Source organism: Notolepis coatsorum (genome assembly GCF_963971535.1).
Source record: "Notolepis coatsorum genome assembly, contig: SCAFFOLD_669, whole genome shotgun sequence".
NCBI lineage: Eukaryota > Metazoa > Chordata > Actinopteri > Aulopiformes > Paralepididae > Notolepis > Notolepis coatsorum.
Window position 1 is genome coordinate 50,001 of NW_028170007.1, and position 61,406 is coordinate 111,406.

Below are 61,406 nucleotides of genomic sequence, written 5' to 3' on the forward strand. Positions count from 1 at the left end.
TTTAGTCGGAATTCTAGTCACCGTTACGTTACCATTTCAAAACTACTACCTATGCCGCAAAGGTTTAACTTGTCACATCTGGTTTTCTTTCAATGGGCCTCATTTATCAAGTAAAATACACACAGAGTTTTTTTTTTTTTTTTTTTTACAGTACACTATCAAACCCATTTACACATAACATGTGATTACAATTAGTCTTCTGAAACAGTTGGCATGCATATAGTATGGTGTTTTAAATAGCAAATTGTATTTTAAGCACCTTCTTATACCCTCTCCTTAAACCTTCTTATACCCTCTCCTTAAACCTTCTTATACCCTCTCCTTAAACCTTCTTATACCCTCTCCTTAAACCTTCTTATACCCTCTCCTTAAACCTTCTTATACCCTCTCCTTAAACCTTCTTATACCCTCTCCTTAAACCTTCTTATACCCTCTCCCAAAACCTTCGGAACCTCATTCCAGAAAGCTTCCACTTTTTTCCCAAAAGCAAACAAGTGACATTTTAAGGCAAAGCAGACTCCCTCCCTCCCTCCCTCCCTCCCTCCCTCCCTCCCTCCCTCCCTCCCCCTCTCTCTCCCTCCCTCCCTCCCTCCCTCTCTCTCTCCCTCCTTCTATCCCTCCCTCTCCCTCCATCCCGCCCCCCTCCCTCTCTCTCTCTCCCTCCTTCTCTCCCTCTCTCTCCCTCCATCCCTCTCTCCCCCCTCCCTCTCTCTCCCTCCCACCCCCCCTCCCTCTCTCTCCCTCCCTCTCTCTCCCTCCTTCTCTCCCTCCCTCTCTCTCTCCCTCCCTCCCTCCCTCCCTCCCTCCCTCCCTCCCTCTCTCTCTCTCCCTCTCTCTCTCCCCCTCCCTCCCTCCCTCCCTCCCTCCCTCCCTCCCTCCCTCCCTCTCTCTCTCCCTCCCTCCCCCTCCCTCTCTCTCCCTCTCTCTCTCCCTCCCTCTCCCTCCATCCCTCCCTCTCTCTCTCCCTCTCTCTCTCCCTCCCTCCCTCCCTCCCTCCCTCCCTCCCTCCCTCCTCTCTCCCTCTCTCTCTCTCCCTCCCTCCCTCCCTCCCTCCCTCCATCCCTCCATCCCTCTCTCCCTCCCCCTCTCTCTCCCTCCCTCCCTCCCTCCCTCTCCCTCCCTCCCTCCCTCCCTCCCTCCCTCCCTCCCTCCCTCCCTCTCTCCCTCCCTCTCTCCCTCCCTCCCTCCCTCCCTCCCTCCCTCCCGCCCTCCCTCTCTCTCTCCCTCCCCCTCCCTCCCTCTCTCCCTCCCTCTCTCTCCCTCCCTCCCTCCCTCCCTCCCTCCCTCCCTCCCTCCCTCCCTCCCTCCCTCCCTCCCTCCCTCCCTCCCTCTCTCCCTCCCTCTCTCTCTCTCCCTCCCCCTCCCTCTCTCTCCCTCTCTCTCTCCCTCTCTCTCCCTCTCTCTCTCCCTCTCTCTCCCTCCCTCTCTCTCCCTCCCTCCCTCCCTCCCTCCCTCCCTCCCTCCCTCCCTAGCCTCTAACCCTTCCTGCATCACAGCAGTCCTAAATGGGTGTTTACAGCAGTATGCGGCGTCGCGCTTTGCCTCCTGGGATGTTTATATTCCTCATCGCTGCATGAAGGGGACTCTGTCCCCGTCTGTAAACAAGTAGCTTCTGAACGCACAAGACTTCAGCTTCAGTGCAAAGTATCACCTCTGACCCCACCAGTCCCCCACCTCCTAAACCACTGACCCCCCCCCCCACCCAGAAGCAAATTTTGGCCTTATTTATTATTTATTATTGTACTTTTTACGAAACAGGAACTGATGATACTGAAGAAGAGAGAGGCGAGACCACGGCCATTTTGGATTTTAGCATGTTTTTATTTTTTTCGGAGCCGTCGGATTCCGCCGTATCATTCCTGCTTCTAGTGTGTGTGGCGTGTGATAACCGACAAATGTACCAAAACCAGCTGGATACATAGTATACATAAAAATATATATATATAAGAATATATAAAGGTATATACTTCTAATGGTTCTTTTGTGTGTTGAGTTTTGGAATGATATAGGCAAGCTTCAGTGAATAAATAGGCAAATGTGAATGGAGGACCTTTTTTAAGGTGAGTGAAGTAATAGGAAACAAAAGTGATTGTGTATAACGACGTTAATGTACATATTTGGCTGAGGTTCTGAGTTTAAGTGCGTGTGATATGTTGCCCTCCCTGAGGCATCGGGACGGTATATTATGTGACACAACGAGGGCACCAGAGGGAACTGGGCTTGGTTATGACTAGTGTTAATAAATGCACTTGTTTTGAATGTAATTAAATCTTAACAAACTGTCTGTCGAAGTGTAAAAACATTAAAAAAAAACGTACAAGGAGAAAAAAAAGCGATTTCTGTAAAGCAACAATGGCGATGTTACTTTCTTTGCTAGCTTTTTCTGTGACGTTACAGCTATTGAAGCTACATTCCTGCTCCAGAGACGGAATGTTTGTAACAGTATTTACAACAATAAACTACTTGCAGAAGGATGGGACTGGTGTGGCTTCTTTGCCCTGTTTGTAGTCATTCCTTGAGATAAATGGCCTTACAGGTGCTATAGATAACATTTAAATTTTTTACAATACATCCAGCTTTTAGAAAGGTAACAAAAGTATTGCTTTTCCCCCCAAAAAGATTATTGATGAATGTTGCATGTATCCCTTCCTTACTCCCCATTTCCTATGCTGGAATGCACCTGATTGGATAAATGACATGCTGGAATGCACCTGATTGGATAAATGACATGCTGGAATGCACCTGATTGGATAAATGACATGCTGGAATGCACCTGATTGGATAAATGACATGCTGGAATGCACCTGATTGGATAAATGACATGCTGGAATGCACCTGATTGGATAAATGACATGCTGGAATGCACCTGATTGGATAAATGACATGCTGGTGCTCTAGTTCGACATCTAGTGGCTGAATATTATCTATAGCGCCTTTAATAAAAGCCTCATCACCCATTTAAGTCACTTGTAATTGTGGGTACTTAAGGTACATAACAATGTACGTGCCACTGCGCCATAAACGTCGTACAACGTGTTTCAAGGTCATGCTAATTCTGCCATTCCACGGCGTACGACGTTATTGAGATCATATTTAATTTTTTCGCCATGTTATTCATAATTCCCTCACGGAGCCTGGTCTGATGCAGTGGGAGCCTGCACAACTCTGCAACGCTTCAATACTGCCGCCTGGTGGATGATCGGCGAGTTGCAACCGGAAATGGATCTCTGGAGATCTCCGGTGCATCTGGCAAATGCGTCCGGCACTCACATATTGTTGCGGGACTGTAGACACACGTCCGTGTGTAGCGATCGCTGCCATAACGCAATAATCGATACGATTTGGGCGTTTGTATTAAGCCCCAGAATACCTGTTCAGTTTGATAAGCCCATCAATCAGTGATTTGCTCGTCCGGCCTCCACAGCGTCCTGCAAGGCCGAGACTTTCAAACCCCTATGAATCTGATGGGTTCATCGAAGACGGAGATTCTGTATGCTCGCCCTGTCCCCTCGCGTCAAGGTGTTAACCTTGATAGGAGTTGCAAGGTCTATATTTTATTTAGCAAGCAAGATTTATTGATAATCCTTTCCTTAGTAAATCTACTTGAGAGTGTTCAAATAGGGTTACCATTAATCAAGTGATAATCCTTCCCTCGTATATCCATAGGGGACTGGTGAGTGTACATCTCACACAGCTGATATGGAGGAGGTAATTGTTCAAATGTTTGCTGTCAGGAAACCCCCTTACCATTGAATGAAATAGATTACAAATTATTTTGTCCTCTTTACGCTATTTTAGAGAAAAGACAGACATCTTTACATATTACACCTAAGATCTATACATAATGAATGAAGTATTTCTATGTCATGTGTCTCCCCGAATGACAATAATTTTATATATTATTCTCTTTGAGAGATAAGCTGAACGCCAGGTACAGTGTTGTAAATTTAACCTGTAAAAAATTATTAGAATGACTTTTTAAGGAGGCATCCCTCCGTCCACTGGTCTTATTTTCAAGCCCCATGCATAGCTTAGTTTTTGAAAATAGACGCTAAAAAAATAGAATGCCGTCTGAGGGAGGCATTCCTTAATCAACCGGTCTAATTCCAAGCTTCAGTACACCACAAGGCTTTGGAATATAGACGCTAAAAAAATAGAATGCCGTCTGATGGAGGCATTCCTTAATCAACACGAGAGCGAAGGCGGTGTCCCACTCCAGGCACGGAGATCCTCTTCCTCCTCCTCGGGTGCTGCAGACGGGCAGCGCAGAACACAGGGGTCCCAGGGGACCGGGGCGAAGAGATGCCATCCTCCCGTGGAAAATAGGGAGCGATGACGCGCCGGCTTGACGTCTGGAGTGGGAACACTGGAAAACCTCCCGTAGAGAATTAGAGAGCGAAGACGGTGTCCCACTCCAGGCAAACGGCGACAGGTGGTGATGGCTGGCACGTCGTCTCACGCCGGAGACGCGGCAGGTGATGGTAACGTACAGGATGGTAACGTACAGAACTCCATGAACACAGAGTGAACACAGATACAGATACAGAACGACCCGACCAGGACTGGAAGGGAGCCTGCCACCTAAGTACTCTCCCGAGCAGATTGCAAACTCCCAACAGGTGCGTGAGGGTAGAGGAACAGAATGTCCAAGGGTGGGGGCTGGTGAAGAGTAGGAGGCAGGCAAAAGTTCTCACAAGGGTGGGGGCTGGTGAAGAGTAGGAGGCAGGCAAAAGTTCTCACAAGGGTGGGGGCTGGTGAAGAGTAGGAGGCAGGGAAAATTAAGGTCCAGGGAACAGGCGAATCCTCACAGAAGGGGTCCTAAAACCGAGCCCTGGGGGACACCCGTCCGCAGGGGGCGGGTGGCCGACAGCGTCCCTCTCCATGACACTTGGTAGGAGCGGTCATTGAGGTATGATGACAACCATGTCAGCGCAGAGCCAGCCACTCCCATTCCTGCGAGGGCCGCGAGGATCTGGTGGTTGACTGTGTCGAAGGCTGCAGATAGATCTAGGAGAATCAGGACAGAGGAGAGGCCTTTCGCTTTTGCTAAGTGAAGTGCCTCTGTGACCGCAATGAGGGCTGTCTCTGTGGAGTGGCCAGTCCTGAAGCCTGACTGATTAGGGTCTAGGAGGTCATTCTGTAAGAGATAAGCAGTAAGTTGGTTGGATACAGCACGTTCAAGTGTTTTAGAAAGGAAGACATTAGAATAGCACAGTGTGTATTCTGTTTTATAAAAACATTTGCACGTTAGACATTAGAATAGCACAGTGTGTATTCTGTTTTATAAAAACATCTGTACGTTAGACATTAGAATAGCACAGTGTGTATTCTGTTTTATAAAAACATCTGTACGTTAGACATTAGAATAGCACAGTGTGTATTCTATTTTATAAAAACATCTGTACGTTAGACATTAGAATAGCACAGTGTGTATTCTGTTTCATAAAAACATCTGTACGTTAGACATTAGAAAAGCAGTGTGTATTCTGTTTTATAAAAACATCTGTATGTTAGACATTAGAATAGCACAGTGTGTATTCTGTTTTATAAAAACATCTGTACGTTAGACATTAGAATAGCACAATGTGTAGTTTTATAAAAACATCTGTACGTTAGACATTAGAATAGCACAATGTGTATTCTGTTTTATAAAAACATCTGTATGTTAGACATTAGAATAGCACAGTGTGTATTCAGTTTTATAAAAACATCTGTACGTTAGACATTAGAAAAGCACAGTGTGTATTCTGTTTTATAAAAACATCTGTATGTTAGACATTAGAATAGCACAGTGTGTATTTTGTTTTATAAAAACATCTGTACGTTAGACATTAGAATAGCACAATGTGTAGTTTTATAAAAACATCTGTACGTTAGACATTAGAATAGCACAGTGTGTATTCTGTTTTATAAAAACATCTGTATGTTAGACATTAGAATAGCACAGTGTGTATTCTGTTTTATAAAAACATCTGTATGTTAGACATTAGAATAGCACAGTGTGTATTCTGTTTTATAAAAATATCCGTTTTTCTTTCTGATAGATACACAAAATGTATTTATTTATGTTAATTTAATTGTGTTGATGTTTTCATTTCTGCTAAATATGTATATTTTGTTTGGTTTGGTAAACATTGCACTGTGAACAGTCTATCAGTGTACTGTATGTGTGTAGGGGCAGGTACAATACGAGTTTTCTTCTTCCTGTTCCTTTTGGCCATGGAATTGAGTGGATAATATTAAGTGAACTATATTTAAAGGGGAACTATCTTATAAATGGCCTTTTTCAGTGTTTAGCATTGTTTCCTAGCTATATGGACTTATATTAAGAGGATCTATGTCTCTAATTCTCATATTGGCGCATTCTTCCAATTCTCCTCTCACAATATTCACCCTCACTGAACTGAGTCATCTGAAAATGTGCATATCTGTGATGTCAGAGATTTCTCAGCTGCATAATAATGTGGCAGTTGGCACCAGGCCACACAGTGGTTGGAGCCCAGCCTCAAAACGGCGTAAGATCTTGAGGTAGAAAAATGCGGTTTTTGAGTACTTGATTAGAAATACAAAACAATGCATTAAAAAAATTATAATAATTACAGAGGTGTTCCATAGACTCACAGGAATTGTGTAAAAGTGCCCAAATAGTGAAAGAAATAGTCAAATAGTTCCCCTTTAATGAAGACATTGTTGGACTGTAACAATTCCATGTACAAATAAATAAAACTATTAAAATGTTTTAAGTCTTTCCTATGTTTCTTCTCTGTATTGAACATGCTGTGAACTGGTCACTACACTGCCACGTGGGTAAGGCCCACGTCCAACACCAGCACCGTTGGGGACAAAGGGAACGATCTTCTCCAGGGCAGCTCCGCTCCCGGCCTCTGGAACCCGCCTCCATTAGGGACTCGAGAGTCTTTCTCAACACCCATCTCTCCTCCTAGCCGCCCCATCCATCCATCCTTGTGTGTTTGTGTTACGCTCAACTGTTGTTTCACTACGTCCGCTCCCCCCCCCCCCCCCCCCCCCTTAGTGTAAAGCCACTAAGAGTTCTGGAAAAGCGCTATATAAATCTAATGTATTCAAATTCTATACATCTTCACACTGGAAACTCCTGACCCTTTAGTTTTATTAATTCTGTACATTCCACAATACTGTACATGATTTGAAACTGAACAGGCAAAGAATACATCATCATCATCATCATCATCATCATCATCATCATCATCATCACTTCATTTCAGCCGGGTCACATTGTCACGTTACAGTAATGAAGAGCAAGGCACTGGGTTTGGTAGTTTTTGACAGCCTGGTGTGAAGTAGTGTAAGGAACACAGTAAACCATGTTGATGTTGTTGACAGTAAACACAGATCTCTAATACTACTGTACATGTTGACAGTAAACACAGATCTCTAATACTACTGTACATGTTGACAGTAAACACAGATCTCTAATACTACTGTACATGTTGACAGTAAACACAGATCTCTAATACTACTGTACATGTTGACAGTAAACAGATCTCTAATACTACTGTACATGTTGACAGTAAACACAGATCTCTAATACTACTGTACATGTTGACAGTAAACACAGATCTCTAATACTACTGTACATTTTGACAGTAAACACAGATCTCTAATACTACTGTACATGTTGACAGTAAACACAGATCTCTAATACTACTGTTCATGTTGACAGTAAACACAGATCTCTAATACTACTGTACATGTTGACAGTAAACACAGATCTCTAATACTACTGTACATGTTGACAGTAAACACAGATCTCTAATACTACTGTACATGTTGACAGTAAACACAGATCTCTAATACTACTGTACATGTTGACAGTAAACACAGATCTCTAATACTACTGTACATGTTGACAGTAAACACAGATCTCTAATACTACTGTACATGTTGACAGTAAACACAGATCTCTAATACTACTGTACATGTTGACAGTAAACACAGATCTCTAATACTACTGTACATGTTGACAGTAAACACAGATCTCTAATACTACATGAGTCATGTTGACAGTAAACACAGATCTCTAATACTACATGAGTCATGTTGACAGTAAACACAGATCTCTAATACTACATGAGTCATGTTGACAGTCAGTGGGGACTTGCCCAGGTTACTGTATATAAACAGTTTATTAAAAATGAAAGAGAATAATGCAAGCTTTATGATCCGGGTGTCGAAGCCAACATCACTGAATGATTAAGAATGCCAGAATAATGTGCAACAAATACAAATTCAGATCAATTACAAGTTTTTTTTTAAAATCCTATCATTCGGAAACCATATAAAAAGCTTTGGATCCTGGGTATTTTATGGCTCAGTATGAGGTGTGTCTGTTTCAAAAAGCAACCAACAGCATAGCACAAATACAAAATCACACGCACGCACGCACGCACGCACACACACACACACACACACACACACACACACACACACACACACACACACACACACACACACACACACACACACACACACACACACACACACACACACACACACACACACACACACACACACACACAGTCCATGGGTCACTGAATGTCTTTCAATGGCTTCTTCCCCATCACGAGTTTAGCGACGCAGTGGCAGTTCCTACCACTAGGGGCCGCTCAACCTATTTCTCTTAGGCAATTCCATTATGTCTCTGGGGTGGGGGGATTGGTTGACGGAGGACGGAGGGGGGGGGGGGGGGGGGGTCATCAAAGTACCGTCTCTCGAAACACCCCTATCAGACTGTGGGGGCGCTCGCGGTGATCTAGTCGCGACCCCGCCCTTGACCCCGCCCTTGACCCCGCCCTGGAGGCGGGCCCTCTGCGGTCCAGCTCGGCCCAGGTGAAGGTGCTGAGGTCACCGCAGCTCCGCAGGTGCAGCAGACCCGGCCTCTTCCTGAGGGGGAGGGGCAGGGTCTGGGAGGAGGAGGAGTCAGGCCGGCAGGGGGCGGGTCCATGGCGGGAGAGGAGAGGCTGGTTGGCTGGAGGGGGGCGACCCGTCTCTGATTCGGTGAACACCTAAAGAAAAATACATTTAAAAACGGTTCACTTTAAAGCCCCTATTTTTACCTCCCATTACCTGTTCTATGTAGCTGGGTTAGGGTTAGCACCTGTTCTATGTAGCTGGGTTAGTACCTGTTCTATGTAGCTGGGTTAGGGTTAGCACCTGTTCTATGTAGCTGGGTTAGTACCTGTTCTATGTAGCTGGGTTAGGGTTAGCACCTGTTCTATGTAGCTGGGTTAGTACCTGTTCTATGTAGCTGGGTTAGGGTTAGCACCTGTTCTATGTAGCTGGGTTAGTACCTGTTCTATGTAGCTGGGTTAGGGTTAGCACCTGTTCTATGTAGCTGGGTTAGGGTTAGCACCTGTTCTATGTAGCTGGGTTAGGGTTAGCACCTGTTCTATGTAGCTGGGTTAGGGTTAGTACCTGTTCTATGTAGCTGGGTTAGCACCTGTTCTATGTAGCTGGGTTAGAGTTAGCACCTGTTCTATGTAGCTGGGTTAGTACCTGTTCTATGTAGCTGGGTTAGGGTTAGCACCTGTTCTATGTAGCTGGGTTAGGGTTAGCACCTGTTCTATGTAGCTGGGTTAGTACCTGTTCTATGTAGCTGGGTTAGGGTTAGCACCTGTTCTATGTAGCTGGGTTAGGGTTAGCACCTGTTCTATGTAGCTGGGTTAGGGTTAGCACCTGTTCTATGTAGCTGGGTTAGGGTTAGTACCTGTTCTATGTAGCTGGGTTAGCACCTGTTCTATGTAGCTGGGTTAGGGTTAGCACCTGTTCTATGTAGCTGGGTTAGTACCTGTTCTATGTAGCTGGGTTAGGGTTAGCACCTGTTCTATGTAGCTGGGTTAGTACCTGTTCTATGTAGCTGGGTTAGGGTTAGCACCTGTTCTATGTAGCTGGGTTAGTACCTGTTCTATGTAGCTGGGTTAGGGTTAGCACCTGCTCTATGTAGCTGGGTTAGGGTTAGTACCTGTTCTATGTAGCTGGGTTAGTACCTGTTCTATGTAGCTGGGTTAGGGTTAGCACCTGTTCTATGTAGCTGGGTTAGCACCTGTTCTATGTAGCTGGGTTAGGGTTAGCACCTGTTCTATGTAGCTGGGTTAGGGTTAGTACCTGTTCTATGTAGCTGGGTTAGGGTTAGCACCTGTTCTATGTAGCTGGGTTAGGGTTAGCACCTGTTCTATGTAGCTGGGTTAGGGTCAGCACATGTTCTATGTAGCTGGGTTAGGGTTAGCACCTGCTCTATGTAGCTGGGTTAGCACCTGCTCTATGTAGCTGGGTTAGGGTTAGCACCTGCTCTATGTAGCTGGGTTAGCACCTGTTCTATGTAGCTGGGTTAGGGTTAGCACCTGTTCTATGTAGCTGGGTTAGCACCTGTTCTATGTAGCTGGGTTAGAGTTAGCACCTGTTCTATGTAGCTGGGTTAGGGTTAGCACCTGTTCTATGTAGCTGGGTTAGGGTTAGCACCTGTTCTATGTAGCTGGGTTAGGGTTAGCACCTGTTCTATGTAGCTGGGTTAGGGTTAGCACCTGTTCTATGTAGCTGGGTTAGGGTTAGTACCTGTTCTATGTAGCTGGGTTAGGGTTAGTACCTGTTCTATGTAGCTGGGTTAGGGTTAGCACCTGTTCTATGTAGCTGGGTTAGGGTTAGCACCTGTTCTATGTAGCTGGGTTAGGGTCAGCACATGTTCTATGTAGCTGGGTTAGGGTTAGCACCTGTTCTATGTAGCTGGGTTAGGGTTAGCACCTGTTCTATGTAGCTGGGTTAGGGTTAGCACCTGCTCTATGTAGCTGGGTTAGGGTTAGCACCTGTTCTATGTAGCTGGGTTAGGGTTAGCACCTGTTCTATGTAGCTGGGTTAGGGTCAGCACATGTTCTATGTAGCTGGGTTAGCACCTGCTCTATGTAGCTGGGTTAGGGTTAGCACCTGCTCTATGTAGCTGGGTTAGCACCTGTTCTATGTAGCTGGGTTAGGGTTAGCACCTGTTCTATGTAGCTGGGTTAGCACCTGCTCTATGTAGCTGGGTTAGGGTTAGCACCTGTTCTATGTAGCTGGGTTAGGGTTAGCACCTGCTCTATGTAGCTGGGTTAGCACCTGTTCTATGTAGCTGGGTTAGGGTTAGCACCTGTTCTATGTAGCTGGGTTAGGGTTAGCACCTGCCCTATGTAGCTGGGTTAGGGTTAGTTAGGGTTAGCACCTGTTCTATGTAGCTGGGTTAGTACCTGTTCTATGTAGCTGGGTTAGGGTTAGTACCTGTTCTATGTAGCTGGGTTAGGGTTAGTTAGGGTTAGCACCTGTTCTATGTAGCTGGGTTAGGGTTAGCACCTGTTCTATGTAGCTGGGTTAGGGTTAGTTAGGGTTAGCACCTGTTCTATGTAGCTGGGTTAGGGTTAGCACCTGTTCTATGTAGCTGGGTTAGGGTTAGTTAGGGTTAGCACCTGCCCTATGTAGCTGGGTTAGGGTTAGTTAGGGTTAGCACCTGTTCTATGTAGCTGGGTTAGGGTTAGCACCTGTTCTATGTAGCTGGGTTAGGGTTAGTTAGGGTTAGCACCTGCTCTATGTAGCTGGGTTAGGGTTAGTTAGGGTTAGCACCTGCTCTATGTAGCTGGGTTAGGGTTAGTTAGGGTTAGCACCTGTTCTATGTAGCTGGGTTAGGGTTAGCACCTGTTCTATGTAGCTGGGTTAGGGTTAGTACCTGTTCTATGTAGCTGGGTTAGGGTTAGTTAGGGTTAGCACCTGTTCTATGTAGCTGGGTTAGGGTTAGTTAGGGTCAGCACCTGTTCTATGTAGCTGGGTTAGGGTTAGTTAGGGTTAGCACCTGTTCTATGTACCTGGGTTAGGGTTAGTTAGGGTTAGCACCTGTTCTATGTAGCCGGGTTAGGGTTAGTTAGGGTTAGCACCTGTTCTATGGAGCTGGGTTAACACCTGTTCTATGTACCTGGGTTAGGGTTAGTTAGGGTTAGCACCTGTTCTATGGAGCTGGGTTAGGGTTAGTTAGGGTCAGCACCTGTTCTATGTAGCTGGGTTAGGGTTAGTTAGGGTCAGCACCTGTTCTATGTAGCTGGGTTAGGGTTAGTTAGGGTTAGCACCTGTTCTATGTAGCTGGGTTAGGGTTAGTTAGGGTTAGCACCTGTTCTATGTAGCTGGGTTAGGGTTAGTTAGGGTTAGCACCTGTTCTATGTAGCTGGGTTAGGGTTAGTTAGGGTTAGCACCTGTTCTATGTAGCTGGGTTAGGGTTAGTTAGGGTCAGCACCTGTTCTATGTAGCTGGGTTAGGGTTAGTTAGGGTTAGCACCTGTTCTATGTAGCTGGGTTAGGGTTAGTTAGGGTCAGCACCTGCTCTATGTAGCTGGCGCAGCGGACGGCCTCCTCCATGTGCTCCTGGTCCGACTGCAGGACGTCCCGGATGGACTCCACCAGCTCCTGCACCTCGGGGGCCAGGCCTCGGGCGGCCGGCTGCTCCAGGAACCTGCGCACCAGCAGCTGGGTGTGGCGGTAGCTCTGGTAGTCCACCACGGAGGAGGGCCGGGCCCGGCGGGGGAGGGGCCTGGCGGCGGAGTTCCCCCGTCGCAGGGTGACCCGGGCCCGGGAGGCCAGTGTGGGCTGGGAGGTCTGGGTGGAGGAGTCTGTGGTCTGGAGGCCGGAGGCCGGGGGAGGGTCACCGCTGGGCACTGGGGAGAGAGAGAGGGGAGGGGTCAGCAGGGGTCAGATTAGCACTGGGGAGAGAGAGAGGGGAGGGGTCAGCAGGGGTCAGATTAGCACTGGGGAGAGAGAGAGGGGAGGGGTCAGCAGGGGTCAGATTAGCACTGGGGAGAGAGAGAGGAGGAGTCAGCAGGGGTCAGATTAGCACTGGGGAGAGAGAGAGAGAGGAGGAGTCAGCAGGGGTCAGATTAGCACTGGGGAGAGAGAGAGGGGAGGGGTCAGCAGGGGTCAGATTAGATTGATTAGATTGTACTTTATATATAGAGCGTGTCGGTGGGTCTGAGGTCACTGCGTGTTGCAGAGCGTGTTGGTGGGTCTGAGGTCACTGCGTGTTGCAGAGCGTGTTGGTGGGTCTGAGTTCACTGCGTGTTGCAGAGCGTGTTGGTGGGTCTGAGGTCACTGCGTGTTGCAGAGCGTGTTGATGGGTCTGAGGTCACTGCGTGTTGCAGAGCGTGTCGGTGGGTCTGAGGTCACTGCGTGTTGCGTGTTCAGTAATGCTTCTTTAGTCTCATTATTAACCCATTAACTATCCTCCAGAAAACAGCTGTGCGCATCATTCACAAGGTTGGATACCTGGACCATGACTCATTCCCTATTCGTACAGTCAAAATGATTTAACCCTTGTGCCTCCTTAGCAACTATTTCCTGTATTTAGCCTTTGTGTGTGTGTGTGTGTGTGTGTGTGTGTGTGTGTGTGTGTGTGTGTGTGTGTGTGTGTGTACAACGGTGGCTGTGTTGATGATTATGTCATGAAATTGTGTCTGTTCTGAAGGATCAGATTAAACCGAATATATATATTTATTTATATATATATATTTAATTGTATTTGTATATCCCCTGATATCCCTTGTATATTCCTTGTACAATATGCATTGAATATCCCTTCTAGTCTACTGAACATCCCATAATAGTCTCCATTCTACCATTGGACGAGACCTTGGTGCCAGGTCGCCATACCCCTCAGACCAGGTTCAATCGTACCGCTCAACATGTATGGACAAGTCCTAGTTCCGCGTAGGAATATGTCTACCGCACCACTAATGGTACTATTTGTTCATAGTGCGTATATATACTGCGCTATTAAAGTAGAGCTTTCTTTTAGTCCAGTTCCTTACCCTCCAACAGAGTGACAGACGCAAAAGCCTCCCCGCGAACCACGTGTGGGCAGTAAGGCCAATTCGGCCCAGTATCGGCATTGAGACATCGTGTATATTAATATTTGAATAGTCATATTGGCACTATATCGTCGAGTTGGACGTATTCTATTAAGCTAATAATAGTCTATTCATATGTAGTGCCTCGTGCGGTAAGAGTTCTATAGTAATCAGCACCCCCATCGTTTCGGGCATCAGCTGGACGCTTATCCAGGGTGGTTGACCCCACGTGAAGCTGCACCCGAGGAGCTCCAGGCCAAAGAGCGAGTGGACCTGTATATTGGATTATTCTACCGACGACGGCTAGCCTTCCCCGGCTTGGATTATGCTTTGAGTACTTTGATTATTCTATGGATAAAGGCCAACACTGCGGTGTGTTGGAAATACCCCCCCCGGAGAGGACGACAGGTGAGAAGACGCTCTACACGACGAGGTCGCCTCACATCTCTCCATCGTGGACCGGAGGACGCCGGCCACAGAGAGTCCAACTGCTTTCATCTGTGGATCGAGGATCGCTGGGCACCGGGTCGCACGACTGTGGGCTCTCCCAGGATACCCTCGGCCAGACGGGATACAGCCAGACTCTACCCCCCCCCCCTCCAGCTGTCCTACAAGCAGTCGGAACCTTCCCCTAGTGTATCCAGCTATATAATCATTCAAGTATCATTGCTATTGTTCCCTAAATATTCCAGGTTGTATATTTGCTTCCTGCGCAATCAGAGATTGGACATTCGATATTGATCTACCTACGAATACTCATTTGCCATAAAAGTGCATACTATTTCAAATCATAAATGTAATTAAGTGATCGTTGTACATACCTTTTGCTATGTATTATTATTAAACGCAGACTTTCGACTTGGTACATTTGTGTTGGATCCGTTTCATCAGGTGCGAGTGTTTATCATAATTATTTATACCTAGTACTGGGTGGCCAGAGTCTAAAGTACAAGAGGTAGTGGTAGTAAGTATCATATCTAACCATACAGTCAGGGAATTGTACCCCTCAGTTACAATTGGTCCTTCGAGCCGGATGGTAATCAGTGTAATATTAATATAGTGTTATTAATATTAAAATGGCCTATGATGAACACTCCACGAAACGATCCTCCTAATCAACAACGCCCGCGGCGCAAACGACAGCTCCCTCAGTACCTAGAGGCTTACGCTGTCAGTCAACAACCTAGTCTTCTACCAACAGTAAACGCGGTAAAACTAGAAAGTAAAATTATGTCTAACCCTAACGACCAGGCTACCCCGACCATAGAGGCCCCTATGGGTTCTAACGTAACTGACCCAGCTCACGGTGGGGACCAGGGGGAACCAGACATGACTTTACACCCCGCCAATACCGAAGAAGTAGTCCCCGACGAGTCCCGGGAGGAAGACAACACTACCGAGAGAGAACTCGGCACGGAAGAAGATGAGGAGAGCACCGTGGAGATAGAGCTCCAAGACTCCGCACGGAGTACCCCAAGGGACGGCTCCCCTATACAACCGTCTTCTCCCAGCGAGGCAGAGAGGACACTACAGCAGGCATTCCTCGTCAGCCTGAAAGCCTCTACTGAACGCGATAGACTCCAGGGTGAACGCGATCGATTGCAGATACAGCAACGGAGCGAAGAAGAGCACATACGCCTGGAAATAAGACGCATTCAGATGGAAGAGAATATGGCAAGAGACCGGGCCGACGCCCACCGCGCCGCCACCGGTGCCCAGAGAGAATCGGATCTCACCAAGCGCGAAGCCGAGCGCGACAGAGCACAAGCGCAACTAATAGAACAGCTGATCAGAAGGACAACACCCCCTCCCTCCACCAGAGGCTCCAGGAACTCGTCTAGACATCACTCCAGGGCGGCATCCCCTAGCCGAGTAAGCGACCCTGAACTTGACCAACAGACGAGGTTTATACCCCCCGCAGACCCCCTTCCCCAACCGGTCCAAGCGAGACCCAGCCACCGGGAAGGAGCAGCATACACTGCGGAGAGGCTAAATCAGAGACAACAAGCCCTGGATGACCTAACGGAAGACGAAGAGGAAGAGGAGGAGAACCACGCCCGACGACAGCACAGTACTCTACCGGACCAGGAGGTCCAGTACAGCCCAGGCTATACCCCCGCGGAGCTGCGCTACAGACCCCCGACGCTATTCACGGGTGAGCACGACCCGCACCAAGGAACAGCACCTGGACCAGCGGGCCATGGTACACAGCCGGTACCAGCCCACGCCAAGGAGCAGGAGGAGACTCGCCTAGGAGGCCTCTCCCCCAACGCTCGCCGATGTATCAACAATCTGCGTCATACATTGGCACACCTATGGTACCAGACTTCACCCAGGAGAACCGGGCCCAGTATACGGAGCTCTGCATGTGTCTGGAGACAATGTTGGTGGATGTCATTGATGAACGCCATAAATACGCGATACTACTGAAGCATTTAAAGGTACCCAGCGCGCACAACATAGCGCTCGCCTACGCCACTTCCACGACCCCATACACCGCAGCGCTGGTAGCGTTGGACCAGAGATATGGACGTATATGGGATTACGTGATCCAGGAGATCAGGCACATCGACCGCCTACCCCCAGCAACAGACAATCGAGCACTGGACGACCTGTCCATCAGAGTGCAGTCCCTAGTAGGGATGCTGGGAGCGCAGAGGGAAAAGGGTAGGCATGAACTATACGCCAACTCAAATGTAGAGAGGATCTTGGAGAAGCTACCGCCCGCCCGACAGGAGCGCTTTAGGCGGCAGAGAGACCACCGAGACCCTAATGGCCCCGAACCGAACCTCCTCGATCTAGCCGACTTCCTGGCGAGAGAAGTCAGCAGCTTACGGCTAGATACATTCGGACGGAGCACCCCTGGCTCCAGAGAAGGAACCAGGAGACTAAATGATGGAAGAAGATCGGTGACTGTCATGCACCAATCGGAGTCAGTGCCAAGCAGTAGGAGCCACAGTACCCCCTCAAGAAAGGAGAAGTGGAAGATAGTGTGCCCCTACTGTGAGAAAGAACACTGGCTGTCACAATGTGACTCATTCCCCAAGATGAATGCGGAGGAAGCGAGTCAATGGATAAAGTCCAACAGACGCTGTTTTCGCTGTGCGCGATCACACATGGCAGCCGAATGCCGCTTAAAGAAAAAGTGCAGTCGGTGCGATGGAGCCCATCTGGACATACTCCACGACAGTAACAGACGGCGGCCTCCACCCGCACCATCAAGCAGCAAAGCAAGCGTCATGTACATCGACCCCGCCAGCAGCAGCGGAGCCAGAGTGCTCTTAAAGGTAGTCCGTGTGACATTGAGCTACCAGAATAAAGTCATGGACACTTACGCCGTCCTTGATGACGGGGTCAGAGAAGACCCTTCTGCTCGCGTCCGCTGCCGCCCAGCTAGGGCTGCGGGGGAGCGAAAACCAAATGACAATTCGGACAATAAGAAGAGATTTGAAAACGATAAAGGGCGAGAATGTCTCATTCTCTATCGCAGCAAGCGGCCAGCCCGAGCGACGGTACAGGATTACAGACGCTTTCACCAGCCAAGAAATAGGACTCTCGCGGTACACATACCCCGTAGCCAAGCTGATGGAGAAATATGTACATCTACGCAAGCTACCGATCCCACTCATAGACGGTGCTACCCCGACACTGTTGATAGGCTCCGACCATGCAGACCTCATTGTCCCGATAGACCGGGTTCATACCGGACCCAGAGGCTGTCCTGCAGCAGTCGAGACCCGCCTAGGATGGACTCTCCAAGGCCCACTCGCCAAATCTCTCAACCGAACCACAGCCACTAGCTGTCTCCACTCCCGAGTCACAGAGGGAGACACCGCACTCCTGCAGCATGTAGAGAGGCTATGGACCCTAGAACAAATGCCCTTTAAGAACGAAAAGAAAGACATTCGCTCTAAAGACGACATCTACGCCATTAACCTCCTCGAGACGGGAACAAAGAGAGTCCCAGTCAGCGGCGTGTTGAGATACGCCACGCCACTCCTGCGGCGGGAAGGGATGCCTACCTTTCACGCAAAGAAAGACGCCACAGAGCGGTACCTACTAAACACAGAGCGGCGCTTAGCCAAGGACCCCGCCCAAGAAAGTGTATACCGCGCTGAGATTGAGAAGCTCATCACAGCGGGACACGTCACAAAGATTGACATTAAAGAGGCCGACCAGACGACTGAATCGTGGTACGTGCCCCACCACAAGGTTCATCACAACGGCAAAGACCGCATCGTGTTTAACTGCAGCTACCAGATCGGATCCCAAAATCTGAATAAAGAGCTATTGCCCGGTCCTACACTCGGCCCCTCCCTACTAGGCGTACTACTCCGCTTCCGCCAGGACAAGGTGGCTATCAGCAGGGATATCAAAGGGATGTTCCTGCAGGTGAGATTAGTAGAGGAGGACAAGCCCCTGTTGCGGTTCCTATGGAGAGAGGCCAGGAGATGAGCACCCAGCCATCTACCAATGGGAAGTCCTCCCTTTCGGAACTACATGCAGCCCATGCTGTGCTACATTTGCACTACAGAGACATGTCGCAGAGGACCCAGCAGCGGACGACGAGGTCCGACACAGTGTGAAGAACAGCTTCTACGTAGATAACTGTCTACAAAGCGTTTCGACCCAGGAAGAAGCCGAGGCTCTCCTACTTAAACTCCGCGCCTCTCTGATCAAAGGCGGCTTTGATCTCAGGCAGTGGGCCAGCAGCGATCCGCACGTACTGCGCAGCCTCTCCTCCGAGGACAAGGCAGCGAGCAGCGAGACCTGGATGGCCACAATCCCAGGAGAAGCCCAAGAGATGACACTAGGACTAGTGTGGCGCTTCAAAACAGATTCGCTCCACTATAGACACAAACCCCTGACCACGGAGCAGGGAAGGTCGACGGCAACACCGACCACCAGACGGAGTGTGTACAGAACACTCGCCCGACAATATGACCCGTTAGGATATATACTACCGTACACCACCAGGGCAAAGATGATTGTACGAGCATTGTGGGACAAGGACCAGGGCTGGGACGACCCCATTCCCGCACATCTTGCATCCACCTGGAGAGAGTGGGAGATGGAACTCCACTCACTCCCAGGCGTTAATATACGCCGAAGCTACTTCCCACCCACGGTGAGGCCAGAGACATGTAAAATGGATCTACACGTCTTCAGTGACGCCTCCGAGGTCGCCTACGGATCAGTAGCCTACTTGCGGGCCCAAGAAGAGGGGGGAGAGATCTACACAGCATTCATCCTCGCCCGCTCGAGAATAGCCCCACGCAAGCAACAGTCTATCCCACGTCTAGAGCTCTGCGCAGCCCTCGCAGGAGCGCATCTAGCCACGCTCATCCAACGTGAGCTCACCATTCCGGTGCATAGAACAATCCTGTGGTCAGATTCCACGACAGTACTCGCCTGGATCAAATCGGATTCATGCAAATACAAAGTCTTCGTGGGAGTCAGAGTCACTGAGATTCAAGAGTTAACCGGAGAATTAACCGGAGAAGCAAACTGGCGCTATGTTGATACAAAACACAACCCAGCTGACGTCATCACCCGGGGAATGTCCCTAGATGACTTAACCCGTCATAACATCTACAGTGACGGACCAGCATTCCTCAAGCTCCCGGAAGGAGATTGGCCCACGCCCACCCCGAGGGAAGCAAGTGACGAGGAGGCTGAGAATAAGAAACCCATGTTCTGTGGATTGAGCACTGTTGTCTCCGCAGACCCCAACATAGACGATTGCATTACCATAGAGAGTGCGCAGCAACGGACATTCCTGCGGCACCACCCAGAGATTAAGTCCCCCGCTGATATGTCAGCAGCTGACTACGAGGAAGCAGAACTGCTTCTACTGCAACGAGCCCAGAGAGACTCGTTCCCCGATGAACTAGACTGTCTACAGGGAGGAAAGCCCGTCCCATCAGACAGCAGATTGATTCATCTGGCCCCCGAGAGTGACACACATACCCTCATCAGAGTGGGTGGTCGCCTGCGGAGAGCCCCCAATTTACCGGATGACATTAAGTACCCGATCGTATTGAACAGCCGACACAAGGTCACAGAGCTGATTATAAAGAAATACGACGAGGATGTACACCACGCAGGAGCAGAGAGAGTCTTCGCGGAAATCAGACGTCGTTACTGGATACTTCAAGGAAGAGAGGCGGTGCGACGCTTCCAGCGAACCTGTCTAGACTGCCGAAAGTGGCGCGCGCAGCCCAGCATACCACGGATGGCTGACCTACCTCCATGTCGCCTCCGACTCGGCGACAAGCCATTCCACTCAACAGGCATGGACTGTTTTGGCCCGCTGCACATAAAGAAAGGAAGAGGCACCGAGAAGCGGTGGGGTATTGTATTCAAATGCATGACCACCAGAGCGATACATATCGAGCTCCTTCCGACCATGAGCGCAGACTCATTCCTTATGGCCTTCCGAAGATTCACATCACGGAAAGGAAAACCGTCTACATTATTGTCCGATCACGGGACAAACTTCAAAGGCGGAGAAAGAGAGCTGAGGGAGAGCTTCCAAGCTATGGGCCCAGAACTTAAGACCCACCTCGCTCCAGCCCAGATTGACTTCCAATTCAACCCCCCAAACGCACCCCACTTCGGTGGAACTTGGGAACGAGAAGTACGTTCTATAAAGACAGCCCTGTACGCAGTACTTGGGGCCCAGACTGTGGCGGAAGAAGTCCTAATGACAGTCCTCACGGAGATTGAGGGAGTATTGAACTCAAAGCCCCTCGGTTACGTCTCCAGTGATGTAGCAGATGTCGACCCAGTCACCCCCAACACCCTCCTGATGGGGCGGCTAGATCCCGCGTTACCCCAGACAATGTACCGGCCTGAAGAAGCGAACGGCCGACGAATGTGGAGGTACAGCCAAGTATTAGCCTTGGTTTTGGAGCAGTTTCCTACTGCACTACCTACCGTCTCTACAGACCCGCCAGAAGTGGGTAAAAGAGAGAGACAATTTGACGGAAGGAACAGTCGTCATGATTATTGACCAGTCACTACCCAGAGCTATGTGGCCGGCTGGCCGCGTAAGCAAAGTGATCACCGGTGCCGATGGCAAGGTCCGAGCAGCTGAAGTACTCGTCCAGGGGCGCATTTACACCCGTCCTGTGGCGAGGCTCATAGAACTGCCCCGACTCCCAGACACAATCGATGATGACCATGACCCTATGACTTTGTGAGTTGACTGACCCTTACAGCGAACCCTTGAGTGGTAGACAGTGCGGTTAATCTGTCTCTGCTTAACTAATTTGGTTGGGACCAATTAGGGGGCGGCTGTTCTGAAGGATCAGATTAAACCGAATATATATATTTATTTATATATATATATTTAATTGTATTTGTATATCCCCTGATATCCCTTGTATATTCCTTGTACAATATGCATTGAATATCCCTTCTAGTCTACTGAACATCCCATAATAGTCTCCATTCTACCATTGGACGAGACCTTGGTGCCAGGTCGCCATACCCCTCAGACCAGGTTCAATCGTACCGCTCAACATGTATGGACAAGTCCTAGTTCCGCGTAGGAATATGTCTACCGCACCACTAATGGTACTATTTGTTCATAGTGCGTATATATACTGCGCTATTAAAGTAGAGCTTTCTTTTAGTCCAGTTCCTTACCCTCCAACAGAGTGACAGACGCAAAAGCCTCCCCGCGAACCACGTGTGGGCAGTAAGGCCAATTCGGCCCAGTATCGGCATTGAGACATCGTGTATATTAATATTTGAATAGTCATATTGGCACTATATCGTCGAGTTGGACGTATTCTATTAAGCTAATAATAGTCTATTCATATGTAGTGCCTCGTGCGGTAAGAGTTCTATAGTAATCAGCACCCCCATCGTTTCGGGCATCAGCTGGACGCTTATCCAGGGTGGTTGACCCCACGTGAAGCTGCACCCGAGGAGCTCCAGGCCAAAGAGCGAGTGGACCTGTATATTGGATTATTCTACCGACGACGGCTAGCCTTCCCCGGCTTGGATTATGCTTTGAGTACTTTGATTATTCTATGGATAAAGGCCAACACTGCGGTGTGTTGGAAATACCCCCCCCGGAGAGGACGACAGGTGAGAAGACGCTCTACACGACGAGGTCGCCTCACGTCTCTCCATCGTGGACCGGAGGACGCCGGCCACAGAGAGTCCAACTGCTTTCATCTGTGGATCGAGGATCGCTGGGCACCGGGTCGCACGACTGTGGGCTCTCCCAGGATACCCTCGGCCAGACGGGATACAGCCAGACTCTACCCCCCCCCCTCCAGCTGTCCTACAAGCAGTCGGAACCTTCCCCTAGTGTATCCAGCTATATAATCATTCAAGTATCATTGCTATTGTTCCCTAAATATTCCAGGTTGTATATTTGCTTCCTGCGCAATCAGAGATTGGACATTCGATATTGATCTACCTACGAATACTCATTTGCCATAAAAGTGCATACTATTTCAAATCATAAATGTAATTAAGTGATCGTTGTACATACCTTTTGCTATGTATTATTATTAAACGCAGACTTTCGACTTGGTACATTTGTGTTGGATCCGTTTCATCAGGTGGGAGTGTTTATCATAATTATTTAGACCTAGTACTGGGTGGCCAGAGTCTAAAGTACAAGAGGTAGTGGTAGTAAGTATCATATCTAACCATACAGTCAGGGAATTGTACCCCTCAGTTACAGTGTCCGTTTGCTTATTTTCCATATATTCACAGAATTAGAAAAGATTATATTTTGAAACCCTCTTAACACAAAAGTTAACAATAATAGCTTTCAAACCGTCCATAGTGGTTTATTTCTTGCCATTAGGGGGTTAGGGTTAGGGTTACCCAGACAGAAAGATTAGGAGAAGGTAAAATTTCATCCCTGTGCCCGTGCCCACCCCAACACTTGCTCAGTGTTGGGGAACAGTCCCCTAACCTAACCCTAACCCTAACCCCAACCCCAACCCTAACCCTAACACAAACGGGAATATAAGGGGTTACATTTTGAGTTAGGTTCATACTGGTATTCATAAAAAAAATAATTGGAACGAAATATTACAAATGAAGTTTTTATGACCTTGAACGCGATGCAATCTTTTCATGCACTACCGTGCCGACTCTGTCAGTTACCTAACAAGGCACAAGGGTTAACATTTACATGTACTGATATTGTACTGTATCAAACTGCACAAATAATGTATAAAGCAAAAGATTATAAACTCCCAGGAAATATACAAAAACTGTTCAACAAGGGGCACCCAAGTGGCGAACCATGTGACGTGCTGCTGCCTCGCGAAGCGGCCGACCCGGGTTCCACTCCCGTTCTTCCTCTCTCTCTCTCTCTCTACCGGACTGCCCGGTAGTACAAACAATAAAAAAAAATCTACCAAAAATTGTTCAACAATTTAAGAGGATTTTTTTTTTAAGATACAGTATTCGAATGACCGTGAAAGAGAGTCTGTTATGTGCCTTCAGTCTGTCGTGCACTGGACTTAATCTATGTGCACTGCAAGCCAGGCTACGGAGAGATTCAGATACAATTTAACACAAACGGTTCCAAAGATATTAATGTCTCACACCGCCAACAAAGTAGCCAACTGGGTCCGTTGTCTCCGAATGGAAATGAGCTGCAATTTCGGCGTGTTTCCCTCCGTCTCCGACACTTGAGACCCGAGTATTTAACCACACCCCTCTGAGTATTTAACCACACCCCTCTGAGTATTTAACCACACCCCTCTGAGTATTTAACCACACCCCTCTGAGTATTTAACCACACCCCTCTGAGTATTTAACCACACCCCTCTGAGTATTTAACCACACCCCTCAGACACAAATGTAGTTCTTTCTTTTTTTTTAAACTTAAATTTTTATTTTCATTTTTTCAACAACATACATAGACAACATTCATAGACAATACACAGTACATAAATTAAAACAAATAGACAAAAAATGGGTAAAGGAAAAGTGTGACATGGGTCCTTCGGTCCCTTCTACATTTGCATTATTTATTTACATTTTTATTCATTTCCTTGTATCCTTTTCAAACCTCTGTGATGTCGTTACTTCCCCTCCTGTATTCTTCCCATTTTCCCCATTTCCATTCAAACTTTTCTTCTTGCAGCCTCAGCAGATGTGTGATTCTCTCCATTTCCTGTATCCCCTCTACCAACTCTATCCATTGATCCTTTGTCGGCACTTCTACCTTGTACCACAGTATAGTTAAAGCTTTCTTGGCTGCCACTATCAATATCTTAATCAAATATTTGTCTTCCCCTTGGATTCCTTCCTGTGACAGATTCCCCAAATACAACACTTGGCCTCCCTGGGGTATTTCGTATCCTATTATTTCATTTATTATCCCTCCTATCTCTTCCCAGTAGTGCCTTATCTTCTGACATCCCCAGAATATGTGTGTATGGTTCGCCCCTTCCTGTCCACACTCCCTCCAACATGTTTTCTTTGCTGGTGTGTAATTGCCCTGTATTTCTGGTGTTATAAAGTATCTAATTATATTTTTCCACCCAAACTCCCTCCATATCCTTGATCCTGTGGTTGTTTGTTGTGTCTTACATGTGTCATACCATTCCTCCTCTGTTATCTCTATTTCCAACTCTCTTTCCCACTTTTCTTTCACATACAATGTTGTATTTCCCTTACTGTCCATTATTGCCTGATATAGTGCTGATATCACCCTCCCCTTCTGTCCTTCGTATGACTTTACCATTATCTTAATTACCCCATTCTGTTCTTTGTCTCTATCTTGCTTTATTTCTTTGTTATAGTAGTCCCTAATCTGTAAATATCTAAAGTGGTCCCTATTCTCTAGTCCGTATCTTTCTTTCAATTTTTGTAGAGTCTGCATCTCCCCTCCTTCTGTCATCGTGCACATTGCTGTTATACCCCCCCGTTCCCACCTCTTGAACCCATGATCTTCTATCCCTGGTCTGAATTTGTTGTCGTGTGCTATCCATCTCAGTATCTTAGATTCTTTTTCTAGCTTGTATTTCTTTACTATTGTGTTCCATATGTTTATAGTGAATCTGGTAATTGGATCTAGTAGTTGTTCCTGTCTTCTGAACAGCTCCCTATCTCCTATCAGTGTCTGCACTTTGAATCCCTCTCTTTTGGTTTCTATATCTTTCCATTTGGCCTCATAGTTCACATTGCACCAGCATGCTACTGTTCTAAGCTGTGCTGCATAGTAATAGCTTTCTAAACTGGGTACTGCCATCCCTCCTTTCTCCTTTGGTAATTGTAGAGTCACATATCTGATCCTTGGCCTTTCCCCCCCCCAAATGAATCTTGATATCTGTCTATCCCATTCCCTAAATTGTTTTTGTGGTATTAATATAGGTAGGGATTGAAATAGGTATAGTAACCTTGGTAATATGTTCATCTTAATGATTTCGATCCTTGAACTGAAATCTAGGGGCATCACTGTCCATCTTTCTAGATCTCTCTTGATTTTCTGATTTATCTGTGTATAGTTTGCATCGTATAGCCCCTCCCCCCCTCTTGTGATGTTCACCCCTAGGTACTTGATCCTGTCTGTAAAGTTTTAGAATGAAGGCTCCGACACATTGATTCCTGGTTTGACTCTTTATGAACGTCTTTAAGCTTACAGACACATTCCTGCTGTTATCGCTAGAACTACCACAATAACCAATACTCCCGCTGCTTCTCCGTAGTGCACTGACAAGATCACCCGAGTGTCTCGCTCTTGAGGAGTAAAACCTAGAGCGCCCTCTATAGGTCAGAACTAAACATTACCAAGCTCACTGAACATTATGAACATAACGTCAACTATGTGAACCATGGACATTACAACCCTCCTTTCCTTACAGTTCTTTTCTTTAACAATAACTACACATTAGTTGAACTCAACAATGTATTTTAGAACATTATTACATTATGCACATTATTCAAAGTCAGTGAGGTATGATGGGGGTCTTCTGCTTTCCCTCACTGGGTACCTGTGACCAGGTGGCTGTGGCCTGGGGCTGTCAGGGCATACACGTTCTGCAGTGTAGTGAGGATCTATTTCAGTCCAGTCTATGACACCTTGCATGTCAGCTGATTGAGAGTGGTGATCATCCACCTTAGGTAAATTCTTAAAGTGGGATGAGTTTCTGGTGATGACATGATTGTTACGTTTAGCTGTCACCATGGAGCCTTTGATCGCGATGATCTTGTATGGGTGGGGATTGTAAGCAGGGCATAGCTTCCCTTCCTTCTTTTGACGACAGAGAACTCTATCACCAGCCTTCAGAGCCAAAGGAACCACATGGCGCCTCCTTTCCGCATTATGTTTCATCCTGTCCTTCGCCATTGCATCTGCTCGTCGTATTTTTGCATCAGTCGGAGACTGATAGTGGACAGCAGGCGTGGGTAGCTTGATCCTCAGAGGCCTACCAAACAGCACATCAGCTGGAGCCATCCCAGTGGAGCAGTGTGGCGTGGCACAGTAGTTGCGTAGAAATGCATATAGAGTCTGTTTCCATGGACGACCTTCAACATGTGTAGCCCGTATATTCTTCTCCAAGGTGCGCATGAACCGTTCTGCCTCTCCATTCGCCTGAGGCCACAATGGAGTTATCTTTCTGTGTTTAAAACCCAAATATGTTGCAAAATCTGCAAATTCAGAGCTCTGAAAGGGGGGGCCATTATCCGTTTTGACCTGCAGTGGAATTCCCAGTGTTGAGAATATCTTGTCGAGTTTAGGGATAGTGGCCCTGGCTGATGTGGACTGAAGAATCTCAACCTCTGGGTACCTTGAATATTCATCAACAACTACCAAAAGATAATCCCCAGAGGGGAATGGACCACAGAAATCAACACTAACCTTTTCCCATGGTGACGATGGCAGTTCAGACATGCAGAGGGGTTCTTGTGTGTGGTTGGGCACAACAGCCTGACATGGGATGCAGCCAGCTATCATTGCCTCCACTTGCTTGTCAATTCCAGGGAACCAGACTTTCTCCCTGATCAGCTTCTTAGTTTTGACCACCCCCTGGTGGCCTTCATGTGCAAGTGATATTGCTCTGACTTGTAAAGAGTGGGGGACGACAATCTTTGTGCCACGCAGTACAGTGTCACCATTAGCAGTCACTGTCAGTTCATCTTTTATTTTCTTGAACGACACAAGAGCAGATCTGTCAACTCCATCAATAGAGTCCCGTTTGTCAGACAGCAACCGCCAAGAGTCATCTTTAATGAGTCGCATTACTTCACGTAGAGTGGGATCAGTTGTGGTTGCATCCTGAATTTCCGCCAGTGTCATCGCCTTGGGTACAGCATTTTCAGTGACAAAGTTTATGTATTCTTCAGCTTGTCTTTCGTCGTCTGACATAGCGTGAGAGATGTGTGATACCTGTGCCGGGTGGCGCGACATGTAATCCGCCGGGTTGTCTTTGCCAGCCTTGTAACAGACTGTGTAGTTGTATGGTTGCAGACGCAGGCTCCAACGCTCTATACGAGCAGGTGGTTTGGATTTGGGGTTATTGAAAATCCATTCCAATGGTTTGTGATCACTGACAAGTGTGAAGGCTGCACCATAGAGGTATATGTGAAAATGTTCACAGCCCCAGACAATAGCAAGGGCCTCACGTTCTGTCTGTGAATACTTTTGTTCAATGGGGGACAGTGCTCTACTTGCATAGCTTATCACTCTGGCCGGCTCATTTGGACTGTTCCTTTGTGCCAATACAGCCCCAAGACCTACTGGGCTTGCATCAACAACCAGTTCAGTTAGTTTGTGTGGGTCAAAGTAGGTCATCACAGCGTCACTAGTAAGGCTGCGTTTCATCTCATTAAGAGACCTCTGGTGTTCTTCGGTCCATGTCCAATGAGCAGATTTCCTTGTCAGGTCTCGCAAGGGTTGAGTTATGGTGGCAAAATCCTTTATGAATCGGGCGCTGTAGTTTGCCATGCCAAGGAGACTGCGTATCTCACTTGCATTGGTCGGGGCAGCAGCATCATGAATCGCCTGAACCTTCTTAGGATCTGGAGAGAAACCTCCATCTGAGAATGTATATCCGAAGAAGTCAAGAGTGGTCTGTGCGTATGAGCACTTGGCCTTGTTGAGAGTCAGGTTTTTTTCTTTCAGTCGCTGAAAGGTTGCCCTGAGAGCTTGATCATGGGCAGCCCTGGTTTCCCCAAAAACCAGAATGTCATCACTGAGGTTGATGACTCCTGGAATGCCATCCAGGGCCTGTTGAATGGCATTTTGGAACACCTCTGCAGCCGACGAGACCCCAAAGCTCAGTCTCTTGTAACGTCGTAGCCCTACATGAGTGGAGAATGTTGTGATGTATCGTGAGGATGGATCCAGTTCTAGCTGATGATATCCACTGTTTAAATCCAGCTTTGAGAAGAACTTGGCTCCATTGAGTGCCTGTATCACATCATCTACTGTGGGTGTGAGATGTCTTTCTCTTTCGATGGCACAATTTGGTACCCTCATGTCCACACATAAACGCACACCTTCCGGGTCTTTTGGCTTTGGAACAACAACTATCGGAGAAACCCATGGAGTGGGGCCATCAACCTTTTCAATTACATCGAGATCCTCCAGGCGTTGTAGTTCAGCTTCAACCCGCTTCCTCACATGAAACGGCACTCTTCTATGAGGTTGTGTGACAGTAGAAACGTCTTTATTTATGTGTAACTTGACTTGAACCCCATCCAACTTGCCCAATCCATGGAATAGACCGTCGTACTCAGTGAGGATATCATCCACTGTATTCGCTTCTGTCTGTTTGCAAGCTGATGTGGGCTGTCTGTCGACCGGTTGTCGTGGAGATGTGAGCTGTTCCTGCTGCTCTGGGGATGTATGAAGGGCATTAGCAATCTTGATTAGCCCAAGTTGACTGGCAGTGTCATATCCGAGTAAACTGCCATTATTTCCTTGTAACACATGGAATGTTGTAGTTGTGAACTGTGATTTGGACTCCACCAGCGAGGTGAATTTTCCCAGGGCAGGTAGTGGCTTACGAGAGCCATAGGGAAATATGGGAACAGTGCATTTGGTGAGTGGGGGCTTATATGTCAGTCTCTGGTAAGTTGCCTCATCAATGATATTTACAGTTGCCCCTGTATCCAGCATCACATTTATTTTGCAGTCACCAACCTTTATGTTTGCATGTGGGAGGTCTGATCTAGTTTGAGAAAGTGTGTACAGATACTCCTCAGACGATTCTCTGTCTGCATGTGTTGAGTTTGGTGTGATTTCCCTGTCACTGGTGTGCATATAATGCACTTCATGTCGATCTCTCTTTTCCCATGGTGCTCTGGTGCCCCCTTGTGGTCGTTTGGAACGACAGCACTTTGAGAAATGTCCTTGTTTACCGCAGGTGTTACACGTTCTCCCCCTCGCTGGGCACGGTGTTTCCTCACGATGGGGAAAAGTGCCAGAGCAATTATAGCAACTTTTATTTGTAGCTCCCCTCCCCATATTCATAGCCAAAACATCTTCCCTCATGTTTCCTTGAGCCGAACTGTGTCGTGTTTGCTCCATTCCTGATGCTTGAGTCTCGGCAAGTGCCATGGTTCTACCCAGTGATAGTAGCTCAGTCAGCGTCATCTCCGGTTTCTGTAGTGCTTGACGTCGCAGCTTATTACATGTGCACGTCTGGATAATCATCGTCTTGATCTCTCTTCCAATATCAGAAAACTCACAGGTTGCTGCTAGCTGTCGCAGCCTAGTGTGATAAGAGTCGAGACTTTCTCCAGCCAATTGTATAGCTTGTCTGAATTTGTAAGTCTCGTATGTGACGTTGAGTTTAGGGGAAAAATACTCACTCAGTTTATCTTTCGCTTTTTTATAGTCTTTTGCGTCACCCGTGTCTGACAGTGTATCAAAAATGTCCTGTACACCTTCCCCTGCATAATGTAGAAGCATCGCACGTCGTCTTGTTTCATCCTTGACATCCAACGCAACAATGAAATTTTCAAAACGCTGTATCCACTTTCTCCAACGGATAGATGAGCTGTGATCGTCACTTGTATCAAAAGTAGGGAACGATGGTAATGCAGCAGCCATGGTTATACAAAAATATAACTTTTACTCCTCGTCGCCAGTGTAAAGTTTTAGAATGAAGGCTCCGACACATTGATTCCTGGTTTGACTCTTTATGAACGTCTTTAAGCTTACAGACACATTCCTGCTGTTATCGCTAGAACTACCACAATAACCAATACTCCCGCTGCTTCTCCGTAGTGCACTGACAAGATCACCCGAGTGTCTCGCTCTTGAGGAGTAAAACCTAGAGCGCCCTCTATAGGTCAGAACTAAACATTACCAAGCTCACTGAACATTATGAACATAACGTCAACTATGTGAACCATGGACATTACACTGTCCATGTCCCATTTGATTTTGTATTTTTCTTTGATCTCTATCGTTGGTGTGTAGTTCAGTGCTAATGTCTGTGTCTTTGTCACATTAAGTCTATACCCTGAGTAATATCCATATTCTGTCAGCAGATCCATCAGTGTCGGGAAGCTTATGTCTGGTTGTCTCATATATACTATCACGTCATCTGCGAATAATCCCAATTTATGTTCCGTCCCCCTTATCTCCACCCCTTTGATGTCTTTGGTCTGTCTAATTAGTTGGGCCAGTGGTTCGATGAATACATCGAAGAGTGTCGGCGAAAGACAACAACCCTGTCTGGTAGCTCTCTCTAGTTTAATCCGGTCCATCAGACTACCATTCACCTTAATCCTAGCCGTCGGTTCTTGATATAATGCCCTAATTGTTTTCATAGCGTTTTTGTCTAATCCAAATCTCTCTAATACTTTATATAGAAATAACCAGCTTACACTATCGAAGGCTTTTTCTGCATCTAGGCTAACTAATACTGCACTTCCTCCTTCCTTTTGTATCTCCTCTACTATCTGCACTGTCTTCCTTATGTTATCCTGTGTCTGCCTTCCTTTAATGAATCCAGTCTGGTCTTCGTCTATTATATCTGTCATAAATGTCTCAAATCTTTTGGATATTATTGATGTATACATCTTGTAATCTACATTAAGTATGGACACAGGTCTGAAACTACTACACAGTTCTCTATCTTTCCCTTCTTTTGGAATTGTAGTAATTATGGCCTCTTTCCATGAAGGTGGCATTGTGCCTTTTTCCATTGTGTGTCTGAATGCTGCTTCTAACATGGGGCTCAGTTCCTGCCTAAATGTCTTGTAGAATTCCGAGGGGAATCCGTCGCTACCCGGTGACTTACTACTCTTTGCCCTACTGATCGCATTCCCCACTTCTTGTTCTGTGATTTCTGCATTTAATATTCCATTCTGTTCCTTCCCTATTGATGGTAAATCCAATTTTTCTAAAAAAAATTCTATCTCCTCCTCCCCTGCCGCTATCGGTTGTGTGTATAGTTTCCTATAATATTCTTCAAATGCCTTCTCTATTTCCGCTGGTTCTCTCAGTATTTTGTTTGTGTTTGTGTCCCTTATTGTATGTATTGTGTTTATTTTTTGTTGCGTCCTAATTCGTCTAGCTAACAGTCTGGTCGCCCTCGGTCCCCCTTCATAGTATGTCTGTTTCATGTATCTAGCTTTCTTCTCTATTTCTGACAGCAGCTCCCTGTTTATCTGTCCTCTAACTTCCTTAACCTCTCTAAGTGTCTCCTGGTTCTTTGAGCTTTGGTGTTCTTTCTCTAATTCTTTCAGCTTCTTTATCAAGTTCTGGTATGTCCCTATTCTAGCCTTGAGTAATGCCGTCTTTGCTATCAATTTTCCCTGTAACTGAGGGGTACAATTCCCTGACTGTATTACTAGATATGATACTTACTACCACTACCTTTGTACTTAATATTCGGCCACCCAGTACTCGGCATAAATATATTATGATAAACACTCTCACGTAGATGAAACGGATCCAACACAAATGTACGAAGTCGAAGTAGGCGTTTATTACTACACAGCAATGGTGTGTAGAGCAAGCACTTAATCACTTAATTACATTTATGAATTGAAATAGTATGCACTTTTATGGCAAAGAGTATTCGTCGGTATATCAATAGAGAATGTCCAATCTCTGATGGCGCAGGTGGTAAATATACGACCTGGAATAGTTAAGGAATAACAGCAATGATACTTTAATGATTATAAGACTGGATACACTAGGGGGGTTAATCCGGTCGCTTGTAAGACAACAGGAGTAGGAGGGGGGGGGGGGGTAGAGTCTGGCTGCCTCGTCCGGCTAAGGGTATCCTGGGTGAACCCACAGTAGTGCAGTTCAATGCGCCAGCGATCCTTGGACCACAGATGAAAGCAGCTGGACTCTCTGTGGGCCGGCTCTCTCCGGTCCACGGAGGAGAGACGTGAAGCGACCTCGTCTTGCAGAGCGCCTCCTCACCTTGCGTCCTCTCCAGGGGGGGGGGGGGGTTCCAACACACGGCAGTGTCGGGGGTCTTTATCCATGGAATAATCACTGTACACAAAGCATAATCCGTGCCTGGGAAGGCGGGCTGTCGTCGGTAGAATAATCCGGTATGCAGGTCCACTCGCTCGTCGGCTCTGGGGCTCCTCGGGTGCAGCCTCACATGGGGTCGGCCACCCTGGATAAGCAGCCAGTTCTCTGCCCGAAACGATGGGGTACTGACTACGATAGTATTCTCACTGCACGAAGCACTACATATGAATAGACTATTATTAGCTTAATAGACTACGTCCAACTCGACGATATAGTGCCAAATATGACTATTCAAATATTAATATACACGATGTCTCAATACCGAGGGTAGGCCGAACTTGGCCTTACTCCCACACGTGGCGTCGCGGGGAGGCTTTACGTCTGTCACTCTATTGGAGGGTAAGAAACTGGACTGAAAAGGAAGTCCTACTTTAGTAGCGCAGTATATATACGCACTATGAACAAATAGTACCGTTAGTGGTGCGGTAGCCAGATTCCTACGCGGAACTAGGACTTGTTCGTACATGTTGAGCGGTACGTTTGAACTGGGTCTGGGGGGTATGGCAGCCTGGCACCAAGGTCTCGACCAATAGTAGAATGGAGACTATTATGGGATGTTCAGTAGGCTAGAATGGATATTCAATGCATATTGTACAAGGAATATACAAGGGATATCAGGGAATATTAGAGAATATACAAATACAATTAAATATATATATACAAATAAATATATATATTCGGTTTAATCTGGCCCTTCACAACAGCCACCCCCTGATTGGTCCCAGACCTAATCAGTTAAGCAGAGACAGATTAATCGCGTTGTCTATTTACACATAAGGGTTTGCTGTAGGGGTCAGTCAACTTCACAAAGTCATAGGGTTATAGGGTCATGGTCATCATCGATTGTGTCTGGGAGTCGGGGCAGTTCTATGAGCCTCGCCACGGGACGGGTGTAAGTGCGACCCTGGACAAGCACTTCAGCTGCTCGGACCTTGCCGTCGGCACCGGTGATCACTTTGCTTACGCGGCCGGCCGGCCACATAGCTCTGGGCAGTGATTGATCAATAATCATGACGACTGTTCCTTCTGTCAAATTGTCTCTCTCCTTTACCCACTTCTGGCGGGTCTGTAGAGACGGTAGGTAGTGCAGTAGGAATGTCCTTTGTTGTGCACTCTCTATGGTAGTGCAATCATCTATGTTGGGGTCTGCGGAGATAACAGTGCTCAATCCACAGAACACAGGCTTCTTATTCTCAGCCTCCTCCTGACTGGCTTCCCTCGGGATAGGCGTGGGCCACTCTCCTTCCGGGAGCTTTAGGAATGCTGGGCCGTCACTGTAGACATTGCGACGGGTGAGGTCATCTAGGGGCATTCCCCGGGTGATGACGTCAGCTGGGTTCTGTTTTGTATCAACGTAGCGCCACTCTGTTTCTCCGGTTAACTCTTCGGTTAAGTCTTGAATCTCGGTGACTCTGACTCCCACGAAGACTTTGTACTTGCATGAGTCCGATTTGATCCAGGCGAGTACTGTCGTGGAATCTGACCACAGGATTGTTCTAGACACCGGTATGGTGAGCTCACGTTGGATGAGCGTGGCTAGGTGCGCTCCGGCTAGGGCTGCGCAGAGCTCTAGGCGTGGGATAGATTGTTGCTTGCGTGGGGCTATTCTCGAGCGGGCGAGGACAAATGCTGTGTAGATCTCTCCCCCCTCTTCTTGGGCCCGCAAGTAGGCTACTGATCCGTATGCGACCTCTGAGGCGTCACTGAAGACGTGTAAGTCCATTTTACATGTCTCTGGCCTCACCGTGGGTGGGAAGTAGCTTCGGCGCATATTAACGCCTGGGAGTGAGTGGAGCTCCATCTCCCACTCTCTCCAGGTGGATGCAAGGTGTGCGGGAATGGGGTCGTCCCAGCCCTGGTCCTTGTCCCACAATGCTCGTACAATCATTTTTGCCCTGGTGGTGTACGGTAGAATACATCCTAGCGGGTCATATTGTCGGGCGAGTGTTGTGTACACACTCCGTCTGGTGGTCGGCGCCGCCGCCGGCCTTCCCTGCTCCGTAGTCAGGGGCTTGTGTCTGTAGTGAAGCGAATCTGTTTTGAATCGCCACACCAATCCCAGGGTCATCTCCTGGGCTTCTCCTGGGATTGTAGCCATCCAGGTCTCGCTGCTGGCTGCCTTGTCCTCGGAGGAGAGGCTGCGCAGTACTTGCGGATCGCTGCTGGCCCACTGCCTGAGATCAAAGCCGCCTTTGATCAATGAGGCGCGGAGTTTAATCAGGAGAGCCTCGGCTTCTTCCTGGGTTGAAAGGCTTTGTAGACAGTTGTCTACGTAGAAGCTGTTCTTTACGCTGTGTCGGACCTCTTCGTCCGCTGCTGGGTCCTCTGCTACATGTTTCTGTAGTGCAAATGTAGCACAGCAGGGGCTGCACGTCGTTCCGAAGGGGAGGACTTCCCATTGGTAGATGGCTGGGTGCTCATCTCCTGGCTTCTCTCTCCATAGGAACCGTAACAGGGGCTTGTCCTCCTCTACTAATCTCACCTGCAGGAACATTCCTTTAATGTCCCCGCTGATGGCCACCTTTTCCTGGCGGAAGCGGAGTAGAACGCCGAGTAGGGAGGGGCCGAGTGTGGGACCGGGCAGTAACTCTTTATTCAGATTTTGGGATCCGATCTGGTAGCTGCAGTTAAATACTATGCGGTCTTTACCGTTGTGATGGACCTTGTGGTGAGGCACGTACCACGATTCAGTGGTCTGGTCAGCCTCTTTAATGTCCATCTTTGTGACGTGTCCCGCTGTGATGAGCTTCTCAATCTCAGCGCGGTATACACTCTCTTGGGCGGGGTTCTTGGCTAAGCGCCGCTCCGTGTTCAGCAGGTACCGTTCTGTGGCGTCTGTCTTGGCGTGGAAAGTAGGCATTCCTTCTCGCCGCAGGAGTGGCGTGGCGTATCTCAACACGCCGTTGACCGGGACTCTCTTGGTCCCTGTCTCGAGGAGGTGAATGGCGTAAATGTCATCTTTAGAGCGAATGTCTTTCTTTCCGTTCTTAAAGGGCATTTGTTCCAAGGTCCATAACCGCTCTACGTGTTGCAGGAGTGCGGTTTCTCCCTCTGTGACTCGGGAGTGGAGACATCTAGTGGCTGTATTTCGGTTGAGAGATTTGGCGAGCGGGCCTTGGAGAGTCCATCCCAAACGGGTCTCGACTGCTGCAGGACAGCCTCGGGGTCCGGTATGAACCCGGTCTATCGGGACAATGAGGTCTGCATGGTCGGAGCCTATCAACAGGGTCGGCATAGCATTGTCTATGAGCGGGATCGGTAACTTGCGCAGATGTGCATATTTCTCCATCAGCTTGGCGACGGGGTATGTGTACCGCGACAGTCCTATTTCTTGGCTGGTGAAAGCGTCTGTAATCTGGTACCGTCGCTCAGGCTGGCCGCTTGCTGCGATAGAGAATGAGACATTCTCGCCCTTTATCGTCTTCAAATCTCGTCTTATTGTCCGAATTGTCATTTGGGTTTCGCTTCCCCGCAGCCCTAGCTGGGCCGCAGCGGAGGCGAGCAGAAGGGTCTTCTCTGACCCGTCATCGAGGACGGCGTAAGTGTCCAGGACTTTATTCTGGTAGCTTAGTGTCACACGCACTACTTTTAGGAGTACTCGGGCTCCACTGCTGCTGGCGGGATCGATGTACATGACGCTCGCTTTGCTGCTGGATGGTGCGGGTGAAGGGCGCCGTCTGTTACTGTCGTGAAGTATGTCCAGATGGGCTCCATCGCACTTGGTGCACCTTTTCTTTAAGCGGCATTCGGCTGCCATGTGTGAGCGCGCACAGCGAAAACAGCGCTTGTTGGACTTTATCCATTGACTTGCTTCCTCCGCGTTCAGCTTGGGGAAGGAGTCACATTGCGCTAGCCAGTGTTCTTTCTCACAGTAGGGGCACACTATCTTCCACTTCTCCGTTCTGGAGGGGGTACTGTGGCTCCTGCTGCTCGGTACTGACTCCGATTGGTGCATCACAGTCACCGATCTTCTTCCATCATTTAGTCGTCTGGTTCCTTCTCTGGAGCCAGGGGTGCTCCGTCCGAATGTATCTAGCCGTAGGCTGCTGACTTCTCTCGCCAGGAAGTCTGCTAGATCGAGGAGGTTCGGTTCGGGGCCATTCGGGTCTCGGTGGTCTCTCTGCCGCCTAAAACGCTCCTGTCGAGCGGGCGGCAGCTTCTCCAAGATCCTTTCCACATTTGAGTTGGCGTAAAGTTCATGCCTCCCCTTCTCTCTCTGCGCTCCCAACATCCCTACCAGGGACTGCACTCTGATGGACAGGTCGTCCAGTGCTCGATTGTCTATTGCTGGGGGTAAGCGGTCGATGTGTCGGATCTCCTGGATCACGTAATCCCATATGCGCCCATACCTCTGGTCCAATACTACCAGCGCTGCTGTGTATGGGGTGGTGGAAGTCGCGTAGGCGAGCGCTATATTATGTGCGCGGGGTACCTTTAAGTGCTTCAGTAGGATGGCGTATTTATGGCGTTCATCCAATACATCCACCAACATGGTCTCCAGACACATGCGGAGTTCTGTATACTGGGCCCGGTTCTCTTGGGTGAAGTCGGGTACCATAGGCGTGCCAATGTATGACGCTGACTGTGGATACATCGGCGAGCGTTGGGGGAGAGGCCTCCTAGGCGAGTCTCCTCCCGCTCCTTGGTATGGGCTGGTACCGGCAGTGTACCATGGCCCGCTTGTCCAGGTGCTGTTCCTCGGTGCGGGTCGTGCGTCGTGCTCACCCGGGTATAGAGTCGGGGGTCTGTAGCGCAGCTCCGCGGGAGTATAGCCTGGGCTGTACCGGACCTCCTGGTCCGGTAGAGTACTGTGCTGTCGTCGGGCGTGGTTCTCCTCCTCTTCCTCTTCGTCTTCAGTTAGGTCATCCAGTGCTTGTAGTCTCTGGTTTAGCCTCTCCACAGGATATGCTGCTCCTTCCCGGTTGCTAGGTCTCGCTTGGACCGGTGGGGGGAGGTGGTCTGTGGGGGGTATAGACCTCGTCTGTTGGTCAAGTTCAGGGTTGTTTACTCGGCTAGGGGATGCCGCCCTGGAGGTGTGTCTAGACGAGTTCCTGGAGCCTCTGGCGGAGGGAGAGGGTGTTGTCCGTCTGATCAGCTGTTCTATTAGTTGCGCTTGCTGTCTGTCGCGCTCTGCGTCCCGTAGAGCACCAGCAGCTGCTCGCTGGCTGTCTGCTCGGTCTCGGGCCACATTCTCTTCCCTCTGAATGCGTCTTATTTCTAGACGTATATGCTCTTCTTCGCTCCGCTGCTGGATCTGCAGTCGGTCGCGTTCAGCAGCGGCGTTCAGGCTGACGAGGAAAGCCTGCTGTAGGGTCCTCTCTGCCTCGCTGGGGGAAGGCGGTTGTATAGGGGAGCCTTCCCTCGGGGTACTCCTTGCGGAGCCTTGGAGCTCTATCTCCACGGTGCTCTCCCCGTCTTCTTCCGTGCCGAGTTCTCTCTCGGTAGCGTTGTATTCCTCCCGGGACTCATCGGGGACTACTTCTTCAGTACTGGCGGGGTGTGAAGTCATGTCTGGTTCCCACTGGTCCCCACCGTGAACTTGGTCAGTTACATTAGAACCCGTAGGGGCCTCTATGGTCGGGGTAGTCTGGGCGTTGGGGTTAGACATACTTTTACTTTCTAGTTTTACCGCGTTTACTGTTAGTAGAAGACTAGGTTGTTGACTGACAGCGTAAGCCTCTAAGTACTGAGGGAGCCGTCGTTCGCGCTGCGGGCGTTGGTTAGGAGGATCGTTTCGTGGAGTGTTCATCATAGGCCATTTCAATATTAATAACACTATATTAATATTACACTAATTACCCTCCGGCTCGAAGGACCAATTGTAACTGAGGGGTACAATTCCCTGACTGTATTACTAGATATGATACTTACTACCACTACCTTTGTACTTAATATTCAGCCACCCAGTACTCGGCATAAATATATTATGATAAACACTCTCACGTAGATGAAACGGATCCAACACAAATGTACGAAGTCGAAGTAGGCGTTTATTACTACACAGCAATGGTGTGTAGAGCAAGCACTTAATCACTTAATTACATTTATGAATTGAAATAGTATGCACTTTTATGGCAAAGAGTATTCGTCGGTATATCAATAGAGAATGTCCAATCTCTGATGGCGCAGGTGGTAAATATACGACCTGGAATAGTTAAGGAATAACAGCAATGATACTTTAATGATTATAAGACTGGATACACTAGGGGGGTTAATCCGGTCGCTTGTAAGACAACAGGAGTAGGAGGGGGGGGGGGGTAGAGTCTGGCTGCCTCGTCCGGCTAAGGGTATCCTGGGTGAACCCACAGTAGTGCAGTTCAATGCGCCAGCGATCCTTGGACCACAGATGAAAGCAGCTGGACTCTCTGTGGGCCGGCTCTCTCCGGTCCACGGAGGAGAGACGTGAAGCGACCTCGTCTTGCAGAGCGCCTCCTCACCTTGCGTCCTCTCCAGGGGGGGGGGGGGGTTCCAACACACGGCAGTGTCGGGGGTCTTTATCCATGGAATAATCACTGTACACAAAGCATAATCCGTGCCTGGGAAGGCGGGCTGTCGTCGGTAGAATAATCCGGTATGCAGGTCCACTCGCTCGTCGGCTCTGGGGCTCCTCGGGTGCAGCCTCACATGGGGTCGGCCACCCTGGATAAGCAGCCAGTTCTCTGCCCGAAACGATGGGGTACTGACTACGATAGTATTCTCACCGCACGAAGCACTACATATGAATAGACTATTATTAGCTTAATAGACTACGTCCAACTCGACGATATAGTGCCAAATATGACTATTCAAATATTAATATACACGATGTCTCAATACCGAGGGTAGGCCGAACTTGGCCTTACTCCTACACGTGGCGTCGCGGGGAGGCTTTACGTCTGTCACTCTATTGGAGGGTAAGAAACTGGACTGAAAAGGAAGTCCTACTTTAGTAGCGCAGTATATATACGCACTATGAACAAATAGTACCGTTAGTGGTGCGGTAGCCAGATTCCTACGCGGAACTAGGACTTGTTCGTACATGTTGAGCGGTACGTTTGAACTGGGTCTGGGGGGTATGGCAGCCTGGCACCAAGGTCTCGACCAATAGTAGAATGGAGACTATTATGGGATGTTCAGTAGGCTAGAATGGATATTCAATGCATATTGTACAAGGAATATACAAGGGATATCAGGGAATATTAGAGAATATACAAATACAATTAAATATATATATACAAATAAATATATATATTCGGTTTAATCTGGCCCTTCACAACATTCCCCGTATTACTACCTTTAGTGCATCCCATAAAATGTTTGGATCTACCTCCCCATTATCGTTCTCTTCTCTATATCTAATTATGTCTTCCTTCACCTGGTTAACCAAACCTTTGTTGTTCAATAGTCCTACATTCAGTCTCCAAACTGTATTCCTCCGTCTACTTTTAAGATTTACTGTCAGATATATTGCGCTATGATCTGAAATATCCGTCACTCCTATCCTGCATTCTTCCACCCGATATCTGTCCCCTGTTGTCATGAGAAAATAGTCTATCCTTGAATATGTTGTGTGCGGGTGTGAATAGTGCGTATATTCTCTATCTAGCGTGTTCATTGCTCTCCATATGTCTATGATTCCTAATTCTGCCATATGTATATTCATATATTTGCTAATGTTTGTCCTCCATTTCTTTGTGCTAGTCGTGTCTATGTCATAATTCAGTACCACATTGAAATCACCTGTACAGATCAGGACCCCCTCCCCTTCCAACGCTATAATATCAAAGATCGTTTCAAATAGATATTTCTCACTGTCCGGTGGAGCATATACATTTATTAGTGTTACCATTTGACCTTCCATTTTCCCCTTGACCAACACATACCTTCCCTCCTTGTCCCTTATTTCCTTGATCATCTCAAATTTCACTGTGTTCTTAATTAGTATAGCCACTCCTCTTCTAAGGTTCTGTTTAAAAGAACTATAGAACAGGTTTTCATACCCGAATCTCTTCAGCTTTTCATGTTCTTGTGATATAAGATGTGTTTCTTGCAAGAAAATGACCTGCGCCTCTTCCTTTTTAAGTTTCGTCATCACCTTACTCATTACCATTCATTATTGGTAATGAGTTATTCATACCATTCACATTTAACGACATCATCTTTACACCCTTAACTTGTGTCATATTTCTTTTCCAATTGTTCTCCCGTTCTACCCATGTCACATAAAATAATATTTGTGGTTGTAGCCTCTGCTATCTCCTTCTGACTTACATACATATTTACATAATAAACATCAACATCAACATCAAAATTCACTCTTTGAACTTCCATGGCATTTGAGGGTCCTATTCTTTCCCCTCTTTTCCCCGCTGGTGGGTGGGGAGTAGTGGCTCTCCTAGTGAGAGGGCCCCCCCTAGTGGCTACCTTGAGCGCACTATATATGTCCAGCTCTGTGTGTGGTCTGACCGAGCTCCCAGTCAAAAAGCTCCGTTTTAGTCACTTTCATGTTTCCGTCTAACTGTGTTATGCGACATGTGTTTTCCTGAGTCCCTTTAATGTCCGTCTCCATATATCTCTTGAATGCACATGTCCCCCTTTTTTTTTTATCACTTTCGGTTTAATTATCCCCCATGTATTTTGTCATACTCTTCCTGCTCAACAAGTCTCTTTCATGTTTTCACTCTCTTGCATTATGTGCGTCATACGTATATCAGTCCAATGTGCTTCGAATCTCTATGCCTTCCTTTCTAAATTTTGGTCTACCTATAATTATCTCATGTACATTACTATCTTCTCACTATATATTTTGTGTGTGTGCATTGTACTCATCCACCCTTTGATCACCGTCTCGTCTCCTCTCCGCCCCCTTTCTCCGTGTCCTTGCGTCCTTCTTCTCAGTTGATCTGCTTTGAATCAATTCAGATCCCCTTCACCTTCCCGTTCTCCTCGTCTCCTCCTCGTCCCCCGCCGACCCTGGTCCATCTCCTTGCCTTCTCCAACCTCTGCAGCAGCGTAGGTCTCTCGTCTCCTCCTCCCGGCACCTTCCATCCTCTCTGGTGCATGTCCCTCGCCGCCTCCCGCACGTCTCCGTACACCTCTGCGCCTTCCTTCCAATGAACCTTCAGCGTGGTCATTGGTGATTGAAATCTGATTCCGCCTTCCTTCAGAGATTTTTTTATCTGAACATAGCTCCGACGCTTTACCGCCACCTCCGTTGCATAATCATGGTCAAAAGTAACTCTCTGTCCCCCCACCTCTATCTTCTTCTGCCAGGCTGTTCTAAGAATGTTCTCTCTCACCTCGAATTCCAAGAAGTTTACTATAACTGCTCTCGGTGGTTTGTCCTCTCGCGGCTTCGGCGCCAGAGTCCTGTGCGCTCTCTGAATCCCTGTCTTGTCGAGGGCTGTCATTTTTAATTCTCTTCGAATCAGGCTGTCCACATATTTGACCATCGAATCTCCTTCCATCCCCTCTTTCAGACCCCATATTCTTATGTTGTTTCTCCTCGACCTCCCCTCCAAGTCCATTAGCTTTCCTCTCATCATGTTCTGTTGTTCGAGCGTCTCTTTCAGAATATCATGCATTTCTGTATTCCATTCTTCCGTATCGGCCTTCCTTTCTTCCAACATCTTTATGTCTTTCTCTTGCTCTTGTATTTTTCCGTTCATTGCCTCGAGTCCTTTATCCATTTCCCCTCTGAGTTCGTCCTGTCCCCTCTTCAACTCTTCCCTCAGTCCATCAATGCTGTCTTGGATATTCTGCGTGCTCGCCTGGTTAGCCATCACGCTAGCTTGTATGCTAGTTTGTAACTCTTGTTGGCTAGCCAACGCGCTAGCTTGCATGTTCCTCGTGTTAGCTTGTGTGCTAACTTGTATGCTGTCTTGTATAGCTTGAATAGCCTTTGCATTAGCCTGCACGTTAGCTTGTAGCTCTCGGTTAGCCTTGGCTTGTAGTTCCTGCCCAGCCAGCATGGTCGTTTGTATTCTTGTTAACCAGGCGGGCTCCACGGGGTCTCCTTCCCTGCCTCCCTGCGTCACGCTCGTCTGAGCCATTTCTTCAGTCATTTCCTCGAGGTTAGATTTTTCCTCCGGTGTTTGTACGTCTTCTGGGGTCTTATTTCTCTCACTTTTTCTCGTGCACATCCTTCCTTTTCTCTTATATCTTTGAATTTTCACCTTTTATTCTGTTTTAGACGGTTTTACTTCCCTTTCTCGAGTTATTTGACCGGGAGCTCTTTCAGTGTTCTCCTATCCACCCATCTCAAAACCGGAAGTCCCAATGTAGTTCTTTCTACTGCCTCGGAATAAATACTGTCGGACAATCTAACAATAATTAACACATTTACAAGTTGTATTAAGTTTTGCAAATAAGGAAACAGATAGAGAACATTTCAAAGCACTCAAAAAAGCCAATATCGTGGGCGGCCGGGTAGCGCAGCGGACTAAGCGTCTGTCTACCACCACAGAGACAGTGGGATCTAATCCAGCTGTGGTGCCTCCGGGTTGGCTGACCGACCGTCCATACTAACACAATTGGCAGTGTTAGCGGGTGGGAAACCCGGCGAGGGTGGGTCCTGGTCGTTGTAAACAGCAACTCCTACAGTCCGGTCGGGGCGCCTGCACAGCGATGGAAGGATCTAAAGAGAGGTAGTGTGATCCTTCCACACGTTACACTCTCCCAGTGAGAGTCCGCGCTGCCGGGTGAAAAGAAGCGGTGGGCTGGCTACACATGTGTCGGAGGAAGCACGTGATAGTCTCCGCCCCCTCCCAGACCGACGGTAGGGGGTAGAGTGCGCAGCGACCAGGAAGGGGATTGGGAATTGGCATAACGACTAACATTGGGATAAAAAAAAAAAAAAAGCCAATATCTCTATTTCTACCTATTTCTGAATCGCGCAACGTTTTCTGCTTTTCTGAAGAATGTTCTCTGCCGGCAGAATCCGACCTAGACCGCGCCGGGTCACATATGTGCATAATGTAGGTATTGTGGCAGACCGGCTGGCGTGGTACTGGAAGGCCGCTGTGTCTCGGCCAAGGTACTGGGGCATTTGCCCATATTAGGAAGTCCGAAGAGACTCCCGGCAGAGCAGAGCCATAGATATCTATATAGAACACTAGATAGCTTAAGGCGGAGTCACCAGCGTCACTGAACCGCCGCCATCTTGCCAGGGGCAGCCTTGAGTGAGAGTGAGTGAGCTGCACATTCAAAAATACTCATAACCCGCTGAAATATTGCCGGATTTACAAACGGGTTGGTTTGCTATAAACATCAAAGATGTAGTTATGATACTGCATACTTATAAAAAAAAAAATTTTTTAAAGATGTTTTTTTTACAAACCGCTTGAATCATAGCCACGTTAATAATGCTTGTAATAAACCAAACCGTTTGTAAATCCGTCAATATTTCAGCGAGTTATGAGTATTTTTGTCTGTGCAGCTCACTCACTCTCACTCAAGGCTGCCCCTGGCAAGATGGCGGCGGTTCAGTGACGTCGCTCTCCATTGGCCGGCAGCGCGGGCAAGCTATCTAGTGTTCTATATAGATATCTATGGCGTCAGCCCCGATGCAGCGCACCTGTGTCAGACGTGCAAGGTGCACAGGTGCGCTCAACCAAAGCACAATCAAGCAGCATGGAAAATGGAGACAGAAAGAGAGAATCATTGGAGTAGCTGTGAGACGAAACCTGTGTGGAACGAGAGAAGTGAGTACGAGGAGAGATAGACCCAATGTTGTGTCTGATTATTTCTGGAAGGAGAACCCCACTGTGTGCCAGAACCTTCGACGGTCTGAGAACCCTATAGTGCAGCGACCCCCCCGCCCGTATGAGAACCGACCCCCGCTGACACTCACATTAACCCCTTCCTTCCCCCTAAACAGTAATAAAACCGCTGTTAAACTTGTGCCGTGTGTGTTTTATTAATTCCAATCCGGTGACAGCTCAACACACCCCAGAGTCTGTCACAGTATGTAGTTGTATAATGAATATCAAATGGCTAGAGGAACTATACAGGGTAACCTACAGTGTTGGCAAATAATAATGAGGAATTAATCAAATGTTTGACTAGTAGCAGTTATTCTGACTTATTCTGACCAGTAGCAGTTATTCTGACTAGTAGCAGTTATTCTGACTTATTCTGACTAGTAGCAGTTATTCTGACTTATTCTGACTAGTAGCAGTTATTCTGACTAGTATCAGTTATTCTGACTTATTCTGACTAGTAGCAGTTATTCTGACTAGTAGCAGTTATTCTGACTAGTAGCAGTTATTCTGACTTATTCTGACTAGTAGCAGTTATTCTGACTTATTCTGACTAGTAGCAGTTATTCTGACTTATTCTGACTAGTAGCAGTTATTCTGACTAGTAGCAGTTATTCTGACTTATTCTGACTAGTAGCAGTTATTCTGACTAGTAGCAGTTATTCTGACTAGTAGCAGTTATTCTAACTAGTAGCAGCTATTCTGACTAGTAGCAGTTATTCTAACTAGTAGCAGTTATTCTGACTAGTCGCAGTTATTCTGACTAGCAGTTATTCTGACTAGTAGCAGTTATTCTGACTAGTCGCAGTTATTCTGACTAGAAGCAGTTATTCTGACTAGTCGCAGTTATTCTGACTAGTAGCAGTTATTCTGAAGCAGTTATTCTGACTAGTAGCAGTTATTCTGACTAGTAGCAGTTATTCTGAAGCAGTTATTCTGACTAGTAGCAGTTATTCTGAAGCAGTTATTCTGACTAGTAGCAGTTATTCTGACTAGTAGCAGTTATTCTGAAGCAGTTATTCTGACTAGTAGCAGTTATTCTGAAGCAGTTATTCTGACTAGTAGCAGTTATTCTGACTAGTAGCAGTTATTCTGACTAGTAGCAGTTATTCTGACTAGTCGCAGTTATTCTGACTAGTAGCAGTTATTCTGACTAGTAGCAGTTATTCTGACTAGTCGCAGTTATTCTGACTAGAAGCAGTTATTCTGACTAGTCGCAGTTATTCTGACTAGTAGCAGTTATTCTGAAGCAGTTATTCTGACTAGTAGCAGTTATTCTGACTAATAGCAGTTATTCTGACTAGTAGCAGTTATTCTGAAGCAGTTATTCTGACTAGTAGCAGTTATTCTGAAGCAGTTATTCTGACTAGTAGCAGTTATTCTGACTAGTAGCAGTTATTCTGAAGCAGTTATTCTGACTAGTAGCAGTTATTCTGAAGCAGTTATTCTGACTAGTAGCAGTTATTCTGACTAGTAGCAGTTATTCTGACTAGTAGCAGTTATTCTGATTTATTCTGACTAGTAGCAGTTATTCTGACTTATTCTGACTAGTAGCAGTTATTCTGACTAGTAGCAGTTATTCTGACTAGTAGCAGTTATTCTAACTAGTAGCAGTTATTCTGACTAGTAGCAGTTATTCTAACTAGTAGCAGTTATTCTGACTAGTCGCAGTTATTCTGACTAGTAGCAGTTATTCTGACTAGTAGCAGTTATTCTGACTAGTCGCAGTTATTCTGACTAGAAGCAGTTATTCTGACTAGTCGCAGTTATTCTGACTAGTAGCAGTTATTCTGAAGCAGTTATTCTGACTAGTAGCAGTTATTCTGACTAGTAGCAGTTATTCTGACTAGTAGCAGTTATTCTGAAGCAGTTATTCTGACTAGTAGCAGTTATTCTGAAGCAGTTATTCTGACTAGTAGCAGTTATTCTAACTAGTAGCAGTTATTCTGACTAGTCGCAGTTATTCTGACTAGTAGCAGTTATTCTGACTAGTAGCAGTTATTCTGACTAGTAGCAGTTATTCTAACTAGTAGCAGTTATTCTGACTAGTAGCAGTTATTCTGACTAGTCGCAGTTATTCTGACTAGTAGCAGTTATTCTGACTAGTAGCAGTTATTCTGACTAGTCGCAGTTATTCTGACTAGTAGCAGTTATTCTGACTAGTCGCAGTTATTCTGACTAGTAGCAGTTATTCTGAAGCAGTTATTCTGACTAGTAGCAGTTATTCTGACTAGTAGCAGTTATTCTGAAGCAGTTATTCTGACTAGTAGCAGTTATTGTGACTAGTAGCAGTTATTCTGACTAGTAGCAGTTATTCTGAAGCAGTTATTCTGACTAGTAGCAGTTATTCTGACTAGTAGCAGTTATTCTGACTAGTCGCAGTTATTCTGACTAGTAGCAGTTATTCTGAAGCAGTTATTCTGACTAGTCGCAGTTATTCTGACTAGTAGCAGTTATTCTGACTAGTAGCAGTTATTCTAACTAGTAGCAGTTATTCTGACTAGTAGCAGTTATTCTGACTAGTTATTCTGACTAGTAGCAGTTATTCTGACTAGTTATTCTGACTAGTAGCAGTTATTCTGAAGCAGTTATTCTGACTAGTAGCAGTTATTCTAACTAGTAGCAGTTATTCTGACTAGTAGCAGTTATTCTAACTAGTAGCAGTTATTCTGACTAGTAGCAGTTATTCTGACTAGTAGCCGTTATTTTGACTAGTTATTCTGACTAGTAGCAGTTATTCTGACTAGTTATTCTGACTAGTAGCAGTTATTCTGACTAGTAGCCGTTATTCTGACTAGTTATTCTGACTAGTAGCAGTTATTCTGACTAGTTATTCTGACTAGTAGCAGTTATTCTGAAGCAGTTATTCTGACTAGTAGCAGTTATTCTAACTAGTAGCAGTTATTCTGACTAGTAGCAGTTATTCTGACTAGTTATTCTGACTAGTAGCAGTTATTCTGACTAGTTATTCTGACTAGTAGCAGTTATTCTGAAGCAGTTATTCTGACTAGTAGCAGTTATTCTAACTAGTAGCAGTTATTCTGACTAGTAGCAGTTATTCTAACTAGTAGCAGTTATTCTGACTAGTAGCAGTTATTCTGACTAGTAGCCGTTATTTTGACTAGTTATTCTGACTAGTAGCAGTTATTCTGACTAGTTATTCTGACTAGTAGCAGTTATTCTGACTAGTAGCCGTTATTCTGACTAGTTATTCTGACTAGTAGCAGTTATTCTGGCTAGTTATTCTGACTAGTAGCAGTTATTCTGAAGCAGTTATTCTGACTAGTAGCAGTTATTCTAACTAGTAGCAGTTATTCTGACTAGTAGCAGTTATTCTGACTAGTTATTCTGACTAGTAGCAGTTATTCTGAAGCAGTTATTCTGACTAGTAGCAGTTATTCTGACTAGTAGCAGTTATTGCAGTTATTCTGACTAGTAGCAGTTATTCTGAAGCAGTTATTCTGACTAGTAGCAGTTATTCTGACTAGTAGCAGTTATTCTGACTAGTAGCAGTTATTCTGAAGCAGTTATTCTGACTAGTAGCAGAAAGCAGTTATTCTGACTAGTAGCAGTTATTCTGACTAGTTATTCTGACTAGTAGCAGTTATTCTGAAGCAGTTATTCTGACTAGTAGCAGTTATTCTGACTAGTAGCAGTTATTCTGAAGCAGTTATTCTGACTAGTAGCAGTTATTCTGACTAGTAGCAGTTATTCTGACTAGTAGCAGTTATTCTGAAGCAGTTATTCTGACTAGTCGCAGTTATTCTGACTAGTAGCAGTTATTCTGACTAGTATCGCAGTTATTCTGACTAGTAGCAGTTATTCTGACTAGTCGCAGTTATTGTGACTAGTAGCAGTTATTGTGACTAGTAGCAGTTATTCTGACTAGTAGCAGTTATTCTGAAGCAGTTATTCTGACTAGTAGCAGTTATTCTGACTAGTAGCAGTTATTCTGAAGCAGTTATTCTGACTAGTAGCAGTTATTGTGACTAGTAGCAGTTATTCTGACTAGTAGCAGTTATTCTGAAGCAGTTATTCTGACTAGTAGCAGTTATTCTGACTAGTAGCAGTTATTCTGACTAGTAGCAGTAGCAGTTATTCTGACTAGTAGCAGTTATTCTGACTAGTAGCAGTTATTCTGACTAGTAGCAGTTATTCTGAAGCAGTTATTCTGACTAGTAGCAGTTATTCTGACTAGTAGCAGTTATTCTGACTAGTAGCAGTTATTCTGAAGCAGTTATTCTGACTAGTAGCAGTTATTCTGAAGCAGTTATTCTGACTAGTAGCAGTTATTCTGACTAGTAGCAGTTATTCTGACTAGTAGCAGTTATTCTAACTAGTAGCAGTTATTCTGACTAGTAGCAGTTATTCTGACTAGTTATTCTGACTAGTAGCAGTTATTCTGACTAGTTATTCTGACTAGTAGCAGTTATTCTGACTAGTAGCAGTTATTATGACTAGTAGCAGTTATTATGACTAGTAGCAGTTATTCTAACTAGTAGCAGTTATTCTGACTAGTAGCAGTTATTCTGACTAGTTATTCTGACTAGTAGCAGTTATTCTGACTAGTTATTCTTGACTAGTAGCAGTTATTATGACTAGTAGCAGTTATTCTGACTAGTAGCAGTTATTCTGACTAGTAGCAGTTATTCTGAAGCAGTTATTCTGACTAGTCGCAGTTATTGTGACTAGTAGCAGTTATTGTGACTAGTAGCAGTTATTCTGACTAGTAGCAGTTATTCTGAAGCAGTTATTCTGACTAGTAGCAGTTATTCTGACTAGTAGCAGTTATTCTGAAGCAGTTATTCTGACTAGTAGCAGTTATTGTGACTAGTAGCAGTTATTCTGACTAGTAGCAGTTATTCTGAAGCAGTTATTCTGACTAGTAGCAGTTATTCTGACTAGTAGCAGTTATTCTGACTAGTAGCAGTAGCAGTTATTCTGACTAGTAGCAGTTATTCTGACTAGTAGCAGTTATTCTGACTAGTAGCAGTTATTCTGAAGCAGTTATTCTGACTAGTAGCAGTTATTCTGACTAGTAGCAGTTATTCTGAAGCAGTTATTCTGACTAGTAGCAGTTATTCTGAAGCAGTTATTCTGACTAGTAGCAGTTATTCTGACTAGTAGCAGTTATTCTGACTAGTAGCAGTTATTCTGATTTATTCTGACTAGTAGCAGTTATTCTGACTTATTCTGACTAGTAGCAGTTATTCTGACTAGTAGCAGTTATTCTGACTAGTAGCAGTTATTCTAACTAGTAGCAGTTATTCTGACTAGTAGCAGTTATTCTAACTAGTAGCAGTTATTCTGACTAGTCGCAGTTATTCTGACTAGTAGCAGTTATTCTGACTAGTAGCAGTTATTCTGACTAGTAGCAGTTATTCTGACTAGTCGCAGTTATTCTGACTAGAAGCAGTTATTCTGACTAGTCGCAGTTATTCTGACTAGTAGCAGTTATTCTGAAGCAGTTATTCTGACTAGTAGCAGTTATTCTGACTAGTAGCAGTTATTCTGACTAGTAGCAGTTATTCTGAAGCAGTTATTCTGACTAGTAGCAGTTATTCTGAAGCAGTTATTCTGACTAGTAGCAGTTATTCTAACTAGTAGCAGTTATTCTGACTAGTCGCAGTTATTCTGACTAGTAGCAGTTATTCTGACTAGTAGCAGTTATTCTGACTAGTAGCAGTTATTCTAACTAGTAGCAGTTATTCTGACTAGTAGCAGTTATTCTGACTAGTCGCAGTTATTCTGACTAGTAGCAGTTATTCTGACTAGTAGCAGTTATTCTGACTAGTCGCAGTTATTCTGACTAGTAGCAGTTATTCTGACTAGTTGCAGTTATTCTGACTAGTAGCAGTTATTCTGAAGCAGTTATTCTGACTAGTAGCAGTTATTCTGACTAGTAGCAGTTATTCTGAAGCAGTTATTCTGACTAGTAGCAGTTATTGTGACTAGTAGCAGTTATTCTGACTAGTAGCAGTTATTCTGAAGCAGTTATTCTGACTAGTAGCAGTTATTCTGACTAGTAGCAGTTATTCTGACTAGTCGCAGTTATTCTGACTAGTAGCAGTTATTCTGAAGCAGTTATTCTGACTAGTCGCAGTTATTCTGACTAGTAGCAGTTATTCTGACTAGTAGCAGTTATTCTGACTAGTAGCAGTTATTCTAACTAGTAGCAGTTATTCTGACTAGTAGCAGTTATTCTGACTAGTTATTCTGACTAGTAGCAGTTATTCTGACTAGTTATTCTGACTAGTAGCAGTTATTCTGAAGCAGTTATTCTGACTAGTAGCAGTTATTCTAACTAGTAGCAGTTATTCTGACTAGTAGCAGTTATTCTAACTAGTAGCAGTTATTCTGACTAGTAGCAGTTATTCTGACTAGTAGCCGTTATTTTGACTAGTTATTCTGACTAGTAGCAGTTATTCTGACTAGTTATTCTGACTAGTAGCAGTTATTCTGACTAGTAGCCGTTATTCTGACTAGTTATTCTGACTAGTAGCAGTTATTCTGACTAGTTATTCTGACTAGTAGCAGTTATTCTGAAGCAGTTATTCTGACTAGTAGCAGTTATTCTAACTAGTAGCAGTTATTCTGACTAGTAGCAGTTATTCTGACTAGTTATTCTGACTAGTAGCAGTTATTCTGAAGCAGTTATTCTGACTAGTAGCAGTTATTCTGACTAGTAGCAGTTATTCTGACTAGTAGCAGTTATTCTAACTAGTAGCAGTTATTCTGACTAGTAGCAGTTATTCTGACTAGTTATTCTGACTAGTAGCAGTTATTCTGACTAGTTATTCTGACTAGTAGCAGTTATTCTGAAGCAGTTATTCTGACTAGTAGCAGTTATTCTAACTAGTAGCAGTTATTCTGACTAGTAGCAGTTATTCTAACTAGTAGCAGTTATTCTGACTAGTAGCAGTTATTCTGACTAGTAGCCGTTATTTTGACTAGTTATTCTGACTAGTAGCAGTTATTCTGACTAGTTATTCTGACTAGTAGCAGTTATTCTGACTAGTAGCCGTTATTCTGACTAGTTATTCTGACTAGTAGCAGTTATTCTGACTAGTTATTCTGACTAGTAGCAGTTATTCTGAAGCAGTTATTCTGACTAGTAGCAGTTATTCTAACTAGTAGCAGTTATTCTGACTAGTAGCAGTTATTCTGACTAGTTATTCTGACTAGTAGCAGTTATTCTGAAGCAGTTATTCTGACTAGTAGCAGTTATTCTGACTAGTAGCAGTTATTGCAGTTATTCTGACTAGTAGCAGTTATTCTGAAGCAGTTATTCTGACTAGTAGCAGTTACTAGTAGCAGTTATTCTGACTAGTAGCAGTTATTCTGAAGCAGTTATTCTGACTAGTAGCAGAAAGCAGTTATTCTGACTAGTAGCAGTTATTCTGACTAGTTATTCTGACTAGTAGCAGTTATTCTGACTAGTAACAGTTATTATGACTTGTTATTCTGACTAGTAGCAGTTATTCTGAAGCAGTTATTCTGACTAGTAGCAGTTATTCTGACTAGTAGCAGTTATTCTGAAGCAGTTATTCTGACTAGTAGCAGTTATTCTGACTAGTAGCAGTTATTCTGACTAGTAGCAGTTATTCTGAAGCAGTTATTCTGACTAGTCGCAGTTATTCTGACTAGTAGCAGTTATTCTGACTAGTATCGCAGTTATTCTGACTAGTAGCAGTTATTCTGACTAGTCGCAGTTATTGTGACTAGTAGCAGTTATTGTGACTAGTAGCAGTTATTCTGACTAGTAGCAGTTATTCTGAAGCAGTTATTCTGACTAGTAGCAGTTATTCTGACTAGTAGCAGTTATTCTGAAGCAGTTATTCTGACTAGTAGCAGTTATTGTGACTAGTAGCAGTTATTCTGACTAGTAGCAGTTATTCTGAAGCAGTTATTCTGACTAGTAGCAGTTATTCTGACTAGTAGCAGTTATTCTGACTAGTAGCAGTAGCAGTTATTCTGACTAGTAGCAGTTATTCTGACTAGTAGCAGTTATTCTGACTAGTAGCAGTTATTCTGAAGCAGTTATTCTGACTAGTAGCAGTTATTCTGACTAGTAGCAGTTATTCTGAAGCAGTTATTCTGACTAGTAGCAGTTATTCTGACTAGTAGCAGTTATTCTGAAGCAGTTATTCTGACTAGTAGCAGTTATTCTGACTAGTAGCAGTTATTCTAACTAGTAGCAGTTATTCTGACTAGTAGCAGTTATTCTGACTAGTTATTCTGACTAGTAGCAGTTATTCTGACTAGTTATTCTGACTAGTAGCAGTTATTCTGACTAGTTATTCTGACTAGTAGCAGTTATTCTGACTAGTAGCAGTTATTCTGACTAGTTATTCTGACTAGTAGCAGTTATTCTGACTAGTAGCAGTTATTATGACTAGTAGCAGTTATTATGACTAGTAGCAGTTATTCTAACTAGTAGCAGTTATTCTGACTAGTAGCAGTTATTCTGACTAGTTATTCTGACTAGTAGCAGTTATTCTGACTAGTTATTCTGACTAGTAGCAGTTATTATGACTAGTAGCAGTTATTCTGACTAGTAGCAGTTATTCTGACTAGTAGCAGTTATTCTGAAGCAGTTATTCTGACTAGTCGCAGTTATTGTGACTAGTAGCAGTTATTGTGACTAGTAGCAGTTATTCTGACTAGTAGCAGTTATTCTGAAGCAGTTATTCTGACTAGTAGCAGTTATTCTGACTAGTAGCAGTTATTCTGAAGCAGTTATTCTGACTAGTAGCAGTTATTCTGAAGCAGTTATTCTGACTAGTAGCAGTTATTCTAACTAGTAGCAGTTATTCTGACTAGTCGCAGTTATTCTGACTAGTAGCAGTTATTCTGACTAGTAGCAGTTATTCTGACTAGTAGCAGTTATTCTAACTAGTAGCAGTTATTCTGACTAGTAGCAGTTATTCTGACTAGTCGCAGTTATTCTGACTAGTAGCAGTTATTCTGACTAGTAGCAGTTATTCTGACTAGTCGCAGTTATTCTGACTAGTAGCAGTTATTCTGACTAGTTGCAGTTATTCTGACTAGTAGCAGTTATTCTGAAGCAGTTATTCTGACTAGTAGCAGTTATTCTGACTAGTAGCAGTTATTCTGAAGCAGTTATTCTGACTAGTAGCAGTTATTCTGACTAGTAGCAGTTATTCTGACTAGTAGCAGTTATTCTGAAGCAGTTATTCTGACTAGTAGCAGTTATTCTGACTAGTAGCAGTTATTCTGAAGCAGTTATTCTGACTAGTAGCAGTTATTCTGACTAGTAGCAGTTATTCTGAAGCAGTTATTCTGACTAGTAGCAGTTATTCTGACTAGTAGCAGTTATTCTAACTAGTAGCAGTTATTCTGACTAGTAGCAGTTATTCTGACTAGTTATTCTGACTAGTAGCAGTTATTCTGACTAGTTATTCTGACTAGTAGCAGTTATTCTGACTAGTTATTCTGACTAGTAGCAGTTATTCTGACTAGTAGCAGTTATTCTGACTAGTTATTCTGACTAGTAGCAGTTATTCTGACTAGTAGCAGTTATTATGACTAGTAGCAGTTATTATGACTAGTAGCAGTTATTCTAACTAGTAGCAGTTATTCTGACTAGTAGCAGTTATTCTGACTAGTTATTCTGACTAGTAGCAGTTATTCTGACTAGTTATTCTGACTAGTAGCAGTTATTATGACTAGTAGCAGTTATTCTGACTAGTAGCAGTTATTCTGACTAGTAGCAGTTATTCTGAAGCAGTTATTCTGACTAGTCGCAGTTATTGTGACTAGTAGCAGTTATTGTGACTAGTAGCAGTTATTCTGACTAGTAGCAGTTATTCTGAAGCAGTTATTCTGACTAGTAGCAGTTATTCTGACTAGTAGCAGTTATTCTGAAGCAGTTATTCTGACTAGTAGCAGTTATTCTGAAGCAGTTATTCTGACTAGTAGCAGTTATTCTAACTAGTAGCAGTTATTCTGACTAGTCGCAGTTATTCTGACTAGTAGCAGTTATTCTGACTAGTAGCAGTTATTCTGACTAGTAGCAGTTATTCTAACTAGTAGCAGTTATTCTGACTAGTAGCAGTTATTCTGACTAGTCGCAGTTATTCTGACTAGTAGCAGTTATTCTGACTAGTAGCAGTTATTCTGACTAGTCGCAGTTATTCTGACTAGTAGCAGTTATTCTGACTAGTTGCAGTTATTCTGACTAGTAGCAGTTATTCTGAAGCAGTTATTCTGACTAGTAGCAGTTATTCTGACTAGTAGCAGTTATTCTGAAGCAGTTATTCTGACTAGTAGCAGTTATTGTGACTAGTAGCAGTTATTCTGACTAGTAGCAGTTATTCTGAAGCAGTTATTCTGACTAGTAGCAGTTATTCTGACTAGTAGCAGTTATTCTGACTAGTCGCAGTTATTCTGACTAGTAGCAGTTATTCTGAAGCAGTTATTCTGACTAGTCGCAGTTATTCTGACTAGTAGCAGTTATTCTGACTAGTAGCAGTTATTCTGACTAGTAGCAGTTATTCTAACTAGTAGCAGTTATTCTGACTAGTAGCAGTTATTCTGACTAGTTATTCTGACTAGTAGCAGTTATTCTGACTAGTTATTCTGACTAGTAGCAGTTATTCTGAAGCAGTTATTCTGACTAGTAGCAGTTATTCTAACTAGTAGCAGTTATTCTGACTAGTAGCAGTTATTCTATCTAGTAGCAGTTATTCTGACGAGTAGCAGTTATTCTGACTAGTAGCCGTTATTTTGACTAGTTATTCTGACTAGTAGCAGTTATTCTGACTAGTTATTCTGACTAGTAGCAGTTATTCTGACTAGTAGCCGTTATTCTGACTAGTTATTCTGACTAGTAGCAGTTATTCTGACTAGTTATTCTGACTAGTAGCAGTTATTCTGAAGCAGTTATTCTGACTAGTAGCAGTTATTCTAACTAGTAGCAGTTATTCTGACTAGTAGCAGTTATTCTGACTAGTTATTCTGACTAGTAGCAGTTATTCTGAAGCAGTTATTCTGACTAGTAGCAGTTATTCTGACTAGTAGCAGTTATTCTGACTAGTAGCAGTTATTCTAACTAGTAGCAGTTATTCTGACTAGTAGCAGTTATTCTGACTAGTTATTCTGACTAGTAGCAGTTATTCTGACTAGTTATTCTGACTAGTAGCAGTTATTCTGAAGCAGTTATTCTGACTAGTAGCAGTTATTCTAACTAGTAGCAGTTATTCTGACTAGTAGCAGTTATTCTAACTAGTAGCAGTTATTCTGACTAGTAGCAGTTATTCTGACTAGTAGCCGTTATTTTGACTAGTTATTCTGACTAGTAGCAGTTATTCTGACTAGTTATTCTGACTAGTAGCAGTTATTCTGACTAGTAGCCGTTATTCTGACTAGTTATTCTGACTAGTAGCAGTTATTCTGACTAGTTATTCTGACTAGTAGCAGTTATTCTGAAGCAGTTATTCTGACTAGTAGCAGTTATTCTAACTAGTAGCAGTTATTCTGACTAGTAGCAGTTATTCTGACTAGTTATTCTGACTAGTAGCAGTTATTCTGAAGCAGTTATTCTGACTAGTAGCAGTTATTCTGACTAGTAGCAGTTATTGCAGTTATTCTGACTAGTAGCAGTTATTCTGAAGCAGTTATTCTGACTAGTAGCAGTTACTAGTAGCAGTTATTCTGACTAGTAGCAGTTATTCTGAAGCAGTTATTCTGACTAGTAGCAGAAAGCAGTTATTCTGACTAGTAGCAGTTATTCTGACTAGTTATTCTGACTAGTAGCAGTTATTCTGACTAGTAACAGTTATTATGACTTGTTATTCTGACTAGTAGCAGTTATTCTGAAGCAGTTATTCTGACTAGTAGCAGTTATTCTGACTAGTAGCAGTTATTCTGAAGCAGTTATTCTGACTAGTAGCAGTTATTCTGACTAGTAGCAGTTATTCTGACTAGTAGCAGTTATTCTGAAGCAGTTATTCTGACTAGTCGCAGTTATTCTGACTAGTAGCAGTTATTCTGACTAGTATCGCAGTTATTCTGACTAGTAGCAGTTATTCTGACTAGTCGCAGTTATTGTGACTAGTAGCAGTTATTGTGACTAGTAGCAGTTATTCTGACTAGTAGCAGTTATTCTGAAGCAGTTATTCTGACTAGTAGCAGTTATTCTGACTAGTAGCAGTTATTCTGAAGCAGTTATTCTGACTAGTAGCAGTTATTGTGACTAGTAGCAGTTATTCTGACTAGTAGCAGTTATTCTGAAGCAGTTATTCTGACTAGTAGCAGTTATTCTGACTAGTAGCAGTTATTCTGACTAGTAGCAGTAGCAGTTATTCTGACTAGTAGCAGTTATTCTGACTAGTAGCAGTTATTCTGACTAGTAGCAGTTATTCTGAAGCAGTTATTCTGACTAGTAGCAGTTATTCTGACTAGTAGCAGTTATTCTGAAGCAGTTATTCTGACTAGTAGCAGTTATTCTGACTAGTAGCAGTTATTCTGAAGCAGTTATTCTGACTAGTAGCAGTTATTCTGACTAGTAGCAGTTATTCTAACTAGTAGCAGTTATTCTGACTAGTAGCAGTTATTCTGACTAGTTATTCTGACTAGTAGCAGTTATTCTGACTAGTTATTCTGACTAGTAGCAGTTATTCTGACTAGTAGCAGTTATTCTGACTAGTTATTCTGACTAGTAGCAGTTATTCTGACTAGTAGCAGTTATTATGACTAGTAGCAGTTATTATGACTAGTAGCAGTTATTCTAACTAGTAGCAGTTATTCTGACTAGTAGCAGTTATTCTGACTAGTTATTCTGACTAGTAGCAGTTATTCTGACTAGTTATTCTGACTAGTAGCAGTTATTATGACTAGTAGCAGTTATTCTGACTAGTAGCAGTTATTCTGACTAGTAGCAGTTATTCTGAAGCAGTTATTCTGACTAGTCGCAGTTATTGTGACTAGTAGCAGTTATTGTGACTAGTAGCAGTTATTCTGACTAGTAGCAGTTATTCTGAAGCAGTTATTCTGACTAGTAGCAGTTATTCTGACTAGTAGCAGTTATTCTGAAGCAGTTATTCTGACTAGTAGCAGTTATTGTGACTAGTAGCAGTTATTCTGACTAGTAGCAGTTATTCTGAAGCAGTTATTCTGACTAGTAGCAGTTATTCTGACTAGTAGCAGTTATTCTGACTAGTAGCAGTAGCAGTTATTCTGACTAGTAGCAGTTATTCTGACTAGTAGCAGTTATTCTGACTAGTAGCAGTTATTCTGAAGCAGTTATTCTGACTAGTAGCAGTTATTCTGACTAGTAGCAGTTATTCTGAAGCAGTTATTCTGACTAGTAGCAGTTATTCTGACTAGTAGCAGTTATTCTGAAGCAGTTATTCTGACTAGTAGCAGTTATTCTGACTAGTAGCAGTTATTCTGACTAGTAGCAGTTATTCTGACTAGTTATTCTGACTAGTAGCAGTTATTCTGACTAGTAGCAGTTATTATGACTAGTAGCAGTTATTCTAACTAGTAGCAGTTATTCTGACTAGTAGCAGTTATTCTGACTAGTTATTCTGACTAGTTATTCTGACTAGTAGCAGTTATTCTGACTAGTAGCAGTTATTATGACTAGTAGCAGTTATTATGACTAGTAGCAGTTATTCTAACTAGTAGCAGTTATTCTGACTAGTAGCAGTTATTCTGACTAGCAGTTATTCTGACTAGTAGCAGTTATTCTGACTAGTTATTCTGACTAGTAGCAGTTATTCTGACTAGTAGCAGTTATTATGACTAGTAGCAGTTATTCTAACTAGTAGCAGTTATTCTGACTAGTAGCAGTTATTATGACTAGTTATTCTGACTAGTTATTCTGACTAGTAGCAGTTATTCTGACTAGTAGCAGTTATTATGACTAGTAGCAGTTATTCTAACTAGTAGCAGTTATTCTGACTAGTAGCAGTTATTCTGACTAGTTATTCTGACTAGTAGCAGTTATTCTGACTAGTAGCAGTTATTCTGACTAGTAGCAGTTATTCTGACTAGTTATTCTGACTAGTAGCAGTTATTCTGACTAGTTATATTCTGACTAGTTATTCTGACTAGTAGCAGTTATTCTGACTAGTTATTCTGACTAGTAGCAGTTATTCTGACTAGTAGCAGTTATTCTGACTAGTAGCAGTTATTCTGACTAGTTATTCTGACTAGTAGCAGTTATTCTGACTAGTTATTCTGACTAGTAGCAGTTATTCTGACTAGTGGCAGTTATTCTGACTAGTAGCAGTTATTATGACTAGTAGCAGTTATTCTGACTAGTAGCAGTTATATGGGATAGGACAGGCAGAGGACGGTTGGGAGAAGATGAGGACAGGTCCCAGGTCAGGTCTCGAACCCCCGGACGCTGCGATTATAGTGCGAGTGCACTTACGTGGTGGTGCCACCCTGGTGCCCCAATCTCACCTCAAACGAACCGCTCCAGGGTTCACTGGGAAGCGGACCAAGAGAGAGAGAGAGAGAGAGAGAGAGAGAGAGAGAGAGAGAGAGAGAGAGAGAGAGAGAGAGAGAGAGAGAGAGAGAGAGAGAGAGAGAGATAGAGAGAGAGAGAGAGACAGACAGAGACAGAGACAGAGACAGAGAGAGAGAGAGAGAGAGAGAGAGAGAGAGAGAGAGAGAGAGAGAGAGAGAGAGAGAGAGAGAGAGAGAGAGACAGAGACAGAGAGAGAGAGAGAGAGGGTGTGTGTACGTGGGTTGATTTATGTGTGTGTTGTGTTAGATGTTGCCTGGTATTCAGGAGGACATCTGCTCAAAGTGTTAACTACAGCTTCACACTGCCTACCAAACACACACACACACACGCACACATGCGCGCTCGCGCACGCACACACACACACACACACACACGCACATGCACACGCACACACACACACACACACCAACCTTTAGCGGGTAGGTCCAGCAGGACTGGGTCACTGTTAGAGCGTCGTATCCTCTGTCTCCTGTGGGGGGCCAATGGAGCCCGGGTCTGGGTCTGAGTTGGGGGTGGAGGCGTGGAGCGGGTGGGAGAGGCGTGGGGCTGCAGACGTCTGGCCTGGCGCTGTGGTGGAGAAGGAGGCAGAGACGCTGGCACCGCCAACACCGGCTGGGAGCACACGTCTGTGACACACACACACACACACACACACACACACACACACACACACACACACACACACACACACACACACACACACACACACACACACACACACACACACACACACACACACACACACCATGAATGTCTGAATAGGTTCAGTGGGGGTGACAGGGGGGTCATAAACGTGTTGACACAGGGGTCGTATGTGTCAAGACAAGGCTACGTTTAGACCAATATACGTTTTGGAGTTACACAAGCTTTTTTAGCATCGCCCCAGAAAAGATCGTCCACGCTAGCTCTCCAGAAAATGCACATCGCAAGACCTTGTGTTCAGAGACAGCATCATAGTGCTTAGAGGCTGCCAAAACCTACAATATTTCAGCACCGGAAAAGCATACTTTTTTTGCAAACCAAAACAACATACTTTATACTTATAGCACATGCATGAGCCTGGTCTCTTTTGAAAGATGACATTCTGAAGTTTCTGATTCCAGAAAAAATAAATTGACTTTTAGTGCTAACATAATAGAGTTACATAGGTCTGAACTTGAGTTGTAGAAAAACCTGTTACTCAAGTTTTTCTGTACTAGTTAGTAGTCCAGAGGTAGTATTTCCCCAGAAGGTGGTATGGCTTACAAATCCAGACGGACCCATAGCCTGAAGCCTTATGTAGTACATATCCAAATTTCATAAAGATCCATTCAGAAATGAGTGATTTTGGTAAACTGTGTACAAAGAAAAACTCAGTTTTCTCATAGACTTCAATTCATTTGGCTTCCTGTTAAAGGAACACTCCAACATTTTGGGAAATTAGCTTATTTGCCATCTACCCTGGAGTTAGACAAGAAGATGCATACCTTTTTCTTCTCTGTGCATGCAATAGGAGTAGGAAGACGTTGGGAACTAGGCTAATGGAGGAACCTACTTCCAGTGACTGACGCTAAGCTAGGCTAACGGTGCATGTCTTCCTACTCCTACTGCATGCACAGAGAAGAAAAAAGGTATGTATCTTCTTGTCTACCTCCAGGGTAGATGGCAAATAAGCTAATTTCCCAAATTGTTGGAGTTTTCCTTTAAAGAATTTAGTTGTTCACCTAGATCCCTGATTCACACATCCCCACATGGGGTATCATTGGAAGCCACACTCATTGGCTACAACGATCCACAATCATTTTCGAGATCGGATCTAGATTGACGGAACTACTGCAGCCTGAGTCGGGAGTGGCATTTTGCGCAATACCGTGTACTTTGCACAAGCCCCAAATACCGGCATTTAACTGGAGAACCACTGAACGGAATTTGTCGCTATCGACAGGCAACAAATAAGCCTTTAATTCGATATATATATATATTGTATTACAAAATATGCACACCCGAGCCACTAGGGGTCGCCAAAGTGCCGGTTGCAAACAGTCAGAAAAACGTCCCATATGTGCGACGTCGCAGCTTAAGAGGTTTTAAAAGCTGCCAAACCTATTTGCACAATATTGTAGTGCTGCTGTCCAGACGGAAGTGCATCATCTTTCATGCTCATTGCTCCGATTCCCAGTCGCCCCGTTGTCCTGTTTCAGAACGTTTACAATCAGCTCTGCAACTAGGCCATTAACCCTTTCACTACCACACTACAGAAGGTTAACCCTTTACTATCACAAACCATGTGTAGTGTGATAGTAAAGGGTTAACCTTCTGTATTGAGTGCGGTAGTGAAAGGTTTAAAACCAAGAGGAGAGAGCACATTAGCCCAGTGTTAGCTACGTTGCACTGGCTTCCAGTAACATTAAATGTACTGGAAGACAATCCACTGGCCAATGTACTGGTAATCCAAATGTTAGCATTGCTTTTAAGGTCCTTCTAGACAAAGCCCTAAATGGAACAGGACCAAGCTACATTGCCAATTCTCTTGTCAACTATGTGCCCCCAAGAACATTAGGATCATCTACTACTGGTTTATTCTTTTTTTTTATCCACTTTTTCTCCCATTTTCTATTTTTCTCCCATCCCAATTTCGTATCGTCCAATTCAACCCTCCCCTGTCACGAACGCTGTTTCATGCCTCCCACAAGCCGGCTGTAATGTGGACGATGCCATACATTGCACGAGTCCCCTCCGGTACTCGAGGAAGCAGCCGTCGCATCTTTTCACCTGCACAGCGCGATCTTTCAGCGTCAGGGG

General features: G+C 45.1%; 1 protein-coding gene across 1 annotated transcript; it reads right to left on the minus strand.

Annotated features, from left to right (window-relative positions):
- Window positions 1-8,735: 8,735 nt before the first annotated feature.
- Window positions 8,736-59,192, minus strand: LOC311248630 (endosomal transmembrane epsin interactor 1-like; the record flags this gene model as incomplete). The annotated part of the gene is made up of 3 exons (XM_084339485.1): window positions 8,736-9,044; window positions 12,366-12,700; window positions 59,036-59,192. Coding segments are annotated over 3 exons (801 nt in total), but the record flags the coding sequence as incomplete, so codon positions are not given.
- Window positions 59,193-61,406: the final 2,214 nt, after the last annotated feature.